This window comes from Arachis stenosperma, chromosome 10 (assembly GCF_014773155.1).
Source record: "Arachis stenosperma cultivar V10309 chromosome 10, arast.V10309.gnm1.PFL2, whole genome shotgun sequence".
Classification (NCBI taxonomy): domain Eukaryota; kingdom Viridiplantae; phylum Streptophyta; class Magnoliopsida; order Fabales; family Fabaceae; genus Arachis; species Arachis stenosperma.
This window is the reverse complement of record NC_080386.1, coordinates 1,101,320-1,173,408: the sequence shown is the minus strand read 5'-3', so window position 1 is coordinate 1,173,408 and position 72,089 is coordinate 1,101,320. Positions and strand designations below refer to the sequence as shown.

Sequence of the window (72,089 nt, the reverse complement as noted above, 5' to 3'; positions counted from 1 at the left end):
ACTTATGTAATCAAGGTTTAAAATCCGATAACTATTAGATACACATTTCATTTCATTAGGGTTTTATGACGGTATTTGTGTTAGAATTTGGTTGAATTAGTCCCACATTATTTAGGATAGCAAATGAAGTGGGTGGCCTAGGCTATAAATATGAGGCTAAGTTCTCCATATTTTTTGCACCAGTCAAAAACACTTAAAGCTTGTATCTGACTTTTCTTTTCATCTATACCTTTTGATTAGAGAGTGTTGTGAGGTGTAGTTAAATATTTGCTTTGAGAGTGTGGGTGTACTGGGGTGCCGGTGTTAGAGAGAAAGACGTCTATGTGTTGTAACAATTTTCATATAGTGATATTCTCTGGTTGTCATTTGACAACGGCCGTGGTTTTTTCTCCAGTAATTGGAGTTTCCACGTTAAATTCTTGTGTTGTGATTGTGTCTATTTTATTTCTCTATGAAAGGTATTTTCTCAAGGGAAAATGGTGTATTATTCCCAACATATGGTATCAGAGCTTCGGTTCAGTAGGATTTATTCTTAGTATGCTCTGTGGTTGCAGCCTAGTCTGACCTTCCACATCAGAAAAGAATTTTGTCCTGTGACTTGAGGTTGATCTTTGGTTGCTGTTGTTGTTGCTGGAAGACAGTGTGACACTGTGAGAGTGCAGTTTGGAAAGGTTCTGGCTAAGGAAAGACTTGGTATTTAAGTGTGTCCATTGTGACCCACCTCTCTTTCCTGGGGACCCTTCCTAGTGCACGGTCTACAGTTGAGTTATATTATTCCAGTATACGGTTGCAACAATGTCAGGATATTCAAGTGCTGTGAAGCTTGAAATAGAGAAATTTGATGGAAGAATCAATTTTGCCTTGTGGCAAATACAAGTCAAGGATGTGTTGATACAATCAGGTTTGCACAAGGCGTTGAAGGAGAAGATTTCTGGTATGAAAGATGAAGAATGGGATGAACTAGATTTGAGAGTTTCAAGTGCTATTCGCCTGTGTTTGGCTAAGAATGTTCTTGCAAATGTGCAAGGAATGAAAACAGCCAAGGAACTTTGGGATAAACTCGAAGGGTTGTATCAAGCAAAGGGCATCTCAAATCGGTTGTTATTGAAGGAGCAGTTTCATAATCTACGCATGGATCACAATGTAAAAATCTCCGACCATCTTAGTGCTATCAATGGTATTGTCTCTGAATTAGAGGCAATTGGAGTGAAAATTAATGATGAAGATAAGGCACTGAGGCTCATATTGTCTCTCCCTTCTTCCTATGAGTATATCAAACCTGTTTTAATGTATGGGAAGAAAACTCTGAATTTTGAAGAAGTTGCCAGTAAGCTCATTGCTGAAGAAAGAAGAATGAAAAAATAAAGGTAGCATTTCATCAGATTTGGCGCTTGTAGCTAGAAGTGACAATTATGGAAAAGAAAATCGTGGAAGGAGTGTAACATGCTGAAAATGTGGAAAGCTTGAGCATGTAAAGAGAAATTGTCCAGGTAATGCGGTTTCAGAAAAAGGCTCTCAATATGATACTTGCAATATTGCTCTCTCTATGAGAGAAGATGATGTTCTCTAGAAGACAAGAAGTATCCTCATGGTATTGCCGCACTGCCATGGATAAGCATAAGTTGTGGCAATCGGGTCCACAATTGCACACAGGCATTGGTTGGCGTTGAGATGCAAGGTGTGTGGCGAAGTTATGTTGATGGCTGAATAACTTCCAATAAAAGCCAATTTGGAAGTTGCACCATGAATTTTCAGCAAGGTTTCGATCTGTACCAAGGCGAAATGTTTGGAGTGGTCTAATTCCAAGTGAGTATACTTTCATGGTGGAGTATGATAGTTCTCTGAACTATGATTGTCGGTATAGACAATGGCAGCAAAGAATTGTCGGTGTTGACTATGGAAGCTGAAGATGTGTGACTATTTCAATCAAGGTGGAGATTGTTAGAATTTGGTTGAATTAGTCCTACATTACTTAGGATAGCAAATGGAGTGGGTGGCCTAGGCTATAAATATGAGGCTAAGTTCTCCATATTTTTTGCACCAGTCGGAAACACTTAAAGCTTGTATCTGACTTTTCTTTTCCTCTATACCTTTTGATTAGAGAGTGTTGTGAGGTGTAGTTAAATATTTGCTTTGAGAGTGTGGGTATACTGGGGTGCCGGTGTTAGAGAGAAAGAAGTCTATGTGTTGTAACAATTTTCACATAGTGATATTCTCTGGTTGTCATTTGACAACGGCCGTGGTTTTTTCTCCAGTAATTGGAGTTTTCACATTAAATTCTTGTGTTGTGATTGTGTCTATTTTATTTCTCTGTGAAAGGTATTTTCTCAAAAAAAAATGGTGTATTATTCTCAACAATTTGTAGTAATACATTGCTTTTAGAATAAACACTCAATTCGATCCTTATCTATTTTTATGAAGGACAAAACGATTTTTATCTAAAAAAAATGGACACTTCAACTTTAACTTTTTTATTTTGGAATAATACGACCCCTCTGTTTAAAAATCCATTAAATAATAACAAAAAGTTAGTTTTGTGGGGGTTTTAAACCTCCATAAATTTTTTTCTACAATATAACCAATTACTACCATTACTACCATTATTACTACCTTTTTCATCCTCATTATTATCACTCCTACCTCTATTATTTTTATTGCTTTATCATCATCATTATCTCTTCTACCGTGATCATCATCAATACCAATATTATCAACATTAAAGTTCTCTTATTTCATTTTTTATTCGATGTTATTTTTTTCTTTAAAATGTATTTGTACTACAATTCCTTTCTTTTGCGGCATTATTTTCATCAATAGTTTTTCTTTACATAACTACCATTGATAAAGGAATTTGTCAAAAACAAACTTATTAATAGTTTGTGGAGGTTTAAAACCTCCACAAAATACAAATAAAATCCTTATAAAACTAATTTTTGTTATTATTTAATAAATTTTTTAACAGCGATATCGTATTGTCCCAAAATAAAAAAGTTGAGGGTCGAAATATCTTTTTTTTAGACAAAAATTACTTTGTCCTTCGTAAAAATAGATAAAAACTGGATTAGGTGTTTACTCCTGCTTTTATTTTTTAGATCAACTTAATTCTATTTAGTAGATGAATAAATAGAATCATTCATCATGTCATAAAATTTCTTCCCAATCCTTGCTAATCTTAATTTTGGAGTTGGAAATGTTTTATTGGTGTAAATATACAAGTTTGCCGTATCAAAATTAGGGACACACTACTATTCACATAAGAGCAAGTGAATAAACCAACTAACTTATTATTTGGGCACCTATCCTTTTAAAGTTATATATATATATACACCGGAGTACAACTTTAACACTAGTTTAATTATTTTGCATTGACCACTTCCAAGTCCAAGATAGAAGATACATGCATTTCTCAGTTCAGTACTGTTCCTATGATGGCAAATTAAAAACATATTGATTTCATGCATCTCCATTAATTGGTTTTAGACTTGTAGATTAATCAAACCGTTATTTAGGGTAGAAAAAGACACTAAGCTAGCGTGTAGTTCAGAGTTTATAGCCACATGAAAAGACAAAGCAAAACAGCTAGCCACTACTAATTTCCCACCCTACATTCCTTCTTGCTTCTTGTGGCCAATTTGGTTCCTTGATTTTATTGATTTAGCGCTATATATTATTTAATTAATTTATCATTATTATTATAGCGCGTATAGCAGCAATATTTATATTATTTTATTGAAATAAAATTGTTGACTAGTTGACTTTGGCATTCCTTCGGGTATAGGTAAGAAAATTGTGTGTTAGCAACGATCTCAAATCTGCGTGGTCGGTCATTTTATTGGCCGCGAAGAAGACAGCAACCACACAAATGAATCCCTTTTCCTTCTGCCTTTATCATAAGCCTACTATATTTTATGACAAAGTTCTTGTTTTTGTCTGGTTTTCTAGAGGCATTCCCTGCTGCCACACGTTCTCATTAATCTTTTCGTCGCAAATTATTTGAGTAGTTGATTTCAAAAATTAGCTAGTTCTATTCGATATTTAAATTTGTTTTTTTTTTCACAGAAAGAATTATACCGTTGACTCTTTTAAAAAGAATATATAATAATAAAGATAATATTTAAAGTGAATGAGTCACCTGTATTTATGAAAGTATTGGGCCAACCATGGAGAGCTCTCGACCACCGAGGAGACTTTATGGAGGAATCAAGTGAGAGAACATAAAATGAGAAGACACCACATCCAACTCAAAACCTTAAAGTGTCAAATTAATGGGTCTCTCATCTTATAAACTCCTCACTCTTCCATACTTTTTTTGATGTGAGACTAACTTTAACACTCCTCACACTTGCAATACTAACAATTTCACTCTCAAGTGTGAGCCTCCACATCAAGCATCAACTCCCCTCTAGCTCCTTCACCACCACGAGTATTCATCCATCACATTGCCACAAAATACCGCGGGACACGCCGCCCGGACCGATTAACCATCGACTCTGATACCACTTTGTTGGACCAATCGTGGAGAGCTCTCGACCACCAAAGAGACTTTGGGGAGGAATCAAGCGAGAGAACATAAGATAAGAAGACACCACATCCGACTCAAAACCTTAAGGTGTCAAATTAATGGGTCTCTCATCTTATAAACTCCTTACTCTTCCATGTTTTTTTTTTTTTTTATGTTAGACTAACTTCAACACTCCTCATACTTGCAATACTAACATAGAATTGGGTAGTTTTTAACTTTGGATGAATAGATTTAGTTCGTTTTTACTTTTTTTTAATATTAAGACGGATTAGTTTGTTTTTACTTTATTCAGAGATGTTGATTGATCTAAATTTCAGTTTATAAATATATTTGAGTTGGACTATTGCTAATAGATCAGATCAATACTAAAGAGAAAGTTTAAAAGGCAATAATTTTTATGTTTTGTGATCAGTATTTAACTATCAAAAGAAAAATGAGTTATCTCTCATTATTTGATTTAATCTCATACCATTAAAAATACTATTAATAATTAATTGATGGTTACAAAACATAAAAATTAGTAACCTCCTAACACTCTTTTAGTACTAGATTTCTTTTTTTTTTTCAGCTTATAAAATGCGTATAAATCTTAGAGAGATAAATAAACAAATAACTTAATGATATTACTCCTTATAAAACATAAGAACAATTCTAATACTATGTTACCGTATGTGCTTAATATTTGCCCAAAACCCTAAAATAAGGAGAAGCACCCCGAATCTTCATGTTCCAACGCTTGCCACTTGGCAAAATTTCACGCATACAGATAAATCTTATTGCACCCTTCGTGTGGGTTGAACAAGCATAAAAAGCTCAATTTTAATTACTAAAATTTTATGAAAAAATAAATCTTTTTCAAATTAAAGCTAATTTTGTAATTGTCTTAAATGTCATCACTAAAGATTTTTTTTCTTCATAACTTACAAAAAATATATATGAAAATGATTTAAGACACCAAACAACAACCCTGCATGGTTTGAATTGGTTTTCTTACGTAGATAAATATTACTTATTATTAGCTTCTCGTATCAATGCGGTGACTTATTGATTTATTTATTTATTAAAGATGAAGTATTAAAGAGATGAATAGTCCATAGTCAGAGATAATAATTCACGTGGTTTTGAGTGTGTATGACGTTTTAGTCGGCGGATCCGGTAAGCTAATACCAAGTAATAACCGGAATCAGTTCGGCAGTTTTTTATTTTTCAAGAAAAAATAAATCACTATTTGTATTTATAAAAGATACAAACGCTAACAAATGTATTCATATGAGAATAAAATGATAATTGTAACTACAGACAATAGTCTCCATGTACTAAGAACCTAAGAGTATCCGAATGTTAATTATGTAATTGGTCTGTTATGGTACTTTTGACACACATAAACTATCTTCTGTGATTACAATTGTCGTTTTATTTTTATATGAATACATTTATTCTTATATCAACATCTGTATTTTTTATGGGTATAAATGGTAATTTATTCTTTTAACAAAAATATAATAGCTGCATGTGCTTATAACAAACAGTTTCATAGCTAAAAACTTCGAATGTGTCCCCTGATTTTGGGTGTTTAGGGTTCTTGAGATAAACGAATTAAGAGCCAAATGCCACCAAGCAATAGGCTCGCCAGCAGCCACGGATTAATAAAAAGAAAAGAAAATAAATGCATAGGCTTGATAATAAAATTGAACGCATATTATTCTATTAGTGATATTAATTTTAAAGTGTATGTGATAAGCAGCATGCATTATCGTTATTCTTCCACAACGTGCTTTTGTTGTTACGTTGTTATCTATGTTTGAACACTTAAAATTAATGGTGAAAAATAATGAGTATAAATATACTAATGAATGAATTAATTAATTAGTCGGCTAAGAGCGAAAGGATATTCAACTAATATATTTATTATTCATTTAAGCATGTGATTAGAAAGTTTTAATATTGTGACCATCATGAAATCACTCTTCTTAAATTCTCTAAAATTGATTTAAAAAAAAACAATATAAATAGTTATATTTTTAATATTATTTTAATAAATTTTTTTAAATTTATTTAATTTTTATATAATTCTTTTTTTTATTTGTCTTATGCTAAATTTTTTATTTTTAAAATTCAACAAATATCGAAATTTAGACCTTTCGATATAAAAGTCTGATATTATAACATAAAATCACTCATTCCAAAAATCTAAAAGGATAAAAAAATACAATATAAATAATTATATCTCTAACACTCTCTCTCAAGTAAGAGCTTCAATTCTTTTTAAATTTGTTATATATATATATATATATATATATATATATATATATATATATATATATATATATATATATTCGCTTTTATTTCTCTTATACTATTTTTTTTCACTTTTAAGATTGACCAAGAATTAAACTCTATAACATAAAATTTATCATATCATGAATCACTTCTCTTAAAAATTTAAATTAATAAAAAGGTATAATATACATAATTATATTTCTAACCTTTTTTCAAACAATAATCTATTTTTAAACTTATTTGATTTTTGCATAATTTTTTTATTTATCTTATATTATTTTTTATTTTTAAAATTTATTAAAATTTAAACTCCAAATTTGTTGGACATATAATTTATCATATTATAAAATTATTTTTCTTAAAAATTTAAAAGCTTAATTTAATAAAAAAATATGAATAATTATATTTTTAACTGTTAATATAGTTAAAATTAAAATTAAGAAAAAAAAAAAGCGAAAGAGGTGAATTGGCACTGGCATGTTTGTATGTTTTCCCAGAAATTACAGCAAAGCTAAGTCTGCAGTCTGCAGTCTCCACACACCCATTCACATTAAATGGCGTGGTGGCCCCATTACCTTTCTAAGTCAACTCTTCCCTTCTTGGACTCTTCTATGTATCTTCTATCCAAACTTTTACGTACCAATGTAAAATGTAAATTTAGGACTTTTGAGTTATTTCGGTCAAGTAGTTAAAAATATTATTATATTAAAATTAATGGAATTAGAAACAAAAATCAATATAGTTTATTAGTGAAATTCCTAAAAGAAAGAGTTATAGAGAATTTACGGAAATATAAAGAAAAACAAAAATATCAAAAATTTTTAAATAAATAGAAATTACATTTTTGTAATAAAATTGTTTGGGACTATAGTTTAAAATTTATATATAGTTATAATTTATTTTTTTCTTTTATTTATATTTATTGATTATTATTAGAATAGATATATATTATTAAATATAATAAGTATATAATTATAAATATTACGCATATAAAAATATATATATTAAATTAAATAAAATAATTTTAAATTATTATTATTATTATTGTCTAATATTGCTCTTTCAAATTTACCACTCATATCATCATACGTATATCATTAATGAATGACATGCAACGTTACTTATTATAAATATAAAAAATGGTTAAAAAATAAAATAATAAAATTCAGTCTAAAATAACTAAAATTTTTTATTTTGTATTAATTAATTATTATTTAAATAAAAAGATAATTTTAAATATAATAAACACATAATTATAAATATTATTTATATAAAATTATAAATATTAAATTAAATAAAATAAATTTATATTATTATCTTTCTAATATTACTATAAATATAAATACAGTTATATGTTGAAATTGTTAATTCTAGATTCCTAGTCCTATACCATATGCAATCCGTTTGATTTCGGAACCCAGTTATTTTTAGTTTATTACCATATGCAGGTCTAAGTAAGAAATTTATAGAGTTTTTGGATCAAAACAAATATATAATATTTCAATAATGTTTTACATCTATATAAAATATCTATCTAAGTTATTTAAATACTTTTTTTTTTAACGCATCTTCCCTTTTTTTTAAAGTTACATGAAATATACGTATGTTCTCTCTTTTTCCTATCAACATAACAGATTTACTTAAATCTCTTTTTTAACGTAAATATTCTTCTTCTTCTCTTCTTTAACATTAACGATTTGCATTATAATTTTCGGATCTGTAATCTCTATTGTTCATCATTCTTCTTCTTTTTTCTTATCTTTTGCTCGTTGTTCTTCTCTGTTATTTGTCCTTCTTTTTTTTTCTTTTTCGATTTTATAAATTTATCTTCTTCGTTTTCAGATTTCAATATTCTATTAAAATAATGAATGATTCAACTTTAAATCAATTAAATGAGAGTATTTTATATTATTCTTCTCATAACAAATCAAGCGGACGAGGTTTGAATTTTTTTTAATCGAATTAAATGGAATGCTTTCTCTTCAAATTATATTCTTGAGTTCTTGTATATGAATCTGTTTGCTTTCTCTTCTAGATGAGTTTTATTGTTATTAATCTTCTAAAATTGTAAATTAATCTGTCGAAAATTTCAGCAAATTAAATTTTAAAATTATGGATTCTTTTTTCTAATCTATAAATTTGGGAAAGTCAGGATATATTAGCATCAATTAACATTTATTAGAAATATTTAGTATATCTGAATATTTATAATAGATATTACATCTTTATTATTACGATTTTCTTAGTACCTATAAATACCCTTTTATATTGTATCGTTCTAGAAACTAGAATACACTCAATAGTACATCTCTCTTACCTTTCTAACATGGTATCAAGAGTTTAGGTTCCTTTTTCCCATGAACATTTGTTCATTTTTCCTTCTTCCAGCAGCCTTTTTGTCCTTATTTTTGCTCGCCTTCCCGATTTTTTTATTTGTCATCGACCATATCATTGTCTTCGTCTCATCGTCACGAGTCCAGAGAGCCTAGCCCCGCCATCTACCTCAGCCGGACGCACTACCACGTGCCGCCGCAACGTCCCTGCCCGCTCCATCATTTCTCCTCTCGATGTTTTTAGCAATCGTTGGATCTCCGCCAAGATTGTACGGTCTAAGAGCCTCCACGTGTCATGTCGCCAAGACTCCCACCCACCCGCGTTGAGAATCGCTCGTGACCCAGCCCGATTCACTGGCTAGCCCGCGTTCCAGCTCACTCGCCAGCGTGTCTCCCCATTCCAGTCAGGTGTCGCCACGTGTCACCCGTTGCTGACATGGCACTGACGCAGTACTGACGTGGCAATCAAGTGGGGACCCCTCTAAGATTTTTTGGTGAGCTCTTTTCGATTCTGTGCTCTGTTTTTTCAATTTCTCTCCCGATTTTGCGGTTTCTTCTCTTTTTCATCTTTGTCTCTATTATCATGGCAAACTCAGATATTTTTGCTACCATCGACAGAAAGGATCCATTCTATCGAAACTGTAACCGTTCTTGGAACCTCCTCTCAAACTGTCATTCTGTTGAATGTTGCACATGCCAACAGAAAGGTCACATTAGCTATATTTGTCCACAACAGTTTTGCCATTACTACAAGTTCTCAAGACATGTTATTACTGCCTGCCCTACTCACCCATCACGTTCCAATCAGAACAAGTATCATTCTCGTTTCATTTACACTAATCAGAATGTGCCTGCTTTTATTGCTAGTACTGTTGCTACTGCATCCTCTGCTTCTCTCAATTCACCTTATCTTTTTCCATCTAACATTGAGTCTCTTCTTAAGCTACTTCTCTCATTTTCTGGTAATACCTCTGCCACTCTTTCCACTCCTCCAGGTAACTCTACATGGTATTTTAATTCTGGTTGTTTTAATCACATGTCTCCTTTGCATAATCCTTTTTTCTCTTTGCTTACCACCACAAATGTACCTTCTGTCAACACTACTAATGGTTCCCTCTTGCATGCAATACATAAGGGTTTTATTTCACAGTCCAATCTTCATCTTCCTGATAATTATTTTATTCCCAACTTACACTTTAATCTTATCTTTCTTGGTCAACTTGTTGAACTCAATTTTGATGTCACTTTTTCTATCTCTGGTTGTCGTGTGCAGGATCCTCAGACGGGACAGATCATCGGGACTGGACACAAGGTTGAAAGGTTGTTTGAACTCGAGAATCTTCATATTTATGTGTCAACTCTCTTTACTGCTTCTTCTCCATTTACTCTTCACTTGTGGCATCACCGTCTTGCCCACAGCTCCTTAGGAAAATTGCGTCATCTTGTGTCTAAGGGTGTTTTGGGTTAGGTTAATCAAGAGTCTTTTGATTACATCTCCTGTCAAATTGCCAAACAACGTGACTTATCTTTTCACAATAATTCTTCTCTTGCTTGCTCTCCTTTTGACCTTATCAACTCCAACGTTTGGGGACTCGCTCCCACCACTTCTATGGGAGGAGCTCGATACTTTGTAGTTTTTATTGATAATTATTCACGCTTTATTTGGGTTTATTTGATGACTAATTGCCATGAGCTACCTTAGATTTATATTAACTTTGCCACTATGATTAAAACTCAGTTTTCCAAGGTCATTAAAATTTTTTGGCGTGATAATGCTATGGAATACCATGACTCCAAAGTTTTAACTTTCCTTGCTGAATAGGGTACTTTATTTGAGTTTTCTTATTCCATTATGTCTCAACAAAATGGACGGGCTGAACGCAACATCGTCACATCCTTGACTCTGTTCGTGCAATGCTTCTTTCTTCTTCGTGTCCTGAGTGTAATTGGGGTGAAGCTATCCTTACTGATGTCCATGTTATCAATCGACTCCCTTCTTCTGTCCTTGGTAACATTACTCCCTTTGAGCATCTTTATCATACTTCTCCAGATTACAGTTCTCTTCAAGTTTTTGTTTGTGTCTGTTTTGTTCTTCCTTAGCCTCATGAACATACTAAACTTGAACCTCGGGCTCGCATGTGTTGTTTTCTTGGTCATGACTCTAAACACAAGGGTTATCGTTGTTGGGATCCTCTTTCTAAATACATTCGTATATATCATCATGTCGTATTCTGGGAGCATCACATGTTTTCTAAGTTCTCCTCCTTTGAGTCCATTTCTTCTACTCAGTCACCGTTTTTCACTAACCCCAATGTTGATCTTTTTCCTAGTGATAATTTTACAGGTTTTGTCTCCAGTCAACCTCTCGAGCCTTCTACTCTTCCGCCTTCTCCACCTCCCGGTGATTCCAGACCAAACGATGATCCTTCTCCTACTGTCATGCCTCCTCCCTCCAATCGTTCTTCTAGGATAAGAAATTCACCTCCTCATCTTCTTGATTATCATTGTTTTTCTACTATTCTTCATTACCATGAGCTTCAGATATTCCGAGAAGCCTCCACAAATCCAAATTGGCAGCAAGCAATGAAGGAAGAAATTCAGGCACTTGAAAATGCACATACTTGGAACTTGGTTAATCCTCCTTCTGATCATGAAATTGTGGATAGTAGATGGGTATACAAGGTCAAGACTCGCTCTGAATAGGGATTTAAAAAAGAAGGTCTTTATGAAGCCATCCCCAGGATATCCTTGTTCTTCTAATAAAGTATGTCTTCTTTGCAAGGCACTCTATGGTTTTAAGTAAGCTTCTCGTGAGTGGTTTGATAAGTTCAGCACTACTATATGCAATCTCGGCTTCACTTGTAGCCTTCATGAGAATGCTCTCTTTATTCAGATTACCCATAATGATGTGTTTCATGAACACACCAAACATATCGAGATTGATTGTCACTTTGTTCGGTAACGTCTCCTTATTGATGTCATTCGTCTCATCACTGTTGGAACACTGTATCAGACTGCTGATATCTTCACGAAGGCTCATCATCCAACTCATTTTCAAATTATGGTATCCAAACTCAAGATGGTATCCTTAGCTCCCACTTGAGTTTGAGGGGGATGTTAGAGAGTAATTAGAATCAATTTATATCAATTAGTATTATTTATATTTATATAGCATATCTGTATATTAATTATAGGATTGTGTGCTTTTATTACTTTGATTCCTCTAGCACCTATATATACCCATTGTACATTGTACCTTTTCGACATACTCAATAATATACCATCCTTTATATAGGTGCTAAGAGAATCGTAATAATAAAGACATGACATTCTCTCATAAATATTCAGATATACTAAATAATTCTAATGAAGGCTAATTAATCCTAATATATTCTGACATCTCCCTTAAACTCAAGTGACAACTTGAGTTTGAAATATTTTTAAAATAACGAATTAAAAAATACATAAACTGATAGAACGGGTACAGACAGAACTGCCAGAAGGAAGAGCATATGGAACTGTCGCTATCTGAAAGAAACGCAGACGGAACTGTCGCTGTCTAAAAGAAACGCAGACGGAACTGCCGTTGTCTGAAGAAAGCGCAGACGAAACTGCCACAAGAAACGCAAACAGAACTGCCACAAGGAAATGCAGAAAGAACTGCCACAAGAAAAGCACAAACGGAATGCCACAAAGAAATGCAAACAAAACAGAAACAAGAAAACACAGACGGAACTGTCAGAATAGTGGCCAACTACCGAAAAACTGCTAAAAAGATGGCGAACTGCTAGAAAACTGCTGAAAAAGTGACAAAGTGTAAAGAGATAGCAAACTATCAGAATGTGACGAAAAATATATGGTTTCTCCATGAGAATAAGTAAGTAGTGGATTAATGAGATAATCGGAGAGATGAAAAAATATCAAAGTATTGACAAATGGGAAGAAAAAAAATACCACGGAAAAAAGTATGAAAATACGGTAATTTCAACCGAAGAAAAACAACATATTCTTTTCATGGAGGATAACCTGACTCTGATACCATGTTAGAAATAAGAGACCAAACTGGAGAAAGGATGATATATAATTGAGTATGTCGAAAAAGTATAATGTACAAAGGGTATATATAGGTGCTAGAGGAATCAAAGTAATAAAAGCATACGATCCTATAATTAATATACATATATACTAAATAATTCTAATAAATGCTAATTGATCCTTATATATTCTGACAGGGTAATTAGAGTTTAGCAAAAGTTTTCAATCTGTAATTCACTGGATTAGGAATCAAGAAAAAAATTTTAGGTTTGAGACAATTTTTCAGGATTCACAGAGTGAGAGAGTAAGTTGGGGATTGAAATTTTGAAAAAATTAGGGTAAATTTAGTCTAATATGAAAATTTTTTACCTATTGTTGTTTTAATTTAATTATTAATGACACATAAGTAATTAGTTTAGGGATGCTGCCATCTCAGCAAAATACGGTGGCCAATTTAACATTATTTTCGTCGGAGATGTGTTCCAACGAGTTTGAGGGTACGTTTGTCAAATTTTAAAATCATTCAAGGACCATTTTGTTAATAATAAAAGTTATGTACCATTTTTGTCAGCGTCAAAATCTTTCGGATACCGAATTGGTATTTACCTTAAAAGCGTAAATAAAAATAATAGTCAATCTATCCCTATTATCTTACCCTGTAGAGAAAATTATAGGAGTAAATTATTAAAATAATATTTAAAAGTTTATATTGCTGATAAAAAAAAATTTCAAAAAATATTAAGAAAAAAAGATAAATAGATTCCTAAATTTTTAATAAAATTCCGAAGATACATAAGTTCTTAATCAATTAAAAATATAAAAACGTCATTTATCTTCTAAAATATAAGATATCTAAGTCTCTCAATCTAAAATATAAGGACAAATAGGTCCTGCAGAAAGACTTAGATGTCTTATTTTTTAAAAAGTAAATGACTTTTTTGTATTTTCAATTCATCGATAACTTATTTGTCTTCGAAATAGAAAGTTGAGGATCTATTTTTCATTTTTTCAAATGTTATTGATAAATATGGCTCCAAAATTTTTTAAAAAGAGACAAAAAAAATTAAATATTAAATATATATTCTAAAAATAAATTTTAAAATATTAGATTTTGATGTATATTTTTGTAATTATTATTAAAAAATATATTTTTTTATTTTTAAAATTTGATAATTTTATGTCAAATAAATTTTTTTAAAAATTTTTTAATGTAAATGACTATATTTTTTTAAAAAAATCTAAAGATCAAATATTATTTTAATTTTTTTTATTTGTTAAATATTTATTCAAATATTATTAAAAAACCTGAATAAAATAGTAAATTATTTGTTAAATATAAAATTTTTTAATTACATATAAAATATATAATATTTATTAATTATTTTTATCTTATTTTTAAATTATTAAAATTATTTTATTAATAATATATTTTAAACGTCTTTTTGTGAACCACTAAAATCTTTTGGATTGGAGCTGTAGTTAACTTAACCCAAAGAAAGCAAGCATGTTACACACATATCTAGGAGTTTGCAAACACTGTGGACTTTAAGGCAAGTCTGAAGTCATAGCCCAAGAAAAGCAAGTAACATGGCATCATCAGAGGGTACCACACACCATGTTTCACTTCCAAAGTCAAAACCAAAACAACACTTATACATTTCCCAATCCATCCTTTGCCTTTGTACTGTTTTTAGGTCGATGTGTCTGACAAAAGTAACACTCTGCCTAAGTCTATCCCATGAGCCCATAATTGTAATTTCATACAAAAGCTAACCTATCTTTAATCTTCATCTATTGCAGCTAAGATGAGGTGATAAAGAAAAGGAGCGAAACATAACGAAAGGACCAGAATCTGCATATAATCAAAAATCAATCCGTCAAACATAGGAAAGTCATTTTCACGAAGGCTGCAACCTGCAAGCTATAGAGAAAGAGAGAGAGAGAGAGAAAAAAAAGAAAAATAAAAATTAGAAATTGAAGTGAGAAGACAAAATAAAAAGTCTTTGGAAATTCAGTCCCTATTTTTATCTTTCTCATATACGCGGATTCGGCTGATTTTTTTTATTCTTGATATCTCTTGGGAGTTCCGACTTGTTCATCCTTCTTCTTCTTAACCCTTTCAACATTCAAACTCTCACCAAACAACAACTGTTTCATAATCCCTTCTTTTTTGTGCCCTTTGGCAACCTAGAAAATTATTTATTTTCCCGGAAAATCCCACAGATCTGAAAGGTTCGCCAAGTTCTTTCATTTTCCTGTGCGAATTGCTCGTCTCCTCCAATTACCATCTGGGTCTCGAACGAAATTTCACACCAGTGAGAGATTCTAGCTGTTTGGCTTCGTGTTTTTGAATTTTGAAATCCCTAGTTCGCCGGTTTCTATGGCTTCAGGGGCTATATTCTCGTCGCTGCGGCGGAGAAGGTCACCGTCGTTGGAAGCATTTCTGGCCCCCGTTGACTTGACAGACGTTGCACTCGTCCAAACGCTCGCTCACGTGGCCACCGAGCTCGTCACGTGCTTCTCCGATCGACCCTTCTTCTTCCAGCGCAAGAATTCCAGGTCCCTGATCCGAAAAGTGGAAGTCTTTCAGCTGCTCCTGGAGTACCTTAGCGATTCTTCAGGCGCGTGTCTTCCACCTACCGCCGTGCTCTGCCTCAAGGAGCTGTACCTGCTTCTCTATCGGTCCAAAATTCTTCTTGATTACTGTGCTCAATCGTGTAAGTTGTGGCTTTTGCTTCAGAACCATTCGATTTCTGGCCATTTCCATGATTTGAACCAGGAAATTTCAACCCTTTTGGATGTTTTCCCAATTGGGGATATTGGGTTGAGTAAGGATGTTAGGGAACAAGTTGAGCTCTTGCAGAAGCAATCGAGGAAGGCTAGGTTGTTTATAGACAAGAATGATGATGCACTTAGGATAAGATTTTTCGCTTTTTTTGATGAATTTGAGAGTGGGAAGATTCCTGATTCTGCTGAATTGAGGGATTTCTATGTTGATAAGCTTAGGATTTTGGATGCTAGGAGTTGTAGAAGTGAAATTGAGGGTTTGGAAGAGCAGATTGTTAATCATGAAGGGGACATTGAGCCTACAATTTCTGTGCTCAATGGTTTTGTAGCGATGACGCGGTATTGCAGGTTCTTGATCTTTGGGTTTGAGGAGGATGAACTTGCTTTGGATAATGGGGTTCAGAAAAAGATCAAGAAGAGATTGATTACTCAGGAAATCGCCGAAACATTTATGACTGTTCCAAAGGACTTTTGCTGCCCAATATCATTGGATTTGATGCAAGACCCGGTGATAATTTCCACAGGGCAAACATATGATAGGAGTTCCATTTCCAGGTGGATGGATGAAGGCCACACCACTTGTCCAAAAACAGGGCAAATGCTTGCCCACAATCGCCTTGTTCCGAACCGTGCGCTGAGGAATTTGATAGTGCAGTGGTGCTCTGCACATGGAATTCCACTCGAACAGCCAGAAGTTATGGATCCAATGGCTGAAACTTTTGCATCAGCTTGTCCATCCAGAACTTCCCTTGAAGCCAACAGAGCCACAGCGACACTTCTCATCCAGCAGCTGGCTAATGGGTCGCAAGCCGGGAAGACTGTTGCTGCTAGGGAGATAAGAATGCTAGCCAAAACTGGTAAAGACAACCGCGCTTTCATTGCAGAAGCGGGGGCAATTCCTCATCTTCGAAATTTACTATCATCTCCTAATGCTGTTGCTCAGGAGAATTGTGTAACTGCATTGCTCAACCTATCCATTTTCGACAAGAACAAAAGCCGGATCATGGATGAGGAAGGGTGTCTTGGATCGATTGTCAATGTCTTGAGATTCGGCCACACAACAGAAGCAAGGGAAAATGCTGCTGCAACATTGTTCAGCTTATCTGCAGTTCATGACTATAAGAAGAGGATTGCAGATAAGACGGGAGCTGTCGAAGCTTTGGCAGGATTGTTGCAAGAGGGGACTTCAAGAGGAAAGAAGGATGCTGTAACGGCTTTGTTCAATCTTTCCACTCACACCGAGAATTGTGTTAGAATGATAGAGGCAGGCGCAGTAACGGCTCTAGTTGGAGCTTTGGGGAACGAAGGAGTCGCGGAGGAAGCAGCAGGTGCCTTGGCCTTGATCGTCCGGCAGCCGGTTGGAGCCAAAGCAGTGGTGAAGGAAGAGGCAGCAGTTGCCGGATTGATTGGCATGATGCGTTGTGGAACACCAAGAGGTAAAGAGAATGCAGTTGCAGCATTGTTGGAGTTGTGCCGGAGTGGCGGTGCAGCTGCAACTGAAAGGGTGGTTAAGGCACCATCTTTGGCCGGATTACTTCAGACCTTGCTTTTTACCGGAACAAAGCGAGCGAGACGAAAGGCAGCTTCACTTGCAAGAGTGTTTCAGAGATGTGAAGCTTTACATTATGGTGGATTAGGTGTAGGGTATGCATTTGCCAGCAATTCTGCAGCAACTAGGGATACAAGCTTTGCTGGTGATGTTTCAGTGCCAATGTCCATTTCTGTCCCAGTTTTATAGTGGTCATACTCTCCAGTGTTGTTGCATTCCCAATTTTTGTTGTAAAAGTCTCTACAGATTCTTTCATTGAAATTTATAAATGATAAGAAATTATAGCAATACCATATGTATTTATGAGGTCCACTGAGTGTTGTTGTAATGAGTTATATGAAGAAAGAAAAAAATATAGACCATTTCTCTTATTTTTTGCTACTATCCACAATGAATCTATGGTTATAGGTCTAACAAAGAAAATGATATTAGCTTTGTAATTTAATATAATGTAAAACTAAGCATCATGTTTCTACCAAATGTGAAGCATGCATGATTCTTGTTAGCACACACCACTGGTTCTGTTCCAAGAAGAATCTAGACCACGCGGCTGAATGTTCCATTCTTCTTTCTCAGTCCATGGTGACTTCAAAATAGCACCCTTTTTTTTTTCCTTCCAAAAAGTTAGAACCAAATTTTGATCACAAAAAGATAAAGCTGATTTCTCCCGAAAATTATTCTTATTCTTTTATATGTTTTCTTTATTGGAAACAATCTTATTTAAATCATGCATACATGCTTATTTGATAATATTGTTCCTTTAAAATTTTAGTGCATCTACATATTCGAAATCTAAATTGAAAATGTCTAGTTGAATTCGAGCATCTTCTTATCAACACATTCGTTGGTAGAAAATTCTTCATCTTAACGAGTTAGATGAAAAAGGAACTTAAAAGTAATTTGACACCCGTGAGTGGTGCAAGATGGTCCTAAATCCTAATTCAAGATTCATCACCAATTGTACATTCACATAATGGCACAGTCGACCGAACCAATTTTGTTCCAACTAGATTCTGGTGCATGTCAGCTCAAGTTTCTACCATATACTTTCAAACGAAATAAAGAATATTAATTACTCCGGAGAATAATTAATATTTAGCAGTAATTGTGAGTCCCTTATTATATAAATTTGAAATGCCTTTCTAGACCTTTAGAAATGTATGGATTCTATTTTAGTCAAAAACTACTAAGTGTGTGTTTGGCAAATGTATTGGAGAAGAGAGAAGTGAGTTTGAATCTCTTGAACGTTTTATTTATATGTTTGACAATTTTTTATCTTTGGACGCAGAAGTGATTCTACTCTGTATCAGAAATTATAAATTCTTGCTTTTCCGTTCACCTTTTTAGGTTGGACTGAAAAAAATTTCTATATACCAATTATGTCATTCATTATTCATATATTTGTTATTTGTTTTATAATATTTTTTCTCTAATACTCTCTCATGCATATTATTATTTTTTATGAAACTCTTACTTTTTGTTTATATGAATTTTTTAATTTCTATATACCAATTATGGAGTTAAACCCTAAAATGGTCCCTGAGATTGGCGTTTTGCACTGAAATCGTCCCTGAGATTCCAATTGCACCAATTACGTTCCTGAGATTGAAAAAAATGCACCATAGTAATCCCTGACCCATTTTCCATTAACGACGTGATGACATGACATGATGACGTGGACTGTAAGTGACACGTGTCACTTCATGATTTGGCCACGTGTAATGGTAGTATGATGTGGTGACCAGTGACACGTGGCATGCTGACGTAGATAGTTGTGCCACGTGTCACAATGTTATTTGGCCACGTGTCCAGTTGTGCCACGTGTCGCAACATTATTCGTCCACGTGTCATCCATTATGCCATCGTTGTATATGCACCAAATTAGTCCCTCACTTTGCATTAAGTGACTCATTTTAGTCCCTGAAATTGAATGCCGTGCACCAAACTAGTTCCTTCATCAATTTTTTCTCATTTTTTTCTATAAATTCAAATTTCTCAATATTTTTGAATGCATTAATTTCAATTCTATTTTTTCACATGTTCTTCAAATAAAAGTGTTTTTATAAAATATTTTTTCTCTTGCGAATACCCTATTCGCCGACTTGGAGTTAACGTGAAGGCTTTTCAAGCACCTTCACTACCATCTCCAACATCTTTCAGTACTTTTATAAAATATTTTTTTTCTTGCGGATATCTCTAATAGCCGCCGTCTTGGAGTTGACGTGAAGGCATTTCAAGCTTCCCTCATTATCATCTCCGACCTCTTTCGTCTAGACTGCAGAGATCAAAAGTGGTAGTGAGGGTGGTTGAAGTGCCTTCAATCTGTCTCATTTATACATAACGAAAACGTGTATTTCATAAGAAAAAAATATTTATTTTAATTATTAATTTCTTGTTAAAAACACATTTTTTTATGAAAAAAATGTGTATAATCAATCATATAATTATTTTTTTATAATAACATACTTATATATTACAAAATTTATCAATATTAAATTATTAAAAAATTATATAATTAAAACTAAAATCTTAAAATTTTTATAAAAGCACTTGTATTTAAACGATATATGAAAAAATAGAATTGAAATTAGTGTATCCAAGATATTAAAATTTTAAATTTAAAAAAAATGAGAAAAAATTGGTGAAGGGACTAGTTTGGTGCACGACATTCAATTTTAGGGACTAAAATGAGTCACTTAATGCAAAGTGAGGGACTAATTTGGTGCATATACAACGATGGCATAATGGATGACACGTGGACGAATACTGTTGCGACACGTGGCACAACTAGACACGTGGCCAAATAACATTGTAACACGTGGCACAACTATCCACGTCAGCATGCCACGTGTCACTGGTCACCACATCATCCTACCATTACACGTGGTCAAATCATGAAAGTGACACGTGTCACTTACAGTCCACGTCATCATGCCATGTCTTCACGCTGTTAATGGAAAATGGGTCAGGGACTACTATGGTGCATTTTTTTCAATCTCAGGGACGTAATTGATACAATTGGAATCTCAGGGACAATTTCAGTGCAAAACGCCAATCTTAGGGACCATTTTGGGGTTTAACTCACCAATTATGTCCTTCATTATTCATATATTTATTATTTGTTTTATAATATTTTTTCTCTAATACTCTCTCATGCATATTATTATTTTTTATGAAACTCTTACTTTTTGTTTATATGAATTTTTTAACTGTTATTGTTATTTTTTGTATAGAATATTATTTTGCTTTGTATTACAATTCTATTAATCCTATTAGAGTAAATAATACTGAGAATACTAAAAAAAATTAAAATTTATTTAGATATCTAAAATAAAATTATAAAATAACATAAAATAATTATTTAAATGTATGTCTCTTTTTGTAATTTTTTATCTAAAAATAATTTTAAATAATATAATCCAAACAATATTTAGTTTACTATAATCTATTTTAAATAAAAATTAACAAACATAAATCACATTAATACCAACTCACTTTTAATCAAAATCAATTTTACAAACTTAATTTTATACAAACTTTCATTTACAAACCGTAATCCAAACACACACTAAGAATTCTGACGATCAAATTAGTCTAAAGTTCAAAAAGATAAGAATTAAGAATATGATTTCGACTTAGACGTGGGCCTTAACCGATCACAATCCTTGGAATGTTTTTGTATGGTCCAAAGAATGCATGGAGAAATATGTCACCATTGCCTTAATTAATTTCTTCTACCAACTATCCCTTAATGAGAAGTGATTGGAGCCACACTTGACTAGTATTTTCAAAGTTGCTGTCACTGGCATTCCTTAACCACTCTTGAGGGTATCAATTACACACACACATATATATGCATGTTTCATCGCCTAGGAAAATTGCAGCTTATGAAATAGTGCGTTTTTAAAATAACGGTCTATCTAGATAAAATAGTATATTAAAAAATTATCATATTTATTAATTTTTTAAATATTAATTTATTTAAGAATAAAATACTAAATTGGTCACATATGTTTGGACGTAATCTTATTTTGATCCTTAAGGTTTAAAGTATCTTATTTGAATTCAAAAAAATTTCATTTAACTTTAATTTAATCCCATTGTAAGGTTAAAATTAAATAATTAACAGAATGTCTTACATGAGAGTAGTACAAGAACAAGGTTCATAATCTGGAGAACAAGTACAAACTCCAAAGATATAAAATCAACCATAGATGTATCAATATATTTATTTATCATTCTTCTTACAATTTAAATGAAATATTTTCTATAGAATTAAAGAGAATGATAAATAAATGTATTGATGCATCTACAGTTGATTTTGTGTCTCTGAAGTTGAGTTTGTACTTGTTCTTCAAATTATCGATCTTGTTCTTATACTGCTGTCATATAGAACACTAGAATATTTCATTAATTATTTAATTTTAACCTCACAGTGAAATTACATTAAAACTAAATAAAATTTTTTTGAATTTAAATAGAATTTTTTAAACCTTAAGAACTAAAATAGGATTATGTCCTAGAAACAATTTAGTACTACCTTTTGTTTAAAATGCCTTCACCATTCATTAGTTTATTTAAGTTTGAAGGCAAAAATGGATGGGAGAGAAAGTGGAGGCATAAAGCGCACATATGTGGAAAACAATTGGATATTTTTGGTATATAAACTTATATCTAGTGAGAGCATGGTGGTGGTTGAGCTTATCTCATGTGATATGATACCGTTAGATTAAAGAATAGAGGAGGAAAAAGGAAGATTTTTAATGATGACAATAACACTATGACTATCAAATATCAATAAATATTATAGTTTTAACTTGAACAAGTAATATAATGCAATTAATTCATGAATAAAACTGATCCTGAAAACTCTTCTACTCCTTAGCATCGCCCCTTGATACACGTGAAGGATATTGATCCCTCCTGCTTTAACTTCAACTTGTCTTTTTAAGACTTTTCAAGTCATAAACATACTCATATATGTGCTCACTTTCTAAATTGCTTTTTCATTACCAAGTATAATAAAAAAAAGAAAAGAAAAAAGGATCTTGCATTCTTGCTCAACATTAGCGGTTGAAAAAGAATATAGGATACGTAGTGCCATGATATTTTTTTAAAAAAAAAATCTTTGTACAATATCTTAGATGCCTAAATTAAGCTCTATATATATGTGTGTTGAATTCAACTAGTTGATTAATTAATTTACCTAGTGATCTTGGCAAATTAAATTAGTCAATAATATTAGTCTGAGGATGACTCCAATATAATTAACTAAGGTATGGTCATTCTTTATATTTAAATAAAAGTTAGAGTGAATACCTAATTTGGTTTTTGAAAATTATCTCGAAAAGAATACGAGATTTTTGATAAAAAAATATTCAACTCGGTCTCTGATTTTTTTTTTGAAACTGATTAGCTCCTATGCAAAATAAAATAACATTGATTTTTTTTGACATATGAGCTAATCAGTTCTATAAAAGTAAAACTCAGGATCAGATTGAATATTTTTTTTTATCAAAAACTTCGTTATCTTTCGAAGTAATTGTCAGAACCGGCTAGGGTTTTTTCTCTAAAAGTTATATTGATTTTTACCCAACAATATATATAGATGTCAAATTGAATATATGGTTCTCTCGTTTCTTATTTGTGGTTCAACAAAACTTGCTGTCATCTTCTATGTTGCGGACTTTAGGGATCAAATTAAAAGTGCATGAAGCAAAATTATTCAAAAGTAAATTGAGACAAGTTAGCGGCATATTAATTGATTAATTGAATATTTGAGTGAACCGTAATGACACTCGTTTTCCACTTTAATTACATTTATGTTACAGTGTCCGGTTGGGCCTACATTACTGTGGGTTTCAAAATAGAGTAATAAATGGGCTTTAAAGATACTACTGTTACCCTCACGACCACCTAAAACATCATGTTACCTAATGTCCAAAAAAAAAAAAAACCATAATGTTACCTTGTACTAATATTGTTATGTTCATGATTAGGAGACCGATGAAGAGTCTTCTATGCACACAAGGTCTGATTTAGTGGTGAAATTCCTTGCATTGTAAATAGGTATGTTTTGATTCAAGATTTGGCTGAAGTAAATAGTGAATGAAAATTTATAATGTTGTGTATACGAGTGTGTAATGTATATGAATATTGTGATATTATAATACTTAGAGTTGGGAGCTGTTCAATTTAATGTAACCATAAAAAAAAGTCTTATATAAATCTTTTAGGAATTAATTAGAACTAACTTATAAAAGAAAGCGGTTGGAAAATCGAAAAAAATATTAACCACTTCTGAATCATTTATTAATAATAGAAATCATTGGTCAAGTTAATTGTTATTAGCAGTAATATTTTTAAGTTTAGGGGGCCTTTATCTACAATAATTTAGTTTCAATCTCCCACTCAGAATTTTAAAGGATTGTACCGCAAAATGGGTTGCGGGAGTAGAATATTAATGTGTGCTTAGTTGATTTATGTTATCTGACAAAGACAGAGAAATTAACTAATTAATGTCGGCAAGAAAAATGGTTTAAGCTTTTCTTCCTTTGCATTTCCATACTCATTATTTAGTTGGTGAAAACTCGAGTGCAGTGAGTTGATAATTTAAAATTTTTAGATAAAAATTTAGTCAAATCATTCAAATAATTTAACATTGTTATCTATTAACTTTACATAAATTTTCACCTATTTAGTTGCTAACAACTTCCTTCTATTCAATTTTTTACCAACCAAACGTAATAAGGATAGGGAGTGTCTAGTTAGTTTTAGCCTTTTTGATGTAAAATTTCCACACAAAAAAAGTAACTAGATATACAAAAGAATGGGAAATAAATTAAAAGTTTTGTGGACTAAGTGTTTATTTAGGAAAAAAAATGCAAACCTAAGTCTCCTCTTATTATTATTATTATTATTTTTTTTTTGTTCTTTGATAATTTTGTATCTCTTCTCTACAATATCTACATCTACTTCTACTATATATATATACTAAAAGTATGAAAAAAGTTAGTGTACAATATTCTGTTTTAAAATATTTTTTATTATATACAATTCATAAAAAAATATTTTTTAAAATGTCTAAAACTTAAACTCATGATTTTTTAATTTAAGTATAAAATATTTATCATCTTAATTAACATTATATTTGCTATTATTACATACATTTAGTCTAAAGGTCATTGCTAATAATTAAATTCACGTTACAATAAATTATTTAGACTGGCTTAGCTTACATATATATATATTGTCATGGTTGTTGCACTAAAATTAGCTATTAAAGACAACCCCTTATATGATTGAGTACTGCATGCATGAACCCTGGCCTATAAACAAAGCTCGTATTAGGTCAAGTGGATGTCATTAATTATATCTATTTCTTTATTTTCTCCATCTCATCAATGGTGTATTAATTTGCCAATTATAATTAGTTAAAAAAGTTTTTAAGTATACCAGTACACCAGGGTTTCAGTAAATTTTAATCGTTGATCTTAATTATATATATTTTTTATAATTAGGATCAACGATTAAAAATGACTGAAACATCAACTAGTTAACTATCATTATAGTATAGGAAATATTTCAAGTGCACCGGAGAATACCAATATACCAGTTGTTTTAAATGTTGATTTCAATTAATATATATTATATATATTTTTTATAATTCAGATCAACGATTAAAATAATTGGTGTACCGGTATTTCCGATGCATTTGAAATGTTTCCGTTAGTATATCACTGTATGGACCTTATATGAAGGTGTCAATCAAGACTTGTTTAGTAAGTCGTTTGGAAAAATTGAAATGAGTGAGAGGTACACTACTAATCTACTATTATTAGTATATTTGACAAAGATTTTGGTTACTGTGCTACATAGCGTTGCTCTCTTAATTTTTTAAAAGTATAATAATCCAAACTAGAAAGCAGCAAAAGTGGGTAAGTCATCACAGGAAGTGGAGGGTTCTCTCCTTTTTTTTTTTTTTTTTTTTAAATAATGCATGCAAAATAGCAATATATATTACACCTAGTTCATTTACCACAACTAATCGTTGGCATGTCAAACTAAAAATTACTATAAATAAAAAAAATCAAATATTATACTTTTTATGATCTATTTTTTTATTTTTTATATTTTATTTTTATTTAACTATTTTTAACTTTTATTTTTAGAAGAAGACAATTTCGCGTGAATAATTATATTTATGAAGGTAAAGATTTACGTATAATTATTTTTATTTAAAATTAATAATTAAAATTTATTAAATATATTTAATTATTAACTTAATATAAAGACAATTATAAAATTTTGGATATCATTTTAATAAAGACATTAAAAATATCTTTTTTCTAAAGACGTTCACACATGTCATGTTATTATTGAACATTTTTATTAAATCGGTTAATAATTTATTTTTTATTATAAACCAGAACAAAATCGATTTATTATAGCAACAATAATAAACCCAATTATCTGCATTATAATTATTAGACCTAATTTGATCCGATCGAATTATACCATCTAAACTGAATATCTTAAAATTTTTTGATAAAAAGACAATTATATTCTTGACTTTTATTTTTTGGATATTTAAATCTCTAAAAATTTAAAAATATAATTAAATCCCTAAAAAAAATTAGGTTTATTGTTATTGTTATAAAAATAAATCAGTTTTATTCTAATTCGTTAAGAAATTCAAAAATAACTGTTTTTCCAATAATAATGCGACACGTAAATGTCTTCATAGAACGACTTTTACGCATCTTTATGATAGCATCCCGCTAAAATTTTTACGGTGAAACTAGGTGAAAGTTTATCTACAGTTAATTTTAAGTGAAGTTGATATTTAAAAATCGTTAAATGATCTGATAGATTTGACTCTCAACTATCAACTTTACGTAAAGTTAATCGCTCAGTTTCCACTGTGGAATTAATATTAAACAGTAAGAAAGCCACGTTCTTCATAACCGTCTTCTTCCTTATTATTGTTACAGCTTTCTGCTTTATGTTCTTTGTATCTCTGTCTACCATCTTCTTTGCAAAAACCCTAAGGCAAGATAATGATGATGAAGTGGGGAGGAAGAAAAGCTGCTTCTTCTTCTCCTTCTGTGTCTTCTCATCACCATGCTTCTTCTTTTTCTTGGTTCTCTAAGTTAAAGCACATGAGAATCAACTCATCATCCGAGCCAGCAACTACTACTCATCATGCAAACATCAAGAAGCAGAAGCCACCATACCAGAACAATTCTTCTGATGCTGTTACTACTGCTTCTTCTACTGTTGCTGATGATGCTTCTTCTTCTTTATTCCACGATGAAGATGATTTTATTGACTCTTCTTCAAGTTTCCCTGCTGCTGCTAGAAGAAACAGTAGTGCTACGAAGCACACAGCAAGAGAAGGTGCTTTCATCAGCAACAACAAGAACAAGTTGAAGAAGGAGAACAAGGAGAGTGGTATTATTCCAAAGGAAGAAAGAAAATTTGTGGATGATAGGAAGGTTGAAATGGAGATGGAAGAGTACACTAGAGATGACAAGGAATATGAAAACCTAAGGAGGAGATTTGAGAGGAAAGCTCAAAAGGTTTTGCAAGAGCAACTCTTCAACTTAGAAAAAGAAAGAGGAAGAGAATCAAGAAAATTAGTACAAGAGATCAAAGATGTGGAGGTGCAGTTGGATTCACCAAGAACAATATGCACACCAAGGATACATTATTCACTCCCATCTTCATCTGATTCGAAGAGTTCGAATTCTGTTAGAAGTAAGAAGAATAATAATATTTTGGAGAAGAAAATGATGATGAATCCTACTGATGAGGAGTTGAACTTGAACTTGAACTTGAAGGTGAAGACCAAGAAAAAGAAGCAAGATGGAAGCAGCAGCAGAGAAATTATTCATCAGAGGAGGAAATCAAAGCATAGCCCCAGAATCAGAATACATTCTCCAAGGATGTCTTCTCCCAAGATTGATCAAGTTTGCAGAATAAAGGCTATAGAAGACATGAAGAAAGCAAGACTGAAGATGAAGAAAGAAAGAGAGGAGATTATTGTGCAGGAAGCACTACTCACAAAAGGGTCAGAAGATAGATTTGCTGTTATAAAATGTTCATTGGATCCAAGAAAAGATTTCAGAGACTCTATGATTGAGATGATCATTGAGAAGCAGATTAGAAACCCAGAAGAAATGGAAGAGCTTCTGGCATGTTATCTGACATTGAATGCTGATGAGTATCATGATCTCATCATTCAAGTTTTCAGGCAAGTTTGGTTTCAAATGAGCTATGGTGCTTAATTAATTACATTAAGCATGTATTCTTGTATTTAAAAGAGAGTTAGCCCTTGTTATATATAATGTTATCATGCTTTGGTTTTACTTGATAACAATAATATTATTATTATCTTCCTGGATTTTTGCAGTTACATTTTAATTCAAGATTAGCTGCATCAAGATTATATAGACAATAATTTTTATGTAATAACAAAATGTAGAATGATTGATCTTATGAAAAATAATATATGATAATAGATATCAGAAGCAATTAAATTGCATTCTCTTATTGGATCACCTGAATCATGCTGCAAAGTAGTGCAAGCTGGCTTCTGCTCAGCAGCTTAATATTTTGAGTTACACCTTTGACAAATACATATTTAATATTGATATAATGAGCAGAACTAACTCCGTGATCATGTGTAATAATAATGTGATTTTTCTTGTCACAGTAATACTTTGCATGAGGTGGAAGCAAAAATAGGAAAAAAGTTAGATAGGCACATGGTATAGCTTTCTTATAAAATATAGCATATATTATTTTCATTTACCTTATTTTCAGAGTTTGTTTAAGATGATATCCACAGATAAATGATACAAAATTATTATGTTCTAATTAATTAATCTAATTGTAGAATGCATTATTTGCCTTTTGGGACCAATAAAGAACCAAAGTCACGAGATTTATCACTTATAATGACACCACCATGGTCAGAGTCCAAGGTCTTGTGTCTTTGATGGGTCATCACTCACTAACATCTATTATTTAATTTGACAATTAAGAGAAAATTAACCATGGGATTATGTTGGTTGAGAACCAAGTTAAAACAAACGAAAATTGCTTTGATTTTCTAATTTACTTACAACACCCGCCAAATCAAATCAAATCAAATTAAAAGAGAAATAATAATAAAATTAAAAAAAAATTCTTCCCTTATACCAAGAAAAGAAAAAGTTCTTCTATTTTGCAATATTTTATAAGATCACATCCTCAATCTTTCAATCTTTCTTTCTGCAGATGCTTGGTCAAAGAATTATCTCAGATTCCATTTGACCCCAGTTGAATAGTAGCCACTTAGAATAGTCAAAGACTCAAAGGCATATATGCTCATAATAGTGTAGTCAATAAAGACTGAAATTATTTAACTACCATTGGATTAGTAAATTCTATTGTATGATAGATTGGTAAATCCTACTTAGTTACTGATCTATAGGTGGTTAATCTCTTACTATCTCACGTTACATAAAAAATCAAAGAAAAAGCAGAGACAAATCTGTTAAAATGACTGTTTGTGAACAGAAAAGAGACTGTAAACATGTAAAATGCAGAATCAGGTTGCATCCAAACAGTTTCAATGCATGCAAGCAAGTTTCCAGTTTCCACAGCATCTTCTAAGACATTCCAACATATTTTAATAACCCAAGCAGAAGAAATGTAATATAACTAGAAAGTGATTTCACATCATGGTAGAACATGCCATGTCTTGCATCCTGTACTCATCTGTGGTTGCCTTGCCTTACATATAGCTTTCTGTAATGTCACAGCACTACAGTTTGATTGCCAATTAACAACATATAATATAATATCTTGTATTTCCCAATATGAAAAAATCCTAGTTTGAATGTAACACCTTCAAGTCTCGATAAATTCATTATTATTATTCAACAATTCTTTCTCTTATTAGCAAACAATTCAGTGCAGGCATCCAAAATATATATATATATATATATATATATATATATATATATATATATATATATATATAAAACTTCAGAGGGGAATCATAATTTAGAGTCAAGTCCATCAAATGTGCATTATACAAATGCCATTATAGATCAGTTTCAATTATCAATTCCAGGACCTATCCCTGTGAGGCATCTGAAATCCTAGATCAAAAACAAATATTCACACTTGATATTAAGTATCTCTCTGCAGCACATAAATTATGGGTCAAAAAGGGTGGGGGAAAAAAAATAACAACACGTAGGGATGCAATGCAAATCACGCTTTGGTACTGGTTTGGCATAGTAGAAATTGAAGAGAATGGCAAGCAGTAAAATAATAATTTACTAAGTTCTACAATGGACAAAACATCCAACCTAAGATATTGAACATGTATCTATAGCAGATTGTATCATGCTTACCTACAATTATTACATCTAATTCTGGGGGCATCAGCATAACAAGATAGAAAGAACAATCAATTTCCACAATGTTTTATCAGCTTAACTAAGAATGACCCATCTGTTCTGGAAGATTATTTACATTCCTCATGTTCCACCAAAACTTGCCATGTGCACTAGGCTTTCCTTCATTTTTTCTGTTGTCCGAATCCATTCTTTCTGATTGTGCCTCTTGCAGTTCTGTTGAACCAGGATTCTCTGTCAAGAATTGTTCCCAGAATTTGTCGTTAACACCAGTAGCTGCAGGGGTAGTTCCAACAGGTTGTTCCTTCAATGCAACAGTATCAGAAGGTAAAGCTGGCTCAGAATTCATGTCTATCCCGGATGACTTAGGCTGAACTTCATCATCGAGTTGCACGCTAGATAGTGCTGGACTGTCTGGACAACTTGTGGATTCATCAACATCCAAGTTTGAATGACTTTGAACAAGGGTTTCATTCACATCTTGTGCAATATATTCCCAAAATACCAGGGTTGACTCGAGCTGATTCATTCGTTCTATGCATGATGTGACGAAGTCACTACTCTCTGCATTTTCACTAGGTAACACTTGGGATATTTCCATAGGATCTTCAATGCTAGCTTCATCAGTAAAGTGACTGCTGCCTTTTGGCAACCTTCGTTTTCTTTCCATGTTTTCTGTCAGTGTTAACAGATTTAATGCAGCCCCAGGTTTATGCAGCACTTGAGAAATAGAAGAAATCATATTTTGTTGCCTCTTTTCCATTGTTTCCAAACGCTCCTTTGTGCAATCTATTTTTAACTTGAAATTTTCCCACTCCTGTTCTTGTCTCTGTAACTCCAGAATCTGTTGTTGTTTATCATGCTTAAGCTTTTCAATCTCATCTTTCAGACTCTTCCGTTCTGACTCGGTTAGCGGAATAGCCACTTGTCCATGTAGAGTCTGCAAAGAATGGCTATGAACCGGTTTGCGCCTATGAATATTCTTCATAAGATTTGGTTGACCTCTTACAAAATCATCATTGGAAAATTCCCATTGTTCAGGGTCAATCTTCTTAAAGCCCTGATCATACAGAAGCCATAATACAGTTCAAGCAATCAATACAAGAATGAGGAACAACAACAATACAAAATCTAATTATCAAATCCAATTGAACTAGAGGATTGAATTTTTCTTACATAAGTGTTGAGCTGTCTGATAAAGCTTGAGAAGTTATTGTGCTTAAAGAATTTTGGTAACAAGACCCTTGCAAACTCTGGTGGATTCCAAACAACAAAACTCCTGCTGCTGTCACTCCATGATACAATGGAATTGGTGGAAGGATCATCCACCATCTCATATGTCTTTGTGAGAAATGGAGGTAAGGAACTTGAACTTCCCTGAACTTCATCCATCAGGCGCAAGCACCAAGCCCCAGTTACGCAAATCGAAAAAACAACCGAATCCTCAAACACCCTCTTCCTTAATTCACAATTCTCGAATCTAACACACACAAAAGAATTAATAATTAAAAAAAATTCCTTTTTTTCTCTCCCCCCTTTTGTTTCTAGCTAGGTTGCATGAAATCCTAATAAATGTCAATGAATCACAACCAAACAGAGGATTCAATTTTTCCCAATTCAATTCAATAATCGCTTTCTTCAAGCAAATAAAGCTCATACGCTTACCTGCACTGTACCAGCTGGCGATGAATTACAACCCAAAAGGTGAAAAGGTGAAACCTTTTACAGATTCAAATGCTCAAACACACCAAAGCTGAAAGTGGGTATAAGCAAAACCCACCCATAATTACAGGGAAAAAATTTTATATATATTTAAAAAAGAAAAGAGAAAAACTTTTTGTCAACTTAACATTCTTCAATCCAAATATGCACTCTTCATGTTTATCACAGAGTTTAGCTAAAAATCTAAAAGGATTCCGACCCCTCTTTTTTTAACCAATAGTGTCAACGGTGGAATTATTTGTCATTTGTAGAACTTTTTAGAAATAAAATAAGCTTGCTGTTCAAGAAACAATAATTGGGGATATAATGTCCATTGAAAATAAAATATTGAAACCTTACTTAAATAATAAAGATAATATTTATTTTACATAGATAGTTAATTTAATAATTAATTCTAAGGTGAAAACTCAAGTGTAATCGACTTCACGTGAAATTGATAGATGAGAGCCGTTAGATGAAAATTTAGTCAATTCAGTCAAATCATCTAACGGCTCTCAGATATCAACTTCAGTCGACTGCATCTGAGTTTCTACCTAATTCTAAAACTGCATAACATAATTTTAAAAATAACTCAATGACCGTTTTAAAAGAAAGATAGAAAATTTTAGAAAAAATAAAATAATTTAATTTTCATGTTAAATTGGGATTCATATTAGCAAAAAGAAAATTTTATTTTTTTCCCTTATTTTTCACTTTATTTTTCCTTTTGGTACGACATATTTATTGTGGTTAATTTAGTTGGAATTGGAATATGGAAATTTAAGACATATCTTTCTTTTTTTGGAGAAAACAACATTTAAGAGCTTAGAAATTTTATAAACAGTACTTTTGACTCTTTGACCTTAGAAATTTCATTGTTTTGAGCTTATGTACATAGGAAATTATTTTAACATAATCTTCCAATGAGTAAACAAATGTGATCACTATACTTCATCTGATTATCTGAACATATATAACCAAAAAGAAATAAGAAACAACTATTCTTACATTCTTCAACCTATTATAGTATCTTTGCTGTGCTACTAAAAGCCTTAAACAGAAAAGCATTTCTATTCTATTTGCTAATTCATTCAATACTTATATAAGTTACACTCGAGTCTCAATTTAGTCCTTGAAGTTTCAATTGCCTCAATTTACTCTCTAAACTTTTCAAATTTTAATCATGTTAGTCCCTGCAGTGGTTTCCATCACAGAATCAATTGAAAAGTTTAGGAACCAAACTGAGTATTTTCTCCTTATATAACATATATGGCCACACTTCTTCATAAGTTTATTCCATTTACGCCATTGAAGCATACAAGCAGCAATCAAAGATTGTGATAACAAAAAATAAGAAAGGTTAGTTGCATGATAGAAACAATTGATGCTGTCAAGTATCTTCTCACATTTTACAATATGATCTCTGTAAACACATAAAATAGCAACATAGAAAATTCACATGGAAATTAGCATCAATAGAAGTCTCACAAAATTAATTTCTTAGAAGAATTTTCATTTTTGAATCTGAAGGCTGGAATACCTTACTACAAATCATAGTGGATTAATATTTTAAGCAAGAGGGACAGCATATATATTGTGATACACAGTGGCCAGTGCTTCCTTGTTATCAAAATGAGATATGTTTCTCATTGCAGACATTTGCAGATGTAACATTATTTAAAGAGTAATATAGGAGATGGTGTTAAGGGATGCACTATGAATAAAATTTTGGAACAAGTCTCACGTTATGTCTTGGTTCGTGAAATGTGCATGTTTCACAAGTCACAACATAAAATATTAATCCTCCACACAATATGCTGGGATAGATTCTCTTTTCCAATGTAATTTTCTTTCAAATCATATAGATTTGAAGGATGATAGAAGAATATGAATTAGTAGAACCTTCAAAATGGGACAAATCACAAGCACTAATGTTCCAAAGCAAAAGCAAATCTCGAACTTTAATTATTCTCTTGCTTATATACTATACACACATACACTTTATAAATTAATTAAGCAAGGCATATGCTAATATGCTCAAACACATTGCTCATTTCTGATTCTTTTTCCACAAATATATAATAATTAACACATTGGGAAGCTAGTGAGTGAGGGAAAGAAAGAGAGGATGACAGGATCAATAGAGAAGATGAAGAAGGCATATATATTGGCAAAGAGATATGAATGGGAAGAGTTTGGAAAATTCTTCCGGGAAAACAAGGAGCTATTGGACAAGGAAATTGATCTGCACAAGAGCACTGCATTCCACTATGCTGCACACTCCGGGAGGCCAAGCATGTACAAGGAGATGCTAGAGATGGTGGATGATCCAATAGGAATCCAACACGTGCTGAGGTTGCAGGATGACATGGGGAACACGCCGCTTCACGAGGTTGCCTTTGTCGGAGAGGTGGAGATGACTGACCACATACTAAAGTACAATGATGATGATGAGAGTGAACAGTTTGAACCCTTGCTGTTCATGAAGAACAACCTTGGTGAGACTCCTGTTTATAGAGCTGCTGCACTTGGCAAGACCAAGTTGCTTCAACACTTTGTTTGTGTCTTGAACATTGACTTAAGCCCACATTTTCACCGAAATGATAGTATGTCCATTCTTCACACTGCTGTTATTGACCAATTCTTTGGTATATCTTTCTCTCCTCAACTTCATTTAGGAATGTGCACCATGCATGCAACAATGTTCAACTATTGTTGATTTCAATTGCAGGCACCGCTTTATGGCTATTGAAAACGTATGGGGATCAGCTTGCTGATCTAGAGGATGACAATGGACTAACAACTCTTCAATTGCTAGCAACAATGCCTTCTACATTTAGGAGTCAAACCCAAATGGGAGCCTTCAAAAATTTCATATATCCTAGTAAGTCTCTGCCAACTTCAATCCATCTAGAATTTCAACAACAAGCATGCATGTCTCACTGATAGATTCAATATTGTGACTCCTAGTGCTTCCTAAGTATCAAGATTATCAATTCTACCAAGATGAGGAACCTATCAAGAGAAGGGAAGACTTAGAAAGTGGTGAGAAAGGCATAAATCAATGGTCTCACCCATACCAAGGGAATCACTCAGGTACCTATTTCACTCTACACTGTATTTTATGCACAACCAAAGAACACAAATATGGATTATTAAGTTGTGCACATTCTAGATATATGGATACATCTAATCTAACCATGTTACATGTCAATCAAATTTACAGCTTTCTTTTGGTTGTGGTATTCTATGTGGAAGGCTATGGCCAAAGGTAGCGCAAACTATCATGATTCTCACAAACGCTAAATATTTTCTATTTAGTCTGTTTTGACATTCATCATATCTTCCAATGCTACTTCCATGTTCTGTTCTTGTTCAGAATGGAAGGGGATTGAAAAACTTTGGAGGAAAAAAGAAATGCACAAGTTAGCTGAGGAACTTGTTCGCTTATTAGCAGAGAAAGACAAATCATGGCAACAGACCTCTATTGCAACAGACAGGACAGTTTCCATGGGAAGTGCAGGTTCTTTCAAAAGGGAACAAAAAGGAAAAGAGAAAAAAGATCAAGCATCAGAAAAACAAGAAGAGAAATCAAAGGATCAGCAAAAGCATGCTGAGAAACCTGCTTATACACCATTGCTTATGGCTGCTTGCAATGGAATCCTGGAGATAGTGGAAGTAATAATTCGTTTTCATCCTCAGTCAATCGAGCACGTTAGTGACGACGAGCAGAATATATTGTACATGGCTGTCAAACACCGGCAACTGGAGGTTTACAGGCTGTTGAAGAAACTGAAGATGGTGAGAAGGCTTGCAGGGAAAATAGACAAGTTAGGGAACACTGTCCTACATTACACTGCAGAGTTTCAAGGGGGACACCAACCTGGCTATGCTCTCCAGTTACAAGAGGAGTTACATTGGTTTGAAGTAAGTACCTTTAAGTAACTACTTACATTCGTCATCTAGAATAAACAGAAGTCTTCATCTGTGTTCTAGCATTCCAGCATTAAGCATTCTCTTGAGAGACTTAGTAAGAGTGAATTTAAGTGTTTACATGAGTTTTGTTCTCCTTAAAACTAGAGAGGTTGTAATATTTTTCTTTGTATGCTCAAAACAGCGCATAGAAAAGAGGCTGCCTTACCATTACACCATCCACTACAACAAGGAGGATAACAAAACTGCAAAGCAACTTTTCCAGGAAAAGCACAACGACCTGTTGAGGGAGGCTCGCAATTGGATAAAAGAAACAGCACAGTCATGCTCTGCGGTGGCTGTCCTTGTGGCCACCGTGGTGTTCGCAGCAGCCTACACTGTCCCCGGAGGGACAGACGACAATGGCCTCCCTAGGTTCCTCCATCACCCCATTTTCTTGGTGTTCACAATCATGGATGTTGTGTCTCTGGCGAGCTCATTGGCTTCGGTTGTTATGTTCCTCTCAATCCTCACATCTCCCTGTGAGATGTGGGATTTCCGGAGCTCTCTGCCGCGAAAACTAATGGCGGGTTTCGCCTGCTTGTTCTTCTCAATGGCCACAACAATGATGTCGTTCAGTGCAACTGTTCTTATCAACATCAAGTTGGAGAAGAACAAATGGACTTCAACATTGACTTACAGTGCAGCTTTCTTCCCTGTCAGCATATTTGCAATGATGCAATTCCCTTTGTATGTTGCCATGAGAGGATGTCTTAGGAGCACCCTCAAGAGGCTTAAGAAGATCACTCCTCGCTACATCCGCAATCTCCTCAAAAGGAGTAAGAGAAAGAAAATATGGGATATTTGAATTGGATAGATTAATATAAGATGCAAGAATATATGTTTCATTGGAGAGTAGAAATATATTGTCACTATATAGTGTTCACTTTTCTTTCTTTCTTCTTTTCAATCATAATTATTTTGATTGTCTGCTTAGGGTATATTAAAAAATTTTTCAAGATGGACATGGAGAGGGAACAATAGTCCACTGTATAAATTAACCTCAACAAAGGTCCACACAATATTTACACGTTTCATGTATTTACATGACAAATAATGACATAAGGACCCTTTACACACTAGAATGATTTTGCAGCTGTACAAATTATGGGAAATCCAATAAGCCTTTCATCAATGACACTGTCCAAAAAGATTAAGATATGAAATGCAATGTTGAGACATTCGATTAACCATTAATCTTCGAATACAAATCTGCAAGAGCACGGTAGAGAATAGCAGCAGCAGGTGGTCTAGGCAACGAGCCAAGTAATATATCTGTTGCAGTTATGGACTGGCTGCCATAGAATCGCGAATTTTCTTGTGCCCGGGTACTCACAATACTGCTTTCAAGTGAACACCCAACAAATGCGCCTGCAAGGAAAGCAATAAAGTTATCAAACACACAGCATTGGCATCTATTCCGCTGCTAAATGTGGTACTAAGATTGTTTAAACCCTACCTAGACTATCAAATGTAATATCTTGTAAATACAAGTTCAGTCGAAGTAAATGAAGTTCTATTCTAACTTTCAGAGTTAAAAACATGAAGGTTTCCAATAGTATATGATCATAAATAACTGAAATAAGACATATACCTTTACTGCAGCTGTAGGTATAACAAGCCGCATAGCCACCATCACCAGCGCGAACATCAGCTTCAGCTGACCTTCCAACAATGCCAAATGCAGCACTCAAACCAGCTCCAAGAGAAACATGCGCATTACCACTAAATGTCTTGACAGCTTCCGTTGTTCTCAGAACAATAATGAAGTCGGTTAACTCTCCTCCAGCCTACATTTAGGGGGGTTACACAATTAAATGGGTATCAGTAAGTAAATTCTTCAGGCATGCTCCATAATATGGAGCAGAAAATCAAAATCTGTGCTACTTTGGAGGCTAGGAATGAATTTTAATTTGGTAAGCGTTCATTCAACAAAATAAAATTGGGCAACAGTATGTAGTATGTACATCAACAGTAATGGGTTCTTCATTGATTCATCATTATAAGCAAAGCGATAACTAATTAGACTGTTAACGACATAGCTATTGTTACAAATTAGACACTTCACCTGAGCTCCCCAACCCACACCAAATGTGGAAATAGCAGATGGTGGGGACCATGAACCATCTTCCCTAAGCGCAAGCACAAGTCCTGTTCCAATATTATATGTAACCATCATTCCTACTTTGACCACAGTGATAATTGCAAGGCCTTTTGCTTGCCTTAGAATGAACTCTGGGATTGATTTCTCAGGCTTCAAAGAACCTATCTGCAAACGTGAAATTCTTCATTAAGTAACACATAATGACATGACATGATGATAAAAATAGTATCACCAAGAGCTTAAAATTTAAAGCTTCAAAAACATAAAATGACGACAACATTGAGCTATATACATAGTCGTCCAACCTAACATCTTCCTAAATATGCAATCAGGTTGAGACAGAGATTTACAATTTTTCTTTTAGAGAAAATAGCACCATATATGATCAAATAGTCTAGGAGATGGGCTAATTATAACTTTCAACTGTCACCAAATGATAACAAAGAAACTCTGGCCCACCGGTATGCAAGATTAGCCTTATTCCTTTAACCTATGCCATTCATCACTAATTTAATCAAAGCAACACTACAACAGATCCAGTTGTTCAGTGTGATAATAAGAAGAATACACTTTCCGGAAACTAAGAATCTTACACAGAGAGGCAATGACTATTTTAAAATGCTTGTCTTACTCTTTATTCAGATCAACATTGAAGAAAGTTCATTATAGACATAAGTCCCATCATTAATATGCATGCATTATAAAGGATAATGATATTGCCACTCCTATTTTTGATAATGCCACTCTACATATGATTTGTTTGCATTGTAAGTTTGCATGAATTTGTTAAAAAAAGGAGTCTATTATCAAAATAGGAGTGGCAATATCCATTTCCCATTATTAATGGTTTCTGCTTCTGGAGGGAAATCAAGGGGAAAAAGGTTGAAAAAAATGATGTAATTTGCACCAACCTGATTGTAAGCTTTGATAGTGTTCGTTGCTTTGTAAATTTCATACTCCATGGACCGTGCCCAAGGAAAGTTAACCCATGATCGTAAAGTGCTGAGGTCTGTCAAGTCATGGGTTGGTAACTGAGCAGCATTACTTACATGATCCATCAAATAAGGCTGTACAGACTCGAGTCGAACACAGCAAACATCACAGACTCTTTGGGGGTCAGAAACTCGGAACTTTGATGGCAACAAGCTCCGTCCTTTGGAACATTCACCACAAAATATTCCTCCACAAAACCGGCAGTGATGTCGGGTGCACATGATGGGATGGAACCTCACGCCACACAACATACAAGAAGCAGCAGCACTATCTGCCAACCACTTTGGGGGCTCTGCTTCAAGTAATTCCTTCACGTTACCAAAGTTGGCCTCTGTAAGAGTTTGTGCCATCTCTCTCCAACATTGTTCAAGTACATTGTTGGATATCCATGAAAAGCTACATGTCTGAAGATCTCCTGATGCTAAAGAATTCACTTTTCCCCTAGCCGCAAGTAACATTTCTGCTAGAACATCCCACATAGTCAATTCTCTTTCTTCTCCAAGGCATTGATTCCATCCCATGTCATCATCAGGAAAGTAGCCACCATTTGAGTGAAACCCTTTGGCCCACTCTTTGTGCTCATCTTCCAACATAGGAGGAACGGAAACCGGGATCCAAACACCAGTATCTTCGCACAGTGGAGTGTCATAATAGAAGAACTTTCCACGTTTCTGAAAATTACCCGATGAAGGTTCATTTTTGTCTTCACTTTTCTCCAAAGTTTTCTCACATAATTCAGGATATAATCTGGATGAATTCATGCTATCACCTTCAATGCCAGATGGGGAAAAAGAGTCGTAATACTCTTTGTTAACATGATTTGTCCTGTTACCATCCACCTCATCATCCTGTAATCATGATCAAATCAAAACAAATAAACAACATAATAAACCAGTTTTAAGAAGAAGAAAAAATTCAATATAACCTATATTCATTTAAAAAATTGAAACCTAATTAAATGTTTTCAAATGATCCATGATTTCCTAGTTTAAATGCAATCCCAGCATACCGAATTAAATCATTACAAAGACAATCAAAGTCGAATCCCACAAATAAATAACAGAGTCAAAACAACGCAAAATCCACAAATTACGAAAATTTCCAGTTCACCAAACAGTACCTTGTGCATATCAATCAGGAGTAAGAAGGAGAACACTTACCTTAAAAGAATTGGAATTGGATATCTGGTCACTAACCGAAAAACCCGACACCCTTTTAGATAAAGTTTCTACATCCTCAACCTGATTCTTAGAATCTAAATTATTGCCCTCCATTGATACAGCTAGAATATGACCAAACTAGGGCATATACATGTTATCGGCCAGAAAAAAAATGAAGTGAAAATTTCAATTTCGTGTCAAAAGAATGAAACTTCGATAATAGAAACGAAAAGGGTTCCCGATAGAACTCGAATTAGAGCTCTCCTCTAATGGAGTATTATCATAGAGAATTTGCCCGGGGGTTTACGATACCTTTTGCTTGCGTTTTCAATCTTTCTTTCCCAATTCTAATTTTAGTTGTCTTTCTGTTTATTTTATTTTTCGCGCAGCAATTAGAATGGAAGAAGCAAAACGACGCCGTTTCGAAGAGGATTCTGTTGACTTGTTGAGATTAGCAAATAAGGGGTGTGTTTGATTTGACTTAAAATTTTAAAAATATATAAAAATTTAAAAGTGAAAATCAAGTGCAGTTTATTTCACATTAAATTAATAGCTGTGGATAGTTAGATAAAAATTTAGTCCGATAAATTATTTAACTATTCTCAGTTATCAATTTTACGTAAAGTCGACTGCACCTGAATTTCTACCAAAATTTAAAATAATTTCAAAATATTTAATCTTAATTACTAATTTTATTTTTTATAAGATAGATATCTAACTTTTTTTGTTTTAATTTTTTAATTTGAATGAGCTTGGTTGAGTTAAATCTCAATTTGGCCCCTGAAATTTGGCTTGAGACTCAAAATGACCCCTACAATTTCATTAGCCTCAATTAGAACCCCCAATTTTGTAATTGTGTCTCCGGCTTGCCCCTGCTGTCATCTCCGTCACCGGAAAGCTGATGTGGCACAGTGTCATGACACGGTGGACTATACCAAAACGACGGCGTATGACTTCGCGCCCAAAGCCTATTAAAACTACGTCGTTTCACTTGTTTTGGTGGTTAAAATTCTCCCACTTCCCAGTACGACGATCATATTCTTCTTCTTCTTCTTCTTCTCCTTCTTCTTCTTCTTCCTCTTTCTCGTTTTTCCTGATGCGTTGCTGTGAAATCCAAAGGAGTTCCTTCTAGCAATTCTGAAAATCTATGCAAACTTGGGGGTTTAGGCAAGAGTGAAGAAACCAGAAGTACAAGTTCATACAAAGGTTAGTTACAAAACCCATTGCTACTAATGCGCTATCTTCTACTTCTTTAACTTTGTTTGCTGATTTTTTCTGTATTTTGTTAATAAACTATTGTGGTTAATGTGCACATGCAATGTAGGACTTAGGGTTTGATGCTGTTTATTTTTTTAGTTTGCTACAAAGTTAGTTTTGTTGATGAGTGGCATATTGGTTGTTTGTGGGTCTAAAATTAATGTTGTAATGGAAAGATTTGACAGTGGTACTTTTAGGACGGTTTCTTATGAATGTCGTATGCATAAAAGTTAGTCTGAATTTGTTTGAGATTTCTTTGCAGATGGATGATCATATAACCATAGTATTTCACCATGGAGGTAGGTTTGTTACCAAGGAGGATGGTAATGTAGCATATGTTAGCGACAACACTGATGAGTTGGTTGGATTAGATGAGGACACAATGGATGTGTTTTCAATCAGGGACTACTACAAAGTGTTAGGATATGATAACATTGTGGAATGTTGGTGGCTGGCTCCTGGAAGACCTCTGAAGACTGGGTTAAGAGCTCTTTCACATGATTCTGAGTTGTTGGAGATGTGTTTTCATGCGAAGAATAACCAAGGAATTGTACATGTTTACTTTGAACATGGAGTACCCCAACCAGAATTTGATGATGAAGAGGAATGTCCAGACTTGTGTGAGATTTCTCCCAACCCCATGTCCATTCCCACCCCAAACCCAAATACAAGCACCCCCCACACCACCACCAAACAATCTACTATTGATTCAACACCCACAATCTCCAGTTCTAATGCAGCCACAAAATCAAATGTTGAGACTACTTCAGTTACCAAACCCCCACCCAATGCATCAGCTAATGTCCCAACAAACTCAACAACCACGAATGAAGCTAAACCAACTACATCGAAGCCCAACTCATCCAAACTCACCACTGCTAAGGCCACTACATCTAAGCCTAACTCATCTAAGTACACCACTGCTGCTCCCTCTACATCCAAGCCCAACCAATCTAAGCCCACCACTATGAAGCCCAACTTATGTAAACCCACCACTGTCAAGCAAACCCAACCAAAGTTTCAGCCATCTAAGCCCGCAACTAAAAAAGTCACACCAAATAATAACAAGCCAAAAACTGCCAAAGCAACCACTGTGAAATCCACTCCCGCTAGTAGATCAACACCTAAAGTTCAACAAAATGAACATAGCAATGAGGACGACAGCAGTAGTAGCAGTGATTCATACGAGAGTGCTGAAGACTCTCTTTATAAGGCAGGGCCTATTGATAGCTCAACTGAAAGTTTATTTATGTTTTTGAGCTTATTGTGTAATAAGGAGTCATATAAATTGTAGGTATGCCATGTGTTCACGCATGTGCTGCACTATCATGGGTAAATAAAGATCCTGAAGACTTTTGTCACAAATGGTTGACTATGGATTCTTATAAGGCTACATACTTGCACTCATTGAATCCAATTCCAGGAGAAGCATTATGGAAAAAATCTGTATACCTTAAGCCTCTGGCTCCTAAAGTAAAGAGAAAGCCAGAAACTTTGACAAAGAAAAGAAGAAAAGATGCTGATGAGAAACCTTCAGGAAGTAAAAAACAAAAAAGTGCAACTAAGTTGAATAGAAAGTACAAGCAGTTCACTTGTACCTATTGTGGGACAAAATGCCATACTAAAAAAAGTTGCAGTCATAGAAAGGCTGACGATGAAGCCATTGCTGAAGCTACTGCAGCTGCTGCTGTTGCAAATACTAGTGAAGCTGCTGCTGTTGCAAATACTGGTGATGCTGTCGATGTTGGTGCTGATGGGCATAATGGGAATACTGCTAGCAATGATGGACACGTTGCTAATGATATTGGAAATGATGCTGATAACAATGCTAATAATGATACTGCAGCTTCAGAGGTTGAAATCACACAACCCAGTTATTCACAACCATTGATTAATGAAGTGGTATGACTTTCTAACTCACTTTAAAGCAATAAACAATAATTATTCCTTACACATTTCTTTAGTAGAACTGACTCGTTATCTTGCAGGTTGCTCCACTTGTTCCAATTCAACCTACAAGGCCAAACAAGTTGCCCCCAAAGAGAAGATCTCAACACTCAACTGCTGCAAATATGGATCCAATGAAGGGAGCAAGTTCTGGGACAGCAGCAACATTGGCAGGGGTCATGAGATTTGTCCCTACGCCAGGCTTCATACCTCCAAGGAAGAAGTGATGAGAAGCTTTCTGTTTTGTTGTATTTAACTATGTTAAACTTGGGTTCATCTTGATGATTGTATTTTGGGATTAGTTTATGTACAAGTCAGAAATAGTAAAACTGATATAAAATGTTCAAGTTTGGATTTCAATAGTTGGTTGTATTTTGAATGGTTTTAATATTTTGTATAATGATGATACTACATACTTCTCAATGCTGATGATTGTTATAACTATCAGTGCTAGTATCACCATGTTACTATAACCATTTATCTTAATTTAGGTGTTTTAATTGCAACTTGATATGTACACGTTGAAGATTGTGATAATATTCAATATCACCATGTTAGCCAAGTTAAAATTGAAACTTGCATATCAGTTATTATAATAATTTATGTTCAATTAGATGCTGTTTTTTATGGCAACTTCATACCATTACATTGCAAAAATTGATAACATTCAACATTATCATATTAGCCAACTTGAAAATAACACTGGCAAAAACTGATGTTTAACATATCTATTGCATTCAAGTCAATTTCAATTCTACAATCAGGAACAATTTCACATGGTTTATTTTCTTACAACTAAGCCATAACCAATACACAAAACCACAATAAAAAACACAAGCAAACTTAAAACACAGTTTCATATTTTTAAAACCCTAACATCAACTTCCAAATCCCTAATTGTCCATCTTAAATTCATTTTCCAATGGTCAACATCTCTTGCAGAATCAACTCTCCCAACAATGGTTTCATCCTCTTCATCTGCCCATACGAAAAGCCCGCACCATTTCTTTCCTGCGGTCTGCAACGAAACCAAGAAATTTTTTTTACATAAAATACAGTTAATAACGAGGTTCCAATAAGCTTCCAGGATTCAGCAACTCACATTATAGTTTGGGCAACCAAAAAAAGGTCGCTCAGAATTGGCGTCTGTACCAGACCAACGAAGAACAGGGCGCATCCCGCATCCACACCATTGAGGAAGCTTCCCTGCTCTGATGCGATTGGTGGTCCTCGCCCAAGTTCCATGTGAACATGACCTATTTGAGCTCCCTGAACCTTGACTGCTGCTCCCAATCATCCCTATGAAGACAATGATGAATTATCAGTTTAAGGGTTTTGAGCCATTGTTTAGGGATTTATTTCAATCGTAGGGACCAAATTGAGGCATAAAATTCTATCTCCAGGTCATGTAACTGTTAGCAATCCCACTCAGCACTTAATAGGCCACGTGTAGTTCACTGTGTCATGACAATGTGTCACATCAACTTTCCGGTGACAGAGATGACAGCAGGGGCAAGGCGGAGCTACAATTACAAAATTAGAGGTTCTAATTGAGGCTAATAAAATTGTAGGAGTCATTTTGAGTCTCGAGCCAAATTTAAGGGGTCAAATTGAGATTTAACTCGAGCTTGGTTTAACAAATTTAGTTAGGTTTAGTTTTCAACTTTTGATGTTGACGAGACACACAGCGTAGTTCCAGCGGTAGAAAACTAAGCCTTTTCAGTTCCATCAATCTCGGAATGAATCTGTGATACTCTCACTCTCACCGAGTTCAAAGCTCTGATCTTTCATCATCCATGGCGTTGTTCTCTCTCTTGAATCGCAACCAATGTTCAATTTTTCTTGCTCTTCTTCTCTTGCACAGTACTATGTACAAATCCTCTTGCCAAACTCGAGGGGTATTAGGGTACACCAGCAACTGTGGGGAGCACGTGATGCAGTCTCAATGCTCTCGGAACACAAGATGCAGTTGGTGTACCAGCGAGGTTCTTGATGACATGTGCTTCACTAAAGCTGAAGCGTGGAGGTTGCCCCACCAAGTTTACTCTTGTAGGTTGATCCGGTGAGACATCCATTCCTGTTTTTTTTTTTATTATTATTATCTATCTGCATTTCGAGATTGTGCCATTGATGTGGCAACTCCTTTCTATTCTGTTAATTGATAGAGTAAATATTGTTGTAATTGTAACTTGTTGTAATTGTAGACACCAAAAAAACTTGTTGTAATTGTAATTGTAACTGTAATTGTAACCGTATTTCTATTTTTTATCGTTGTGGTTGTATATTCATTCAATCTATGATTTGTCTAATTGACATAATGGGAGTGATGTATAAATTTGATCTTTGATTTTTAGAAGAAATTGACTGTATTTAGATCTGATGATTTACCAAGTCCAAACACACCTTTACCAACAATTCATGATGTGTGTAAAAAGTAAATGAAAGTGCAGTTAGTCTAAATTTGGGTGTGTCATGTGTGTGTTTATCTGCACGCTGTAAAGTGATAGGAAGTGTTGTGAACTGATGAGAGTGCATAGTGATTGAAGTGAGTGTGATTGCAGTGAGAATTCAAGTCTGTGAAGTTTCCTATGAGTGTAGTGAGTATATGTTGTAGTCTAAAGTTTACAAATAAATAAAATCCACACTCTTAGTGTCTGCTTTTCTGATAATGCAGAATGCAGATAGTGCTTGGTATGATTGTAAACATGAGGAGTTCAAGTTAAGTCTAAACTGTAAACGAATTGTTAAACTTCATCTTAAGTTAGTATAAGAAAGAGGCTGTGGTTGCGACATGTGATAAAAAACTTCGTCCCAAGTTATGAAAAACCAACAAACCAGGGTTACAGAATCAGAGATAGATTGAACAATATTGGAATCTAATGTGCCAGGATTCTCTATTCATGTGTCATCTTTGAGACAAGTCTATGATTTCTTAAAAGGTTCAATATTTGCTTCTACCTAATTATAACTTATATCCCTATCCCTAATTGTGTTTCTTGGATAAGTTCTTAGATGATCTATGATCTTGATATTTCTCCTACCCTGTGCTGTTGTTGCGTGTATCACTTCTGTTACAACATTAACTTAAGTGAGAGATAGTGTGGCTGGTGTTGCTGAGGCGATACTATTTTTTCTTACTTCTGCACTTTAGAAGTTCTCATGTTTCTATTTGAGGATGCCTATGGTTTAAGACTTACCTATTTGCTTGGAATTCGACCCGACTTAAATTTGGCGAATTTCATCCTGATTCCCCTCTTTTGTAAATAAATACATGGAAAAGTCTAGGGGGCCAGCATTTTTTGTGTTTTCTGGCCAGTACTTAACCATCAAAAGAAAAGTGAGTGATTTCTCACCATTGGATGTAATCTCACACCATTAAAAACACTATTGATGACCACTTGATGGTTACAAAATACTAAAGTTGCTGGCCCCCTAGCATTGCTCGTTGCTAATCCAAAACGAATTGTCCTCTTAATTTCTTCACTAGCTATATAGGTACCTTGAGTGTACAAAATGGTTACTTGTGTGATTTTGCCCCCCTAACTTGCTGTGTGGTTATTAATACATTGACGAAATAGTTTGCATGCTTCCTCTCTTATACTATCAGTGCCGGAAGCTATGGAGTTTCTTCAACCAACAAGACCGCAGTCGAAAACAATGTAATGGAGAAAGACAGCAACAAATTTCGTTTAGACACTCGATTATCAGTTTCAACTAGTTGGGGGATTATCATGCGGAACAGTGGAGGATTAATGTTCCTTAACATTAACAAGTTACAACTTAGCAGTGATAGACAAGAAAATCTGCCAAATTCCGTTTCAGTCATGGGTGTGGTTGTGACTTAATATGGCAAAAATCTGAAATAAATTGCAATGATTTGAAGTAATGATTTTGCATTTCCAAGCTTTAAACACATGGAACAAGCTAAGTAAACATAACAATGAAAAAATATAAGATGGTAATACAACACTTTGGCAATAGTGCAATACCTATTTTCACTTTCACCTCACTAATCAGGAATCACATTGAACAAATCATTGTTCAACTGACACTTAAACCAAGCAAAGAAAAAGAAAAGGGGAGTTGCTAATGATGGTGCAATTTGATGGGATAGTAGTGACTGATAGCTTCTCTCGTATCATCAAAGCAATCGCAAGCATCAAAGAACTTTCTAAGCTTCCAAAGCTCAGTGTCCCAAAGATTATCAATAAAAGGCTTTATCATGATCGCATTTTCGGGTTGTTTCGAGAATGAGTTCGGGTTATCGTCTACTATCACCACCCGATCCAACTCCCGACCCGTTTCCGACAGATCCTTCACCAACCTCCCGTCTACCGGCCGGCACGAGTCCCGGTAAAGCCTGTGCGACAGGTACCGGTTGTCCTTATCAAGCCTGTCAAGCACCAGCTCCGCGTACTCCCGCAGCGCCGCCGTGAAAATCACCACCTCGAACTTCGCCGCCAGCGCCGACAGGAACTCCTCCAAGCCGGGACGCTTAAGGACGTAGAACTCAATCTCCGCGCCGTCGATCACCGGCCTCACGACGAAGTCGTAATGCTCCGGCGCCGGCGAGGGCTTGGAGTGGACCAGAGTCTCGTCCAAGTCGAGGAACACCGTCTTCCTTCTCCGGTGGGACGGCTGCGGCGGAAGGTGGCAAATCTTGGTGCTATCGACGTCTTGGAAGGATAAGGTTTTACGAACGGATGCGAAGGGATCCTCGGAAACTTGGAAGTCCAAATCGTTGGGCGCCGGTGCTGTTTTGGTCTTCTTGAGGAGTTTGTACGGAACGTTCTTGTTGTTGTCTTTGATCTTGTGGTTTGGGGTGAGTTTGGTGAGTAGCCTGGAAATGCGGCGGTGGATGGAGGCGAGGATGGCTGTGGAGGCGGAGACTGCTTTTCTCAACGGCGATTTCTTCCGCCAGCTACGGCGGCTTCCGCGGAGGTCCTTTAGCGATTTAATTGTTGTTTTCTTTGCCTTTGAAACCATTGTGTTTATTTCTTCTTCTTCTTCTTCTTGGTATGGTTCTTTTTCTTTTGGAGATGAAAACACAGAAGAGAGGGATGAATGTGTTTGATTTAGATAGCGTGATTTTTAAACCTTGGTACGGCGCAACGGTCACCACTAGGTTCGGAACCGAAGCTACGTTTCTTGCCCTTTTTGTTGTTTTGGGCTTATTATTACTGCCTTTCTTGTTTGTTAATTGGATAAAATTGTTAGGGATATCTTTTTTTGTTTTGTTCGTTACAACATTTCTTCTTTCTGTTTTGGTTTTATAATACGGTTGTTATACTGTATTAGTGTATTATACTATTATGAACCACTTTTGTGTTGTCACCTTTAATTTGTTTTTTCTTTTGTTAGAGTAGCTTTATGTGTCTTCTCACAACCATCTCTTTCTGAAAAACTTTCAAGTATATTAATATAATTAAGATTAACGATTAAAATTTACTAAAATACAAATATATTGATAGACGTTAAAATTTTTCTATCTTATTAGTTATATAAGTTACTTTTGTTTCGTAAATAAGGAAACAAAAAATGTGTCTAAAACAAGAAATTGATTATGTTAATAACTTCTTAGAATCCAGGCAAGCATAAATCAATTTAAACAATCAAGCTAACTAAGAAATGCCACAAAAGCATTTAACTAACATCTTCGTCTTTGTTAATTAATCTTTAAGCTATTATCTAATTTAGTTATTACTTAAAACAAAATACCGATTAGGAGGTTTGGAGTTTTCACTTCTAGTTAAAATTGTTCCTTTTTTTTTATCATATAATTTACGCACACTCTATTTAAGAGTTCTTAGTCCACTATTTCCGTTGATACTCGAATCCAAATACGTAGTTCATGAAACTTACATATTTGCTACTAACCTTAGAGCCTTACCAGAGTCAGAATTGTTTGAATACTACAAAACATGATCTCTTGAGCATGTTATCAAAAAAGGGAATGAATCAGATACGGATCTAAAAATATTATTAGAAATATTGTTATGAAAGACTAATAGCACATATAATATTAAAAATAATGAAAAAATTATATAATATAAAATATATTACAAAAATATATTGGTAGAGAATATATTTTAAAATATAAGAAATATGTATGTATTTTTTATTAACAAAGTGTTCGATTTCACGTATCATAAAATTCATCGATAATAGAATTTGTGTTAAATTTTTTAGCAATTTTCTTTTCAATATAATAAAAAGACAATTAGCAAAAAATTCATCTTTTTATTTTATTTTTGAGTTATTTTTTCAATATTCATAGTTGAAAAAGATCTCTTAGTTGTAGCAATTAAAACAGAGAGAATTAATACCAAATGAATAAAAAAATACGGTCACAAGAAGAAAAAAAATTCATTTTATGAAATTTAAAATTTTTTATTTAATTAAAAAATATTAGTAATAATATTTTTTTAATTTTTTTAATATTATTACTTACTTTTTAGATATTAGAAATCATTATTATTTAAATTGGACTGAACTTTTATTTATACTAGACTAAATAATAAATAATTTTTTTAAAATTAAATCACACACAATAACTTATTACTATTAATTTTTTTAAACAAAGTAGGGGGAGTGAAACCTCCACTCGCCCTCTTTATGTCCCTCCCTGATTTGGAGAGAAAGAAAGAAAAGTAATAAAGTAGTTCATGAAATAACCAAACTTAAATTTTATTGTTTTAGATTATGTTTATGTTGTATTGTTGTGGAACCTACATTTTTATTTTATCTTTTAAAAAAAAATTATTTCATTGATCAAGAAATACACAACCATATATATAAAAATATCAGAAAAATTAAACACATAAGGAGAGAGAGGTATAGATGTTTAATTCAAAATAACCAATTTCTTAAAGCATAAAAGAAAAAGTTGTAAATAGCATTATTTATTTAAATAGTTGGCTATTTTAAGTTTATTGAATAAATAATTTAGTTATATTTATTAAATTATTTAACGATTTTTAAATATTAATTTTACAGAAAAACAAATGCATGTGAAAAAATAACATGCGATGTCCAAAAATATCTTGAATATAAATATGCAACTTCCTTGCTACTCAAGGAAGCAATAGACAAAACTGATTCGCTTACAAAAAATTAACACTACAATATAAACTATGAAGCAAAGCTGAGAGCGACGGTTCATAGATTCAGTACTGACAAAGATCTTTCTAGTGAAATAATTAAGATGGTGGCTTGGTCTAAGGTGAGTCAAAATTTAAATGCAAATGGTGATTTGGTGAAAGAAAATCGACATTGTTATCTCTTGGTATTGGTCACTGAGGCCGCATGATGATGCAAATAAGACAATGAATCAATTGAATAATACACTTTTTAAAGTTTTATGAGGTAGCAAAGTAGGAGGGAGAAAAAGAAGTTTTAGTTGATTAATATATATTAAGATTATTTTTAGTACAAGGCTTATTTTTTTATAAATATGTAATGAAAATTTAATACATAAACAAGTGGAGGTGGAAGACAAGTTGAATCCAATCTCTTAGTTAATTATTATAATTTCATTAATTTGCATAGCATTGGTTATATTTTCCGTGGGGGAGGATGAAAGTTAGAGATTGAAAACGAACGGCTCCACTGCGGCCTTTATCTCAGCCTTTTAAGACAAAAAATTATAAAAAAATTATATAATTTAATTAAATTTATTAAATTATTTAATAATTTTTTATTATTATTTTTATATAAAAATAATTGTATATAAATCTGTATTTTATTAAAAATAAAAATATTTATTTATGAAAAATATTAATTATTATATATATCTGATCTTATGTATATTAATATGTGTTATTTTATATTTTATAGAGTACTAACATCCTCAGGTTCATCTCAAAAACATAAACTGATTTTGGAATTCACCAAGTATTGAACTCTTGATTTTTCGGATCTAGAAAATACCACTCATTTCAAAAATTTCAGCTAATGAAAAAAGGTAACACTAATGATTATATCTCTAATACTCCCTAAACCTCCATTATATACATTATACAAATATTCTATTGGCTCCCTATACTTTTTCTATTTTATATCTATTTTATATAAATAATTATTTTTATATACAACTAACATAATTAAAGTTTTATATATAGCCATTATTTTATCTTGAGTGATTTATGAATTATACTTACTACTTGGGAGCCTTTAGTTAGAAAATTGTTTATTTATTTTTTAGTTTATATTTTCTATAAGAATCTCCTTACATACGTTTAATTATATTAAAAAAATACTATGTGTATATAAAAAAGGAAAAGTCTAGGGACCAGCAGTTTTGTTGAATTTTGGCCAGCATGTAACTAGCAGAGGAAGGTGAGCCATTAGATGAAATCTCACACCAATCTCACACCATCAAATCATCATTGATGGCTAATTGATGGCTAACAATCACAAAAATTACTGGCCCCCTAACATTACTCTATAAAAAATTATCTACTAAATTAATTATTATATATTTATATAAATATATATAATGTTTAACTTATTTGAATCACTATTTTTTTATACACACATAACATGATTAAATTATATATTAGCTTAGATGTCCTCATATTTTTTATAATTTGCTAATGTATTTGATTAGTTAACCTAAACCAAGTCGCCACAAATGGCAGTAGAAAATATCACAGTGCTCAAATTTATTTATATATATATATAAAGCATTTCTGTTGGCCCAGGAAATGCCACCACGCCTTAATTAGAAAAAACTGTCGTGGTTTCCCCCTTTACATATGGTTGCCGCCCATGATTTGTGTCTTCCTATTCAACATAAAAATTATAATTCTTAATATTAAGGTCTTGGTTAAAATGTAGTAATAGATCTAATATTGCAATCCATGCATATGTCAAAAATCTTGAGAGCAGCAATTTATGCTCAGACGCCTAGTTGTGCTACTTGCTAAGCAACTGCGTTTAGTTGTAGAGACTAAACAAAAACAGAGAAACCCAATGTCTTTGAAGAAAAATAAATGACATGAATGAATTTCTGAAATAATAAAAATCCTAGATTTTCTTACATGACAAGGTTGGGAAAGCAGGAATAATGATAGAAGAATAAAGAGATACGACACGAACTTATTGCAAAGTGTAAAGTACTTTAGATTGAAGGTACCCCTTCAAATGTGTGTACCATTGCTTATCGTGATTTTTTGCTTGCTTGGCCTAATAAATTTGAATTTAGATCTTTTAAAATAAAAAAATCATTATTATTAAATTTATAATTTTTATCATATATAAATTTTATTATCTTAATTAAAAATTTATTATTTTATCAATTTGTTTATTTTAAAAGCGTTTAATCCGATCAAATAAATTTAGGTCCAGTTACGTTGTTATAGAAAATCTATTTGGATTTTAATTAGTTTTAAATAAAAAACAAAGATGAATTATTCAGCGAATTGAGTTCAGGCACTGAGAATATCCTAATGTTTTATAGAATTATAAATGAATATATAAAAGTATATAGTAAAAAAAAAAAAGGGTGATAATTATGATGATCACATATATAGAAGGAGAGGAATGCGTGGCCATGTTTGATTAGGCAGGGTTGAAGGCAAATGAGGCATCGAGATACGTGATTGTTGAAACACTACTTAAACCCCCCAAGGCCCCAACCCCAACCCTTCATTCGTTACCCTTTCAGAAACACACAACACACACACACTAACAAGATAAATTAAAAGAAACACACACAGTCTCTAGCCGTTTGTTATTTCTGCGCAACCAATGGAAGGTTCTGGTGTAGTAACCGTTTACGGTAACGGCGCAATAACGGAGACCAAGAAGTCCCCCTTCTCCGTCAAGGTCGGCCTGGCCCAGATGCTACGTGGCGGCGTCATCATGGACGTCGTTAACGCCGACCAGGCCCGCGTTGCCGAGGAGGCTGGCGCCTGCGCTGTCATGGCCCTTGAGCGTGTGCCCGCTGACATCCGGGCTCAGGGCGGCGTGGCCCGCATGAGTGACCCTCAGCTAATCAAGGAGATCAAGCAGGCCGTCACCATACCCGTCATGGCCAAGGCCCGCATCGGCCACTTTGTGGAGGCCCAGATCCTTGAGGCCATAGGCATCGACTACGTCGACGAGAGTGAGGTTCTCACTCTCGCCGACGAGGACAACCACATCAACAAGCACAACTTCCGCATCCCCTTCGTCTGCGGCTGCCGCAACCTTGGCGAGGCCCTCCGCCGCATCAGGGAAGGCGCCGCCATGATCAGGACCAAGGGAGAGGCTGGAACAGGCAACATCGTCGAGGCCGTACGCCACGTGAGGTCCGTCATGGGCGACATTAGGGTTCTGAGGAACATGGATGATGATGAGGTCTTCACTTTCTCCAAGAAGATTGCTGCGCCCTACGATTTGGTGATGCAGACCAAGCAGCTTGGCAGGCTTCCCGTTGTGCACTTCGCCGCCGGAGGTGTGGCCACGCCGGCTGACGCCGCGCTCATGATGCAGCTGGGATGCGACGGGGTTTTCGTCGGCTCCGGGGTTTTCAAGAGTGGTGACCCGGCCAAGAGGGCGCGGGCTATTGTCCAGGCCGTGACGCATTACAGTGACCCGGAGGTGCTGGCGGAGGTCAGCTGCGGGCTTGGGGAGGCCATGGTGGGCATCAACTTGAACGACGACAAGGTCGAGAGGTTCGCCAACAGGTCGGAATGAAAGTAAGTTAGGGTTTGCTGCAATTGGATCTTTTGAAGAAGAAGAAGAACAAAAAAAAAAGTGTTTTACTTTTTCTTAATTAATCTTTTTCCTAGTGTTGGTAGCTGTTGTTATTCTTAATTGTCATGATAATAAGGTTATTATTGTGTTTGTTATTGGGAATTTGATGTTTGGGACAATTTTAGGGGGGAAAAAAGAATGCAATTTGGGAGTTGTAAGAGGGGATACTTGGTTGGTCTGAACGTTGGATGGTAAGGTGTTTGATCAAGTATGTCTATTTACGTTGCTGCATAAATTATAAGCATTCTTATTTTGAATGTTATCTTTGGTGTTAGCCTTGCTCTGTTTATAAATTATTCTTTATGAACTGAACTGAGCTGATATAGAACTGCTTCATTGGTTAATTTCTGTGGTTGATGAGACTATGTTTGAACTTTGAACCATATACAAAATGAGTTCATAGTTGAATTGGTTCAGCTAGGGCTTGGCTGGGTTATAATGTGTAAAATTATTGGTTTATTTTAATTTAGAATGGTTAAACTAGGTTGTAAGTGTGTAGGATGGTTGGTATCTCTGGAATTGTGATAGGGAAGTGACGTTTTCTGTGTGGCGGCTGTGGAGAATGTTGGATGCTGAAAGCTATGCTCCTTAATGACACTTTACTATGTTGTACAATCTGTAAATTCAATTTTTAACAACCAAATAGGGTGTTTTACCCAAAACATTTAGCATTTGTATTTTATGATTATTTTAGTATATTGTTTACCTTGCACTATACTAGTTACCTAGATTGAGCTATGTGAAGAAAATTCAGGAACTGCTAGGTGCTTTCCAAAGCTAATTGAAACAAAATACCAGATTCTCTGTTCATATTTCATGGTAGCTTTGTTAGAATCATGTTGATGTAATGTTAAGTAATTATAGCTTCTCATCTTCCTAACTTGTATTCTTTTGGTAATGTTGAATTCATCTACCAAATTTTGCTGTCATTTAACCAAATTTGGGAGTTATGGTAAAATATTTACCAAAGTTTTCTACTCTACCTGTTCATTACAGAAGCTTTTGGAGCTTTGGCTTCTTACTCTCCCTTGCATTTGTTTACTTGTTTGTTACTTTTTTATCTGGTCTCTTTATATCTGTTACTTAAATAGTTTAATTGCATTCGATGTTTTTTTTTTAATTATTAAATCATAAAAATATTATTATAAAAATATTTTGGGTCATAAGTACATAACACGTTTCAATCTTAGCCATTAGTTATAACTTATAACTATAGTGTGCCTTGATTCTGAATTTCTGAGTATACTATAAAATAAATTTATGTGTGTTAAGGGATTTTTTCTGAGTATACCATAAAATAAATTTGTGTGTAGAGTTGTTTGCTTGTATCCTACAAAGACAAAGATTATGAGTCACATAATTAGCTGTGGACAACATCGGCAACTAGACCTACAAATACAATTGGTAGCAAACTTAGCAGCATGAAGATAGAAACCCGGATAAGATCTAGTACCACATGCACAGAGCAAGTAGTGCATCTAAACAAATTGCACACTGACACAAATTATAATTGTGTGAGAGCATACGTTTATTATTTGTGTTCGAGACATGAAATATACTTTGTCCAAATATTAACTTAAATAGGCATGTGGGCATTCATAATTTTACAACATCATTTAGGACTTTAGGTGGAATTGAAAAACAGGACAAGGGTATTTCCTGGGACCGATGCAGAAGTTTCTGAGAATCGAATCACTTTGAATGTATTTTATGTAGTAAATTTTATGATACTAAATATATTAGCCCCTAATAAATTATTATTTTTCTATGGCATCCCAAGTCTCATATATTTTTATGTCGCATACAAATAATTGAAAACCCTGCATAATTCGTTATTTTTGTTTTTGGTCGATCTGCATAATTTTTTTTCCTACATAATTTATTATTTATTATTATTTTTTTTGGTCAGTGAATTGGACAACCTCCAATCCTAGGTATACAACACATCTACACACTTCTCACATATTTTATCATATTTTTTTTTTCAATTACATTTTCTAGAGTTTTTTTTTTTTTTGGTCAGTGGATTGGACAACCCCCAATCCTAGGTACCCCAATGAATTGGATAACTCCCAATTCTAGGTATACAACACATCCACACACTCCTCACATACTTACCACATTTTTCTTCCTGATTGCAACCGGTCGGATTTGAACCTGCGACCTTTAAGGTGAGGAGTTTTTTTTTTTTTGGTCAAGTGGATTGGACAACCCCCAATTTTAGGCATTACACCCATACAGGTGAGGAGTTAAGATAGTGGTTTAGCTTCTTACTAGAAGCCCAGAATGATTTGGACTCTTATTAATGCATTGTATATATTATACGGTCTCAGAATTCGACAGAAGGTAGTAAAGATTGGACCTATTCCAAAGTAGAACCAGGTTGGGTTGGGCCTATTTAATTAGTACCGATGAATCCATTTGGCCCAAAATGATAGCACTTCTTGTACTTCTCCTTTTTTTTTGGTATATGCTTGTACTTGTCCTTTGATACCATTTTGTAAGTCCTAGGCAATACATCACAATGACTCATGCGAAGGCTAATTTTTTTTTTTGAGTAATTACCCAAATCAGTCCCCGAAGATTTTAAAATCGGATGTTTTAGTCTCCGAAAAAAATTAATACCCAAATTAGTCTCCATGGTTTATCTCCGGGGGCCAAAACAATCCCCAAACCCATTTCTCCATTTTATGCCACCGGAAAAAACTGAAGTGGTACAGTTATTCTCCAGCGTGTCAAGCAATAAGAACAGGTGTCATACAAGGACAAATTAGTCCCCAGCCACCTCATCAAAATGGCGTCGTTTAGGGCTTGGAACCAAACGTACGTTGAGTTTTAGTGGGAGACACAAGGTCAGGCTTCTTCTTCTCAACTTCAACCCCTTTCTATTCAAATAGAAACCAAACTCCACACATTCTTCAAACTGTTACAGAGAAGGTGGCTATCAATCCCTCGCACCTAATCTCCCAGAGCAGCTGAAGAATTCGATCACCAACGCTAGCATTGGGTGACTGTTGACGCGTCGCTCCCGAAACAGAAGCAACAATTGGCGCGCAAGACGGAGGGAAGTGGATGTTACGATCGTTGAACACGCTCATTGAGGAAGGTGAGCTTGTATTCTCTTTCTTATGTTGATTAGATTTATGGAATTTTAAATTAGTTAAGTATAATGCTGAATGTCACCATTACAGAGTATGTTGGATTTTGAGTTTCTGTTCTGTGATAATTATGGAGTATAATGGTTTGGTTGTTATGTTGTGACTGTATAATGTTTGGTTAGGGTTCAGTTACCAAAGTTCTCAAAATAGAGTAGTTTAGGGTTTGATGATTCTGTTTGTTGATTTCAAGTATGTTGTACTTGCAGTTAGATGGAGGATTATGTATTTCCTGTTTTCCACCACGGTGGACATTTTGTAAGGGATAACCAGGGAGTTCTTCTATATATTGATGGAAAAGTTAACAAATTTCCTAAGATGGATATTGACCTCATATGCTTCTTTGACCTGAAAATTCTGTTCAAAAGTTTAGGCTATTTAGATTACAAGGCTATGTACTGGTTTGATCCTAAGGCTCCTGACTTGGAGAGGGGCTGCACCCTATAAAAGGAGATTTGGAGATTAATCATTTGAGTGAAAATAAACAGATGAACCAGGAGACTGATGAGTTTTATCTATATTTCGATCACCCAATAATGGTTACTCCACCAGAGGACATCAATTTGGACTTTGATGCTGATGCAAATGTTGAGGAGGAGTCTAGTGATGAAGGGTATGAAACGACAGAGGATGAACCATATAGACCACCCCCAGTAGGATTTGAGGATGAAGATAGTGACTCAGATTGTTTGATTGAAAAGAGAAATACTAGAAAAGTTGGCAAAAAAATAGAGGGTGGTGTAGGAATGCAGAGTTCACAGAGGAATATAGGTGCAAGAAAGAAGGCTTTAAAAGAGAATAAGAAAGCTACAGATGGGCCAAGTACAATCAAGACAAACACTAATGGAGTTACTGGTTCTGGATCAAAGTATGCAGGCCCAAACATGTCAAGGGCTGTTGTTGCTGCTAAGCCCAACATTAGGGCTCCAAAAAATGCTGGACAAAAAGGTCATGGGTCAACTTCATCTGGCCCAACTACAAATGGGCCAAGCTGGATTGCCAAATTTTGAGGCTGCCAATGCTGTTGAAGCTACTAATAGTAGTGGTGAAGATGAGGCTGAGAAAAATATTGAAGAAGAAGATCCAATTTTTGAGTATGAATCAGAGACATTATTAACTCCGAAAAGCTCTGAAGATGAGAGAGATAGGTATGAATTTCCTCAATTTAATGAAGGTATTGGATTTGGGGAGGTAAACTTTGAGTTGGGAATGGAGTTTGTCACAATTGAAAGTTTTAAGAATGCTCTTAAGGATCATGTAATTTTTTAGGGGAGAAAAATTAGGTACATAAAGAATGATCAAAGGAGGGTTAGATGCAATTGTGAACATGGGGTGGAGAGGATTAAAAAGCCAAGAAAGCCAAAGGAGCAAAGTAATGTTTCGGGTGAGCACAATGTGAATGAAGCTGCTGTGACTGAAGAGACTGTTTGAGCACATTGTAAAATTTGAGCCTGCTTGCTGGACCAAAGCTCACTTCAGTCACGGACCAAAGTGTGACAACCTCACCAATAACATGTGTGAGGTTTGGAACGCAAAAATAGTGAACTACCGGTCAAAACCAATTCTTACAATGTGTGAGGAGCTTCGGTGCTATATCATGCGACGGATGACCAAGTACAAACAAGTATTGAAGACACACATCGGAACTGAGATCGCACCCACTCAACAAAAAAGGCTTGATGACATTATGAAGGATGTTAGATATTGGCAGCCAGTTTGGGTTGGTGACGATGAAAGGAGAGTCTTCGAGGTTCAACAAGGCTCCAAGAAGCTTTCTGTCAACCTGTCTACAAACAAATGTACATGCAATACTTGGCAATTAACCGGTATACTCACTATATTTTGCGTGTTAATTTACAATTGTTAAATTACACTTGTATATTGCTAAATACATCTGCAATTGTAGGTCTTTCTTGCGTTCATGCACTTGCTGCCATAGCTAGAAGGGGTGATAGACCTGAGACATATGTCCACCCTCTGCTTAAGATTGGGGCAGCAATAGCAACGTACCAACATTGCATACAACCTGTTAATTCTGAGGAATACTGGGAGAAGACAAATTATCTGAAACCTATTCCCCCAAAGCTAAAGAGGCCAGTTGGCAGACCCGTCAAGAGAAGAAGAAAAGAGTCATCCGAGACTGAAGTGAGCAGAACTGACAGCAACAAAGTTAAGAAGACATTTCGAGTTACTTGTAGCAAGTGTGGAAAGGTTGGCCATAATTACAAGACTTGCAAAGGACCTCCAGCAGCAACAACTAGACGTCCAACTAATCCAAATAGAAGAAAGACAATGGCTGGTGCAAATCCTGGAACATCAAACCAACCTGCAGATGAGATACATTTCTCACAATCAGCATCCCAGGTGCAGGTAAACCACCATAAATAACCTGTTAATTGTTGCTCGCGATTGTTAAATTGAGTTTTTAAGGCTTCTATAGGGACTTAGGTGAATACTTTAAAAAATATTGGGGACTTATATGTCTTTTTTTAAATTCCACAAGGACCAATTTGGATTTCTATTTGGCTAATTTTTTCATTATTTTAGAATATGGTCGATCATGCTAATTCAACTCAGCCCGCAGCTAATGCACCAGGTTTTGTGTCTAGTATGGTGAGTGAAAAGCTAAATGTAAAGATATGTAATTTGTGTTACTGCACTGTTAGACTTGCTACCATAAATTTGTTTACTCTATGCATATGCTATCTTCTTTATTACAGGGTGCAGCAAATTCTAGAGCGACAATTCTCCAAAGTGCAAGGGCCAAGCAGCCTATCATTAGACCACAATATCCTGCACCAGTCCAGTCTAGCACTCCACCTCATATTCCTCCACCTAGACCAAGTCAATGCGTCTCGGTAGAAACAATTGCAGCGGCATGTGAGGGTACTACATCAAGGATGTTCCAGTTTATTCCAAATCCTGGGTTCAAGCATCCGAGACAGAAGTGAATGAAGACAAATGATTATGCTTTTTGATGTAATAGTTTGGTTTGTATTTTGGTAATGAGCTTTCAAGTTGATGGACCTAAACTTGAAATACTCTTAATTTACAGATTGAGATGGAGTAGTGTGGATGAAACTTTTTTTGTGAATTATGTTTCGGCTCATGTATAGCCGAATTCTAACTTTAGTTTAAGTTGCTATTATGACAGTTATGTTATTTTTATTAGGTCGAATCTGTGACTTGCATTCTATGATTTGAAGTTGCTATTTGACCTTAAAGCAATATATTTGCTCTTATAAGTAATGGTGTTGTTGTTTTTTTCATTATTCATTTCATGCTACTTGTTATTGAACTTATAAGTAATGGTGCTGTTGCTTTTTTCTTTCATTATTCATTTTACTACATGACATAGCAATATGATTTTCTGTTTGGATTCATAAAGGTCATCAACCAAACAATTTTGGAATAAAACTTTAAAGCTGATATATTGCATAAATTTTCTTCTTCTCACAAGCATTTAGATCACAAAAAAAGCATACAAATTTACATACAGGTTTCAGTGAACTCTTAATACTAAGATATAACTTACAAAATAGCTATTGTTACTGACAAAATAAACACTAACATTGCAAAGAACATGATAACAAGTACTACATTCGTACATTTACTCTTGCCCTCAGCTTTTGGGACTACATTTTTCTGAAGCTCTAACAAATCAATTCTATTTTGCAACTCCATCAGTTTGTGTTCCAAACCAGCATCATTGGTATTATACATGGGTAAAATATCAGCAGCAATCTTACCACGACCCATGGTTACATTCTTCACCGAGTCATCATTCCTCAACTTAATGTCAAAAATCTTGTCAACCCATGCAAAGAACTTGCAATGAGATAACTTTTCCTGCTCAACACACAAAAATAGCTCTTCAACACAATTCTTATAAAATATAAATTATTCGAAATCCTACAATTGTTTACCTTATATAGTGGGCATCCAAAAAATAGTCTACCCGAATTTTCATGAGTCCTTAAAGTAGAGATTATTGCATACAAACCGCATAGACATTTTGGGTATTGCCCTTTGGGGATTTCAACTTTGCTTAGGCTGCTGATGTCACCGTCTCCGATAACGCTACAACTATGGCCACCGCCGAGTCTCCCACCATGGCGATTCGAAGACGACGAGCTTCCTTTGCTTGGTGTCATTGCAGCTGCTGATAAATTAGGGTTCCAAAAGGTTCAACGAAGAAGACGTTTCTGTTCAAGTATAGAGGGGTTGAGGTAGAGGAGAAGAAGCGCGACCTTGTGTTTCCCACTTAAACGAACCAATCCTTAAATGGCGCTGTTTTCATAACATGGTTGGGGACTAATTTGTCCTTGTATGACACCTGTTCTTATTGCTGGACACGCTGGAGAGTAACTGTGCCACTTCAGCTTTTTCCGGTGGCATAAAATGGAGAAATGGGTCTGGGGATTGTTTTGGCCGCCGGAGATAAACCATGGGGACTGATTTGGGTATTAATTTTTTTCGGGGACTAAAATGTCCGATTTTAAAATTCTCGAGGACTGATTTAGGTAATTACTCTTTTTTTTTTACCATGTTTGGTGTAACGTCGGCTTATGGAACTTATGGGAATTTTACACTGTTGTGACGGCGTTTAGGTGACGGAGAGAAATCGGACGGTCCGATTTCTTGTAGCTGAAAGGGGACATAAATCGGACCCACCAATTTCATGCATAGATGGTAAATTTTTTTTGTCCAAAGAATTTGGCAAGGCACTCAAATCGGACTCAGCGATTTCTGGGTTCTTTTTTTTTGGGCGAACCGTTCACTAATCGGATTGTTCGATTTTATTGTTCAAAAAAATTTGAATCACCATGAAAGCGGTCGGACAGTCCGATTTCAGTTTAATATATATATACCCAACCCAAGCTAAGCAGCCCAATTCATCTTCCTCTTCTTCCGTTCTCCAAATCTCTCAAGCTCACCTCTGTTTTTCTCTTCTTCTCTATTATCATGGATGATAGGGTGAGATTAAAAGTGTATTATCATGGCCAAATTTTATTACAAACATCTGAAGGAGTGAAATTTGTGTGTGAAAATTCATTAGATATTATAATTCCGTTCACATTGTCATTCGAAGAATTAAAAGGTGTGATTTGTGAGAAGATGGATTCTCAAATATCTAGGAGAGTGTCGTGTATTCTGTACAGATATTCTATATCCGTGTTTGGTGGGTTCGTTCAATTTCAAACGAAATACGTGACCGATGAAGCGACCATGCAAGAAATATTTTCAGTGTATCTTGAAAGTTGGTCACGAATATCGTTCATCAAACTGTATATCATTTGATGACGTAGTTGATAATTATATTAACTTTTGAATGATTTATTCTTGATTGATGGATCATAGATTATATTAGTTCGACACGTATTTATGAATCATTTATTGAAATATAAAATTTGTGACGTGATTACAGCAGAGCTTCCTGTTATGACGGATGGTGAATTTACCGTGGGAATGGAAGACAGTTCTAGGGAGGTAGTAATTAAGGCGATGAAAGATTATACCATCCGTAGAGGTGTAGATTATCGGGTGCATGAGTCAGAACCGACGACATTCTATGCTAAATGCACCCAGTATGGTGCAGGCTATGATTGGTTGATCAGGGTGAGCAAAATGTCCAGAAAGTACTGCTGGGAGATAAGGAAGTATAATGGTAGTCACACCTATACTAGGGCCACCATTTTTCAAGATCATTCGAAGCTGGATTCCAACACAATTGCAGAAGCAATAAAGTCATTGGTAGAAGTTTACCCATCTATAAAGGTAAAATCAGTGATTGCGGAAGTACAGTCGAAGTTTAACTACACCATAAGTTATCGCAAAACATGGTTGACAAAACAGAAGGCAGTGGAGTCAATTTTTGGAGGTTGGGAAGCTTCGTACGAAGCTTTGCCGATATGGTTTGAGGCCATGTGTCACAAGGAGCCATCCACAGTCATTCATTTTGAAACAATGCCTGCGTATCAGAGAGATGACTTGGTTCCTAATATTCATGTACTACACCGAGTCTTCTGGAGTTATTACCCTTGTATTAGAGCATTCAAACATTGCAAGCCAATAGTGCAGGTATACGGAACTCATTTGACTGAAAATATAAGGGTTGTTTGTTGGTTGTAGTTTTACAGGATGGCAATAACAACATCATGCCTATTGCATTTGCGATAGTTGAAGGAGAGACATATGATGCTTGACACTTTTTTCTTAGTAACATACGACAACATGTTGTGAAACGTGATGGTGTGGGCCTGATCTCCACTCGGCACGATTCCATGAGGTCAGCTATTACTCGTAGTAACGGAGCTTAGTCTCTTCCCAGAACATTCCACATGTTTTATATCAGACACATAGAGTTCAACTTCTTGAGGAAGTTAAAGGCTCTGTATCTACAGAAGCTTATCGTCAATATCGGTATGATAGTTACTATTACAGTTATTCTTAAACCCAATTATTATTAGAAACGTTGTTTATTGTGGGTCCTTTTTTATTGACAGGATACTCGCAAACAGTTTGCGAGTACGAGACACGTTATCAGCGTTTATGCGAGTGGGGTGAAGCTTATACCAACTGATTGGATCGGATTCTACGTGAGCAGTATGCTTTAGAATTTGATGGAGGATATCGATGGGGTCATATGACCACCAATCTAGTGGAATGCATCAACTCTGGACTGAAAGGGGCTCGCAATCTTTCAGTCACTACACTTGTTAAGGCAACGTTTTACAGGCTTAATGAATTGTTCACCCGAAAAAGAGCCGAGACTGAGGCTCGCATTAATGCAGGACATGTGTTCTCTGAGCTTGTAATCTCCAAATTGCATGCGAATCAGCGGGCAGCGGATAACATCCAAGTTAGTTGCTTTGACTGATAGAATGAGCGAGGTATTTGAAGTGCGTGAGTGTCCGAGTGGTGTGGAGAATGCAGTAGACCTCCGTTAACAACGGTGTGACTGTGGTGAATTCCAGGGTAGACCGACTTCCGTATCGACATGTGTTTGCTTGCTGTGCAAACCAGCGGCTGGATTGGCAACTGTATGTTCATGATGTTTACTAAGTGTCGGTCCTGTAACTGGCAGACCATTTGTCGAAAGACCAAGAATTAACGCGACCTCCTCCAATGTCACAGCACACTCACCAACCGAAAAATGGAATGTGTGAGTCTCAGGGCGCCATCTCTCAATCAGAGCATTAACCAATATCGACTGACATTGGACAACTCCAATCTGTGAAACATGATAAAAGCCCGTGTCCCGTAAATGCCCCTCCACTATTTAATTGTACGGATCCGACAGCAAGTAGTAGTCACATTGCAACATCCGTGAACCCTACAAAACGTAAACACATACCACATTACACAAACATAATATTAATTAATTAACAAATTAAATTTAACAGAATAAAATTTTCATTATCAAATAACCAATAAAACATATAATCATATTAACCCACAACAACAACAACAACAACAACAACAACAACAACAACAACAACAACAACAATAATAATAATAATAATACATTGATTAATTAACTATTCTATTATATTCTAATATTTACACTTCCAACATTACTAACAATCTCAAGTAATTATTCTTTTCTATAACAACACACAATAATAAATCAATTGTTAATCCTTTATTAAATATCGATATTATACTCATAATAAAAAAAATTAATTCAATAATTTTTATATGTCTTCTCGTAATAATTATTTTATTATCGTAGCTAAATATTAATAAAAATTATTACTACAATAAATTTATTCATTACTAACAATTAATACTAATTAATTTATTTATTATCACACGTATATCTTAATAAAAATTAGTACTATATTCTAATAATAATTAATCCATTATCACACGTGTACAATCTTAATAAAAATTATTATTACTACAATAAATTTATTAATAACAATTAATATTAATTATTGTATTTCTTTATCATATCTATATTTTAATAACAATTATTATTATTATTATTATTATTATTATTATTATTATTATTATTATTGCAACCTATTAATAATTAATTTATTATCATAATGTATCATAATCTTAATAAAAAATATTATTACACTAATTTCTAACATTATCATTATAATTTATTATTGCTAATTTCTAAAATTATTTTAATTAAATTAAAATATTTAAAAATTATTACTACACTAATCTCTAATACCATAATAAATAACTAATCTCTAACATTATTATTACTATTATTTTAGTTAAATCAAGATATTTAAAAATTATTACTACACTAATCTCTAACATTAGCACTATAATAAACTACTAATCTCTAACATTATAATTATTATTTTAATTAAATTAAAATATTTTGAAATAAAAACTTACATAATTAGGATAATCAAGATAATTAGTAATGTGGAGTTCTGGACAATTGACGTCTTTTATTCTTCTTTTTCTTGGCATTGCTAATTAGTGGTCCAATTTTATTTTTGTTCAAAGGTGGGATTTCATTTCATTAATGGAGAAGAATGAAAATGAAGCTGGTGGGGTTGGAGAAGGAAAGTGAAAGTTGCTTTGAAAGTGAAAGTTGGAGAATGGGGCATTCAATTTAGAGAGTATACAAGCAGAGGGGTTCGGCAACATGCATGCTTGACACGTGGTTGGAGGCGCAAATCGGACGGTCCAATTTGTGTACCTTTCCAGCACCTAATCAGACCGTCTGATTACTGTGCTTCAAATCAGACCGTGTGATTTCTTCATCGTAGTCGTCACACCCGCATGAAGCATCTTGGACTCTCATTAACGCTGTTATACTCCATCTTTTCTCATTATCAAAAATAAAAAAGTATCATGCGAACACTCAAAATATTTAAAAGCAACAAAAAATGAGAGAGAAATTAAATGTGAAAGGAATTGGTACCTCTTACAAAGGAAACAGATATTGCGGGTCGCAACATCCATTATTTTATTAGCGCCTTTATTTGTTTTTCAAATTAAATTAGTGCAAAGTATATTTTGTGTATTAAAAAATGAGTTAAATTCTAAAATAGTTTTTAAAATTATTGTCGTGCACTAAAATCGTTTTTGAGATTTTAATTGCACAAATTACATTTTTGATATTGACAAAAGTACACCACGTTAGTCTTTGACCCATTTTTTATTAACGACGTGATGACATGGCTTGATGACGTGGGCTATTAGGACACATGTCACTCTATGGTTTGACCACGTGTAATGGTATGATGATGTGTTGACTAGTGATACGTGGCATGCTGATGTGGATGGTTGTGCCATGTGTCACAATGCTATTTGACCACATGTCTGTTTGTGTCACGTGTCGCAACATTATTCGTCCACATGTCATCTATTATGTTGTAATTCTAGATGCACCAAATTAGTCCCTCACTTTGCATTAATTGACTCATTTTAGTCCTTGAAATTGAATGTCGTGCATCAAACTAGTCTCTTCACTAGCTTTTCTCGTTTTTTAAAAAATTTAAAATTTTAAATATCTTGGATGTACTAATTTTAATTCTATTTTTCACATATCGTTTAGATACAAGTATTTTTATAAAAAATTTTAACATTTTAGTTTTAATTATATAATTTTTTTTCTATAATGATTTAACATTGGTAAATTTTGTAACATATAAGTATGTTATTATAAAAAAATAATTATATGATTGATTAGACACATTTTTTTATCAAAAAATACGTGTTTTTAACAAGAAATCAAGAATTAAAATACACATTTTTTCAGTTCTTATAGAATACACGTTTTCGTTGTGTGTAAATGAGCTAGACTGTAGGCACTTCAAGCACCCTCACTACCATCTCCAAGACGAAAGAGGTCAGAGATGGTAGTAGGAGTACTTGAAATGTCTTCACGTCAACTCTAAGACGGCGGTTAGGGATACCCGCAAGAGAAAAATATTTTATAAAAGCACTTGTATTTAAATAACATGTAAAAAAATAGAATTGAAATTAATGGATTCAAAGATATTGAGAATTTTTAATTTAAAAAAAATAGTGAATGAACTAGTTTGGTGCACAACATTCAATTTCAAGGACTAAAATGAATCACTTAATGCAAAGTAAGGGACTAATTTAGTGCATTTACAATGATAATATAATATAATGGATGACACGTGAACGAATACTGTTGCGATACATGACACGAACAGACACGTGACCAAATAGTATTATGACACGTGGCACAACTATCCACATCATAGCATGCCACGTGGCATTGGTCAATACATCACCATACCATTATACATAGTCAAATCATAGAGTGACTCGTGTCACTAATAACCCACGTCATCAAGTCATGTCATCATGTCGTTAATAAAAAATGGGTTAAGAACTAACGTGGTACATTTTTATCAATCTCAAGAACGTGGAAATGGATCCTCACAATTTTTTTTAACAATTAAAGAGGTAAAGTGTGATCTCACACCATTAATTTTGTAAGTAGGACCAAGAATAAATATGAGAAAGAGGACAATGAAAGGTTAAAGATCACACTTTACACCCTCAATTTTTTTTTAACAATTGAGAGAATCCATTTCCGAACATAATTGATACAATTAAAATCTCAAAAATAATTTTATACAACGTTAATTTCAAAGACTATTTTAAGATTTAACTCGTCCAAAAATCAAGTTGACAACATTAGCTATATAGTCTTTTTGGTTGAAAAGTAATGTGTTAATTGTTGAAAGCAGTCAGCAGCAATTTTAATTTTTGTTTTTTCGGTCAGCAACAATGATTTTATCATAAGTGACACATTTAAAGAAATGGTAGATATTATTTCCACTCAAATATTATTGGATATTATAAAAATGTAAGGTACCTAATTAAACAAACATCTACTTACTTCTATTAAGTATAATTAGTTTCTCTCTATAATTTTATCTATCTATTAGTAATATATTAAAATAGAATTTAAGATAATCTCTAGATGTATTATTAGTTTTCTAGTTTTTTACAATAATACTACATCAGTTTAAATGGTTAATTTACACAACTTAATAAATATAATCTTTTATCTTTACATTATATCATAAAATTTTCATTGTATTTTTATCTCTTCATAATAATTTATTTTTATATAATATTATAGGTTTTTTTATTTTAATTTTTTATATTCTCTTATATTTTATTTTTATATATGTTACACTATTGCTTTTAATATTAATGATATTTTTTTAATATGTATAAATTTAATTAAAATTTAATTCCTTCTCTTCTTCTTTTATACTCATCACTCATTCTTATATTTACTATATAAATCAATATTCACTTCATGTTGTGATAAGCATGCTTAAGTGGATGCCCATTTATGATGGACGGTTTAATATTCTCAAGAGAGAATGAACTTTATAAAGTTTGAAAAAGTGAGCTCTTGTACGTATATAAATAAGAGGTTAAAGCCTCAGGCAATACACACATCAATACTTACAAATATTTCTTTCTCTTTCTCTCTTTATACATTATAATATAAACTCTCTCTCTTTTATATCTCTAAGGTTTTAAGCTACAATATATATATATATATATATATATATATATATATATATATATATATATATATATATATATATATATAAGAGGTGACTTTCAAGGATACGGATGGCAAAGCTTCTGACTCGGTTAGCGAAGTTAAACCGATCAGAGCATATATATACATACATATACACAAGGATAACCCAAAATACTGTTTCTAAAACCTGTTTCTCCAAGTCAACTTCTAGGAGGAACAAAGCATATATATATATATATATATATATATATATATATATATATATATATATATATATATATATATATAGTGGAGAGATAAATGTATCCATATACACAACATACCAAAACATAAACCCAAAACTCAAGAATCCTTCGCTGACAGATGCTCCCAGAATGCCTCAATGAGGTGCCGCTTGACCTGCATTTGAAAATCACAAATTATGTATGGGATGAGAACCGGAGGTTCTCAGCATGGTAACGGTGCCCACATAACTAACATATAAAGTCCCGGAAAAGTCGAAGGCGATCCTAGAACTTCCGACAATAGATTCAAACTTAAAACTAACATTTTAAACCATAAACAGGGTGAGGTATCTAAGGCTTCTTGATTCCATCTCAAATCCTAACTTAACCCCTAAACTCATCATCCCTTTTTCCAATCCTCCAAAACACCAATGCACAGACAAACAAAACAGACAAGGCAAGAACAAGTAGATATTCAAATATAGCAAATATAGCAAATAAGCATAGATATTCAAGTAAGGAAATCCAAGTAATGCAAAACCAAACAAGTCACATAAATGTATATGATGCATGCCTCTCCTACTGGCCGTGAGCTCACGTGTCAATTACTTTGCCAGAACCCGACACATCCGGTAGCTAACCCGGATATCATCCTCTTGAAAACTGGTGGGTGATACACCACCACGAACCCCACCTGGCGGACGGTACACCACGACAAACCCCACCATTGCGAGCGGTACACCACCACAAACCTCGCAAGATCTTCAACTGGAAAAACAACACACACACACACGTGGATGGTAAACCACCACGAACCCCACATAACATTCTCTTCAAAAACATGTGGGCGGTACACCACCATGAACCCCACATACGCCTCGACACTGAACAAGCGGTAAACCACCACGAATCTTGCCAGGTCAAAGTTTAAAACAATTTCATTTTCAAATTTATTATAACTCATTCATTCATAAATCATAACCATATCCAAAGCAACATTACACTAAATCATCAACAACCTGCATATACACTTCATCAATCTCCATAAAATTTACATTATTTCACCAACAACTATCTTAATTAGCCAAACTTCATAAATACCAACCAATCCTAAATCATCAATAACATCCACATCTCAAAAATATCATCATTATCATTTATCAATCTCATATGCCAAGTTAGACGTATAATTCATAATAGCACCAATCACAATCTCAAAATCACTAAGCAACATACATATTAATCAATCTCAACCATCAACAACATCAACAATTCAATTCTTATCTTACGGTCAACTTACCTAAATTTTCACGACACATTATATTTTAGATACGAGAAACCGAGACCATACCTTGGCCGATTCCTCCCTAAGCTCGAAATGCCACAATCATCCACCATTTCTCAAGCTCCAAAGCTCTAACTTCTCACCAACTGAATTTTCAGCTCCCATGATTCAATTTCAAGCTTCTAATGTCCACCAATTTAACTCCAAAACACCCATTTCAATCTAATATAATCCAAATTCATTTTAATTAACATAGAGTTTTCTAATTAATGATTCATAGAGAGTTAAGTGGTTTCTTACCTTATCCACTTGAAATTAGGGTGAAACCCAACAATTATCCACCGCTAGAGTACCCTTAAACCATCAAAATCACAAAATCTCTCAATTTTCAAAACCTAAATCATGAACTGAAAAGGGGAGAATTGGGTGAGAAAACGTAATTCTCTTACCAAATTGTTCAGTGAGTTTTGTAGAAAATTCTGAGACGAACGCGTGGCCACTGACGGCTTGTCAATCGGAGCTCCGGATTATTGAAAGTTATAGACGACGGAAGTTTACGGTAAATAATGTCTCCCCCAATCCACTGTATCCCTTCCTCTGCGTTAATCCCTTTTTGCTTGAGGGAAAAGTGGCTGAAGCCACTTATATAGGGTGAATAGGTTGGGCCTTGGCCCAATATAGGCTCGGTTCAACCGGTTTGGCCCATTCGATCCAATTTTAGGCCAAATCTTTTAAAATTAGTGTCAAAATTCATATTTTAATTAATTCTACCTCATTAAACTATAAAATTTTATTTTCTAATTTCTTTGATTAATGATTAACTTATTATCTAATTATTTACTAATTTTGCAGGTTTTACAAATTTACTTCCCAAGCTTTTGATGCTTATTGTATGACTAATGAAATAAGTGTTGAATATCCAGTAGCTTATGTTCACACACAAAATGGGTTAGCAGAATCACTTATTAAACGCCTCCAATTAATTGCTAGACCCTTACTTATGAGAACAAATCTCCCAACCTCGACTTGGGGACATGCTATTTTACATGCTGCAGCACTTATTCGTGTGAGGCCAACAAGTTACCATCAGTACTCTCCTATGCAATTAGCTTCGGGTGTGCGATATATGTTCCCATTGCACTACCTTCTCGCACCAAAATAGGACCCCAAAAAAATAAAAAATATATGTTGGATATGATTCTTCCTCTATAGTGAGGTATCTTGAGATACAAACTGGAGATGTATTCAAAGCCAGATTTGTAAATTGTCATTTTAATGAATCAAAATTTCTAATATTAGGAAGAGAGAATAAGCTTTCTGAAAAGAAACTTGATTGAAATGCATCATCCTTGATGCATTTAGATCCTCGATCAAGGCAAGTGAACTAGAAGTTCAAAAGATTATACATTTGCAAAAAATAGCAAATGAATTGCCTGATGCATTTTCTGATATAAAGAGGATAACCAAATCTTATATACCAGCGAAAAATGTCCCAATTCGAATTTATGTCCCTGTTGGCAAGTGGCCACTGAAACAAATCCACGCCAGAAGCGTGGTAGACCTGTCGGTTCAAAAGACAAAAATTCTCGAAAAAGAAAAGAGGTAAATACGATTCCTGTTGAAAAAGATATTGTAAAGACACATGCAGTTGTCCAAAATTCTGATATAGTTTTAACGCCAGAAGACGTTCAGGTACCTGAAAATTATGAAAATGATGATAAATTATGTCTTTATAGAAGAAAATGGGACCGAAATAAGACAATTGTCAATAAAATATTTGCATATAATGTGACATTAAATATCATGCATGAAAGTAAGGATCTTGAGCCAAGAACAGTCGAATAATGTCGACAAAGAAATGATTGGCCAAAATGGGAAGAAGCCATGAAGGCTGAGTTAGACTCACTTATAAAACGTGAAGTCTTTGGACCTGTAGTCCGTACACCAGAAGATGTAAAACCTGTTGAATACAGGTGGGTATTTGTGAGAAAACGAAATGAGAAAAATGAAGTTGTGTGCTATAAAGCCCGACTTGTGGCACATGATTTTTTACAAAGGCCCGGTATAGATTATGAATAAACATATTCCCCTATAGTGGATGCGATAAT

At 34.1% G+C, this 72,089-nt stretch overlaps 8 protein-coding genes across 8 annotated transcripts; 4 read left to right on the top strand and 4 right to left on the bottom strand.

Annotated features, from left to right (window-relative positions):
- Positions 1 to 15,025: 15,025 nt before the first annotated feature.
- On the top strand, positions 15,026 to 17,890 carry LOC130955202 (U-box domain-containing protein 17-like). Its single transcript, XM_057882023.1, has one exon. The coding sequence runs from the start codon at positions 15,551 to 15,553 to the stop codon at positions 17,693 to 17,695; it is 2,145 nt and encodes a 714-aa protein (XP_057738006.1). The 5' UTR covers positions 15,026 to 15,550; the 3' UTR covers positions 17,696 to 17,890.
- Positions 17,891 to 26,528: 8,638 nt separating this feature from the next.
- LOC130954040 (transcription repressor OFP5-like) lies at positions 26,529 to 27,903 on the top strand. Its single transcript, XM_057880781.1, has one exon. It carries the CDS (start codon positions 26,566 to 26,568, stop codon positions 27,793 to 27,795), a length of 1,230 nt encoding a protein of 409 aa, XP_057736764.1. The 5' UTR covers positions 26,529 to 26,565; the 3' UTR covers positions 27,796 to 27,903.
- Positions 27,904 to 29,661: 1,758 nt separating this feature from the next.
- LOC130956314 (heat stress transcription factor A-4c-like) lies at positions 29,662 to 31,873 on the bottom strand. Its single transcript, XM_057883353.1, has 3 exons — positions 31,585 to 31,873; positions 31,096 to 31,399; positions 29,662 to 30,979 (listed from the first exon to the last, which is right to left on the bottom strand). Exons 2-3 carry the CDS (start codon positions 31,309 to 31,311, stop codon positions 30,002 to 30,004), a joined length of 1,194 nt encoding a protein of 397 aa, XP_057739336.1. The 5' UTR covers positions 31,312 to 31,399; positions 31,585 to 31,873; the 3' UTR covers positions 29,662 to 30,001.
- Positions 31,874 to 33,769: 1,896 nt separating this feature from the next.
- LOC130955851 (uncharacterized) lies at positions 33,770 to 36,530 on the top strand. Its single transcript, XM_057882833.1, has 7 exons — positions 33,770 to 34,268; positions 34,352 to 34,552; positions 34,591 to 34,716; positions 34,847 to 34,891; positions 35,000 to 35,137; positions 35,174 to 35,547; positions 35,738 to 36,530. The coding sequence occupies exons 1-7, from the start codon at positions 33,770 to 33,772 to the stop codon at positions 36,398 to 36,400; spliced, it is 2,046 nt and encodes a 681-aa protein (XP_057738816.1). The 3' UTR covers positions 36,401 to 36,530.
- A 31-nt stretch (positions 36,531 to 36,561) lies between these two features.
- On the bottom strand, positions 36,562 to 40,182 carry LOC130955852 (uncharacterized). The gene is made up of 5 exons (XM_057882834.1): positions 39,850 to 40,182; positions 38,608 to 39,537; positions 37,661 to 37,861; positions 37,187 to 37,382; positions 36,562 to 36,963 (listed from the first exon to the last, which is right to left on the bottom strand). Exons 1-5 carry the CDS (start codon positions 39,961 to 39,963, stop codon positions 36,779 to 36,781), a joined length of 1,626 nt encoding a protein of 541 aa, XP_057738817.1. The 5' UTR covers positions 39,964 to 40,182; the 3' UTR covers positions 36,562 to 36,778.
- A 6,804-nt stretch (positions 40,183 to 46,986) lies between these two features.
- LOC130957978 (uncharacterized) lies at positions 46,987 to 48,071 on the bottom strand. The gene has a single exon (XM_057884848.1). The coding sequence runs from the start codon at positions 48,037 to 48,039 to the stop codon at positions 47,140 to 47,142; it is 900 nt and encodes a 299-aa protein (XP_057740831.1). The 5' UTR covers positions 48,040 to 48,071; the 3' UTR covers positions 46,987 to 47,139.
- A 4,547-nt stretch (positions 48,072 to 52,618) lies between these two features.
- Positions 52,619 to 54,137, top strand: LOC130955642 (pyridoxal 5'-phosphate synthase subunit PDX1.3). The gene has a single exon (XM_057882558.1). It carries the CDS (start codon positions 52,804 to 52,806, stop codon positions 53,731 to 53,733), a length of 930 nt encoding a protein of 309 aa, XP_057738541.1. The 5' UTR covers positions 52,619 to 52,803; the 3' UTR covers positions 53,734 to 54,137.
- Positions 54,138 to 60,479: 6,342 nt separating this feature from the next.
- Positions 60,480 to 61,102, bottom strand: LOC130955373 (uncharacterized protein At4g04775-like). Its single transcript, XM_057882210.1, has 2 exons — positions 60,875 to 61,102; positions 60,480 to 60,797 (listed from the first exon to the last, which is right to left on the bottom strand). The coding sequence occupies exons 1-2, from the start codon at positions 61,100 to 61,102 to the stop codon at positions 60,480 to 60,482; spliced, it is 546 nt and encodes a 181-aa protein (XP_057738193.1).
- Positions 61,103 to 72,089: the final 10,987 nt, after the last annotated feature.

Excerpts from the sequence above, each read along its gene's own strand:
- LOC130955202 (XM_057882023.1), top strand. The coding sequence starts at position 15,551 with ATGGCTTCAGGGGCTATATTCTCGTCGCTGCGGCGGAGAAGGTCACCG.
- LOC130956314 (XM_057883353.1), bottom strand. The coding sequence starts at position 31,311 with ATGGATGAAGTTCAGGGAAGTTCAAGTTCCTTACCTCCATTTCTCACA. Across the intron at positions 30,980-31,095 it reads TCAGACAGCTCAACACTTAT|GGCTTTAAGAAGATTGACCC; the intron begins GTAAGAAAAATT and ends CTGTATGATCAG.
- LOC130955851 (XM_057882833.1), top strand. The coding sequence starts at position 33,770 with ATGAAGAAGGCATATATATTGGCAAAGAGATATGAATGGGAAGAGTTT. Across the intron at positions 34,269-34,351 it reads TGTTATTGACCAATTCTTTG|GCACCGCTTTATGGCTATTG; the intron begins GTATATCTTTCT and ends TTTCAATTGCAG. Across the intron at positions 34,892-34,999 it reads GTGGAAGGCTATGGCCAAAG|AATGGAAGGGGATTGAAAAA; the intron begins GTAGCGCAAACT and ends GTTCTTGTTCAG.
- LOC130955373 (XM_057882210.1), bottom strand. The coding sequence starts at position 61,102 with ATGACACCAAGCAAAGGAAGCTCGTCGTCTTCGAATCGCCATGGTGGG. Across the intron at positions 60,798-60,874 it reads TTGGATGCCCACTATATAAG|GAAAAGTTATCTCATTGCAA; the intron begins GTAAACAATTGT and ends TGTGTTGAGCAG.
- LOC130957978 (XM_057884848.1), bottom strand. The coding sequence starts at position 48,039 with ATGGTTTCAAAGGCAAAGAAAACAACAATTAAATCGCTAAAGGACCTC.
- LOC130955642 (XM_057882558.1), top strand. The coding sequence starts at position 52,804 with ATGGAAGGTTCTGGTGTAGTAACCGTTTACGGTAACGGCGCAATAACG.
- LOC130955852 (XM_057882834.1), bottom strand. The coding sequence starts at position 39,963 with ATGGAGGGCAATAATTTAGATTCTAAGAATCAGGTTGAGGATGTAGAA. Across the intron at positions 39,538-39,849 it reads CCAATTCCAATTCTTTTAAG|GATGATGAGGTGGATGGTAA; the intron begins GTAAGTGTTCTC and ends TCATGATTACAG. Across the intron at positions 37,862-38,607 it reads CTATCAAAGCTTACAATCAG|ATAGGTTCTTTGAAGCCTGA; the intron begins GTTGGTGCAAAT and ends TCACGTTTGCAG.
- LOC130954040 (XM_057880781.1), top strand. The coding sequence starts at position 26,566 with ATGATGATGAAGTGGGGAGGAAGAAAAGCTGCTTCTTCTTCTCCTTCT.